Source organism: Cyprinus carpio, chromosome B17 (genome assembly GCF_018340385.1).
Source record: "Cyprinus carpio isolate SPL01 chromosome B17, ASM1834038v1, whole genome shotgun sequence".
Taxonomy (NCBI): domain Eukaryota; kingdom Metazoa; phylum Chordata; class Actinopteri; order Cypriniformes; family Cyprinidae; genus Cyprinus; species Cyprinus carpio.
Window position 1 is genome coordinate 1,346,141 of NC_056613.1, and position 70,772 is coordinate 1,416,912.

At 35.1% G+C, this 70,772-nt stretch overlaps 1 long non-coding RNA gene and 2 pseudogenes across 1 annotated transcript; 2 read left to right on the forward strand and 1 right to left on the reverse strand.

The window, feature by feature from the left end:
* Positions 1-1,219: 1,219 nt before the first annotated feature.
* On the forward strand, positions 1,220-9,553 carry LOC109107971 (annotated as a pseudogene).
* Positions 9,554-17,655: 8,102 nt separating this feature from the next.
* LOC122140269 lies at positions 17,656-26,398 on the forward strand (annotated as a pseudogene).
* LOC122140270 lies at positions 24,235-57,277 on the reverse strand. The gene is made up of 5 exons (XR_006156945.1): positions 57,236-57,277; positions 47,541-47,646; positions 32,539-32,676; positions 26,591-26,692; positions 24,235-24,362 (listed from the first exon to the last, which is right to left on the reverse strand). It is a non-coding gene; the product is annotated as an uncharacterized LOC122140270 (long non-coding RNA).
* Positions 57,278-70,772: the final 13,495 nt, after the last annotated feature.

Genomic DNA, 70,772 nt, shown 5'->3' on the forward strand with positions numbered 1-70,772 from the left:
ATATATTGATCTATAAGCATCAGTGTGATCAGGTGTGATTTAACAGCACTGCAGCAAAAATATAAAACTGATCTTTGATTAGGAAAAAACCTCATCTGAGCATTTCTGTGTTATATTATTTATGAAGCAGGCAGGTTTTTACGAGTTATACTGTGATGTGTTATGTAAGGCTGCCCCTGAACAGAGCTCGCATATACGGGAAATAACATAACTTCATAAAATCCACCTTTAATTCACAGTGTGTGGGACAGATTAGATAACACACCCAAAATAGGAGAAATTCTTGAGGAGGTTTTTGAAAATACTTATATAGACAATAAAATAAAAACATGCAATAGTAATAATTGATAATATATATATATATATATATATATATATATATATATATATATATATATATATATATATATATATATATATATATATATATAGGGTTTTTTTGGAAAAATGTGCTTTAAAATATTTTATAAGTGTGTGTGTGTGTATGGTATATATATATATATATATATATATATATATATATATATACACACACACACACACACACACACACACACACACACACACACACACACACACACACACACACACACACACAATCACACACACACGCGCGCACACACTTAAATATACAGTAGATTTAAAAAAACATTAAAAGCTATATTAGTTATATAAACTATGTAGTATATATATATATATATATATATATATATATATATATAACTATATGTAAATCGCATCCAAAATAACAGTTTTTGTTCACATAATATATGCATGTATTTATTATGTGTATATACTGTAGAGACAAACACACACAGCATATACTTTGAAAATATTTACACGTATTTACATGTATATATTTATATTCATATAAATGATATCGTTTATAAATTTAACATATAAACGTAATATTTTTCTTAAATATATACATGCATATATGTGTATTTATATATACATACATACATATAGACAGTACACACACACATTATGTAAACAACTTATTTTGGATGCGATAAATAGTTTGACAGCACTAATATATTATATATAGACATATATTACAAAAATACATACACAATAATGTTCCGTATAATTTTTTAATATATTGACAAAAATGTTGTACATGATATTTAATATATAGTATGATTTAAATACATGAAACATATTGAAGATTAGTGTCCTTGCACACAGCGTGTATACAGGCTGCAGAGGTGCTTCCTGCACATCTGTCGAGTTGAGCTCAAAGCGCCGCCGCCGCTGCTGCTGCTTCCTGCTTGTGTTGAATCATGTGCTCCTGCAGCAGCAGCAATATGGCGGGACTGAGAGTCAGTCTGAGACGCGCTGACATGCAGAAATATGGCAGAAGCTCCTGCTGGATCTGTGCTGTGTTCCTGACGCTCGCGGCTCGACTGATCGCGCAGACGGACGCTAGTGATGTGCTGACGGTGACCGACGCCAACTGGACGCTCATCCTGCAGGGCGAGTGGATGATCAAATTGTGAGTACAGGATGTGTGTGTGATCAGATCTCAGCAGGATTCATGTGTCAGTGATCAGATTAATAGCGCTGCGATTCGATGACGCTTTGATCTGCCGCGCGCTGCAACAGTGTTACGATTTATACTGAAACAATGTATCGAAATAAAAACAATAACAATGTCTGCTTTGCGGTGACGTGTGTGTGTTGTTATAACCGGAAGTGTTTATAAATCAATAATAATACATATAAATGCACGCAAATCGTTTCAAATCGTCAAGTTATGCATTAAACATCTATTTGCACAAATATTGTCGATGTTATTGTGTAAATAATGGCCTATAGTGGACATGTTCACATCATCAGGGTTACACCCACCTTTAGGTTCACTATGCAGCGAGTTAAATATGTTTTATGCTTGCATGTAGTTGAATCGATCTGTCTCATGTGTTTTATCAGTTATGCTCCGTGGTGTCCGGCGTGCCAGCATTTACAAACAGACTGGGAGAGTCTTGGAAGACAAAGTGAAAGTCTGGGTATATCAGTGGGCAGAGTCGACGTTACACAACAACCAGGTCTGACTATTGCTTCTTACTGTATATGATACAGTTTTGATATTAAAATGCAAATCATTTCAAGTCCTTAAGTATCTATCTATCTCGTGCGTGTTTATACACACACACATTATATATATATATAATATAATATAATACAGGAAATTCAATTAGTAATAACAATAATACATTTTAATAATATAACATTTTTATATTTTAATGATTTTTTTTATTAAAACAAAATTGGTAAATTATTATTTGTGGGGTGTATATATATATATATATATATATATATATATATATATATATATATATATATATATATATATATATATATATATATATATATATATATATATATATATATTAGTATTATTATTTATTGTTTTTTATATATACAACAAAATACATCATAATAGTTACTGGTTTATATATTGTATTTTAAATAACGATATGCTAATACATATATTTTTTTTGTTAAAGCAAGTGAATGCAATGCAGTGGAACGACATCTTCACATTATACAATAGCTGAGTTAAAACAAAAGTCTTCAGCAGTGATGCTAATATTATAAAACAGGATGTGGCACATTCAAAGCCACTGCAAATAATTACGTGCGTATGATACTCTCATCAGCATGAGCGCCTAGTTTGCATCCGGTCTGATCAACAGCAGTGTGTCTGACATTTATATCAGACACTGCTGGATTGTTTGCACACAGAGCTCTTTACGTTTAGTCATGTGGTTCAAATGAACTACTGTGGGGCTTTAGAAGGAATTAGACTTTTAACACGTCACTCATTTCAATTCCTCCTGCAGTTATTATCAGCTATATTTGATGTGTGCCATTGAGTGACATCACAAGCAGATGAAAGCCTTTATTATTAATACCTTTACATCCAGACCCAACTATAAATGAATCCAAATGCATTAAAGCAGCTAATGATGCAGAGTGTGTTGTCCTGTGCTTCCACCTGCAGCGGGGCTTGAATGGCGTCTCTCTTGTGTGTTTCTGTTGTCTCTTTGTGATATATACAACAAATTACATCATATAGTTACGGGTTTATATATGGTAATTTTTAAATAAACATATGCTATACATATATTCTTTTTTTTTGTTAAGCAGTGAATGCACTGCGTGGACAGTGTGGCAACAACTCTACACACTTATCCATAAGCTGAGTTAAAACAAAAAGTCCGACCTTCAAGAGCAGTGGATGCTTAATATTATTAAAACAGGATGTGTGGCAAACATTCAAAGACCACTGCAGAATAATGACAGTTGTGCGTATGAATACTATCATCAAGGCATGAGCATGAGATCGCTCGTAGTTGCGACATCCGGTTGTCTGATCAACAGCCAGTGTGTTCTGAAGCATTTTATATTCAGACACTGCTGGAATGTTTGCAACACAAGAGCTCTTTACGTTTAGTCATTGTGGTTCAAATGAACTAACTGTGGGGCTTTAGAAGGAATTAGACTTTTAACACTCGCTCATTTCAATTCCTCCTGCAGTTGATTATCAGCTATATTTGATGTGTGCCATTGAGTGACATCACAAGCAGATGAAAGCCTTTATTATTAATACCTTTACATCCAGACCCGTTTAGACGATTCCCTTTGAACGCTAATTGCATTTTAAATGCATTAAAGCAGCTAATGATGCAGAGTGTGTTGTCCTGTGCTTCCACCTGCAGCGGGGCTTGAATGGCGTCTCCTTGTGTGTTTCTGTGGAAATCTCAGCTGCCGGGGAGAAAACGCCTTTTACTGTCAGAAAGCTGTCATGCACAAGATTACCTCTTAGATTACATGTCGCTGCTATAGACCGTCACCGCCTCATCCCATGCCGAAGGGATTTTCTTTGGCCGGTATAGGATGTGCTCGCTCTTCTATCTGTGTTTCTGCATCAATATATCCATCTTCTCTTCTTTTGTTCTGCAGGTCTGAGTGGGAGGGTTTCTTGTTGGTTACAACACTGCCGACTATATTTCAGTAAGTCCTCAGATGGATGAATTTATATTCCAAACAACTCTCTTATAGACAAAACTTTCTTTAAAAAAAATACCATTAATCAACATAAATTGATTAAAAATAGCATGTATTAATTTAAAGTATAATATTGAACAACCCATCTTATCCACAGCGCTAAAGATGGAAATTTCCGCAAATATGTTTCATCACGGACTATTGAGGATATCCAGGCATATGTTGAGCAGAAAAAGTGGGCGATGGTTGAGCCGGTGCCAGGATGGAAGTCTCCATCCTCTCTTCTGTAAATACAACCTTTTCTGTCTGGGAAAAAAAGGGCTGATGTGTTTGCTTACTGTATAAAATTAAGTTGTTCGAATTGAATACATTTTTAATTTAACTCCTTGCTTAAAACCATTTTATTCTTTTACAGAATGTCAGGAATGGCTAATCTGTTTCGTCTTTCCGTGTATATCAGAGTAAGAAATATTTTGCAGTTTGATCTGTGGTATTGTCTTTTAAAAAGCCAAAAATGAAAATTTGCTCAAAATTAGATGTATAAAAGTAACAGGTTTGGAGAAATGTAGCATTGCATCAGTGTCTCAGCAATGGATGCTCTGCAGTGAATGGGTGCCGTCAGAATGAGAGTCCAAACAGCTGATAAACAAATCACAATAATCCACAATAATCCACAGCACTCCAGAACACCACATAAATCCATTCAGAACAATAAAAATCTTAAAAAGAAATAAAGCTGAAACCAATCCATCAATAAGACATTTTTAACTAAAATCCAAGTCCATAATCTATAGTAATGCTTCTTCCAGTGAAACAATGTTCTGGTGTGAATCAGGAGAGATATCTGCACAGATCAAACAGCATTTACAACTCTTATTTTAGCAACGGTTTGAAGATCAAAACATCTTAATGCTGGATTTGTTTCAGCTTTTCTCTTCATAAGACATTAACTGATGGACTGGAGCTGTTTGGACTCTCATTCTGACGGCACCCATTCACTGCAGAGTATCCATTAGTGAGCAAGTGATTCAGTGCTACATTTTTCCAAATCTGATGAAGAAACAAACTCATCTACATCTTGGATGGCCTGAGAGTGATACATTTTCAGCAAATTTTCATTTTTGGGTGAACTTTTCCTTTAATTTCCATGTCTGAAGCTATTTGTTTGACTTGGAGCAATTTTGTAACACTTAATAATAGGATTCTATTTGTTAGCATCAGCTAACAATGAAAAATACTTCAAAAGTGTTTATTAATCTTATTTTCTAATGTAAAGTGTTATTGATGCTCTTATGTCGTTTCTGGTCACTTTATGCTTTCATCTACCAAATGGAGTTCTATTTCATGAAGAATCCTGTCAAGTCTGAATCTGATCTTGTCGTTTTGTATTAAATATATTCCTATTTTGTTCATTCAACACAGCAAATCCACACGTACCTGACGAATACACTCGGTATCCCTTCCTGGGGCTCTTATGTGACACTTATTTTTGACATCATGAGTTTTATGCCACGCATCATTACGCTCTTTTATGGGACTGATGCTCGGCCTGGTGAGTTTAAAAACATAATTTTTCACAGTGTTAGATGGGTTTAATGTATTATTCATGCTCCAAGCCTAAAGTGAAATGCTTTACTCTTTGCAGTGAAAGTATCTCATGCTACAAATATTCCTGCGGAGCGGCGCATCCGTGCTGCTACAGATCTAAAAAGACCATTTACCAAAGGGAACCAACAAAGTGCACTTGACTTCATCTGATGCAAGAGCTCTATGAAGCAGATCGCACATACTGTACTGATACATGATGACTTGCAGCAGAAGGAATTATATAATACATTTGAAAAAGAAGTTCCTTCATTATACAACGGCGAGTTGTGTAACACTAGTCGATTCTGCGGCTCTTTTGAGGATCCGGTGGGTGGTTCTCGCATGTAGTGGATCAAACTTTCAAAAGTGAACTTCAGCTGCTGGGTTTGGGATAATTACTCTGTCTAATGGTAAATTTATCTCAATTAGATGCTGGTTTTGATCGCTGACTGCATTTGGCCATCCAGACCAAAGCACAGAGAAGACAAAACAGGTGAGATTAGAAACACACTTATTATTTACTCTGCACTAATTATCTAAATTATGTTTCATTTTACTTCAAATATTTCATTGTATCAATGTTATTTGAAACTTTTATCACTGCTTATTGCACCTTATTTTTGGTATCACAATTATTTAATATTAGTTAATACATTTACTAAATTGCATTAACTAACAATTAGGCTATATGCATTTGGTACAGTATTTATTAATGATAATGTTCATTAATAAAATACAAATGTACATTGTTAGTTTATATTAGTTCAGTTGCATTTAATGTTAACAGTTTAATAAAGTATTATCAACACTTTAAATAGGAACTCATTCACAGAAATTAATTGAAATTCTGTTGCTTCTATTTTAAAATGCTAGTGAAATCATTGGAAATATATTGTGAATATTTTATGCCCAGTTTCAGTGTTATTTTAGTATAATAGTTTTTATTAAAAAATTGCATTAGTTTTTAATGTTGTATTTTACATTTTCATTTTAATTATTGTTAGTTTTAGTCTTTTTTGTGTCATTTTTATGTCTTTACTTGAGTAGTTTAATTAATAACTCAGCCCAGTTCAGCTTTACGTGGTGTTTTTGAACCTTCTGTAATATAATGAATGCTAAATCATTTCAATCTTTGTATCTGTGCAGTTGTGATAGTAAAAGAGGAAGTGTCAGAGGAAGAGGTGGAGGACATCCTCATGGAGGAGAAACACACATCTGACCTGGACAACGAGAGTGAGCGTGTGTCTGGAGACGAGTCGACTGAAGAGGAAGGAGCGATAAGCGATGGAGCCGCCGCTGGCAGTGATCAGCCTCCGTCAGAGGGGGCAGCAGAGAGTTCAGTGAGGAAACGCAAACCACAGGCGCAGAACACTACTGAGGGAACATAATATCGCTGCACAATGCCACTGCAGTCGCCACCAAAAACAAGAGGAAACTGCCATATCTGTAGGATGTGCCAAGCAGCGCCAGCTATCGGCTGATTTCTGCATCATGCATGCAGACCGTGGTTTGTCCATTTAGCGCTTTCCTCGCATTTTACCTGCTTCTCGCTGCAGTTCCGTTCAGTTTAGATTTTAAGAGTAGTTGCTTAAATATATTGTGGAAATTTGATGCCAAACATTGACAGACCTTCTTTAAAGGTGGGGTCAATGATTTCTGATAGCCAATGTTGATATTTCAAATCACCAAAACAAACACGCCCCTACCCCAAAAGGGTCTCGCCCCTATTTTGATAGCTCCGCCCCACACATACATATGCAACCCAGACAACGATTGGCGTAATCTGCTGTGCCAGGGAATGATGTCATCAATAAGTGAAAGTAACGTGTGTTACAATGGTAATATAAGTTAAATGTGTTTTTAACAGCATATATTAGTTCTGTGAAACAAAGCAAAACCAATGTTACTCCCCTATCGAGAAGAAACAAAGCAACCTCAGCATCTGATCGCAGGCCTTCTTGCTTCTTGAGTTCTATCCAGCGCAGGAAAACTGATCCGATATTTACACAGGTCCTACTTCTTGCCTTATCGTAAGCCTTCTTTTGTTCCGCAGACGTTTACCTCTTTTGTTTTTTATCCGCCATCTCAATCTTTCTGTCGTCGCATGGGTCGGCTAATGTCCGTCCTGTGCACTAAACGCTCTCTTTCTCGACCCCATCAGTAGTAGACACGCCCCTTACTGCTGATTGGCTACAAGTTTGTTTTGGTACTCGGCCCGAGTCAGTTTTCTAAAACGTTTTTGAAAAAATACATACCCCACCTTTAACATTACATTTTCCATAAGTGCCAAAAATATAAATGCGCATAATTTTAGAATAATTTTAATGCTGAAATTATGAAAAAAAATAAAATAATAATGTTTACGATGTATTAGGATGAATCTCTCAAAAAAATGGGGAAAGAAACTGGCATATGCCACCAAAAAAAAGAAAGAAAGAAAAAATACAGCTTGTTAATAAATAATTCATGTTACATAGTTCATGCTGATTAAACACATACAGTATCACATGATCCCTCAGAAATCATTGTGACGTAGGATCATGTGACACTGAAGACTGGAGTAATGATGCTGAAAATTCAGCTTTGCATCAAAGGAATAAATTACATTTAAAAAGATATTAAAATATAAATCAGTTGTTTTAAATGATAATATTTCACAATATTGCTATTTTTACTGTATTTTTTATTGGAATATACAAAATACAATGAAAGAGCAGTATTAATAAATCAATACATTCCTTTTTTTTCTAATAACCACTACTAAGGGTGGACACAAACATAAAAAGTCACAACCTTCAGCAAACCCACCCACCCCAAAGGAGGAGAATAAAACTTAAGTACATTTTCTATTTTTACTGTATTTTTAATCAAATAAATGCAGCCTTGGTGACTTCTTTCGAAAACATTAAAACTTTACACAGTGATGTAAATGTATTTAAATATTAAAATATTTATGTATCATGGTAGTATTTGTTGTACTTCCTCAATGATAATTTTTTTAATTAAATTGTATAACTGTTTTCTTTGTGACTTGTCTATATCTTTGCTGCAGTATCCTGTTTTATGCTGCAGTGTAGTACAAAAATAGTGTTATAGGTATGAAAACAAATGAAAATTACAGAACTTTAAAAAAACATACTGATGCATTACAGTAATGAGAATTTGGGAGAAATGTGCTTTATTGTCATGAAAATGTCACGATGCAAAACCTATGATTTTTATTTTTATTTTGGAGTGAAATATGAATGACGTGTTCTTAACAGGCTGAATGAGATTCATGCATTACACAGTTGTTTTACCATGATTCCTTAATTGTTCTATATTTGCTGTAATGATAAACGCTTCCATGTTTGTATATGTTTCACATTCCTGTGCCACAACTAAATCCTGACTGTTTTCAGAAGAAAATGTTCTTAAAAGTATGATAAATATGAGTATTTTTGCACTATTGCATTCATCCACACATGATGCATAGTGTTGAATAGCACAAACCGTCCATACTTATAGTTCCATAAACACGGTGTATTATCAGAGGACTCTTTGCGTACCAGGTCTCAGGATAAGTATTTCTCAGTGGTATGAAGATGTTGTTTTGTACAGTGTAGATTTGTTATGTATTCCCTGTAATTGCAAATTAAATTTATAATTTGCACACTAAAACTTTGACAATGTCTTTGGTATTAAAATCGGTGCAGTCTTTGACTGACAGCTCGACGGTCAATTGCCTTTAATTTTTATACTATGGACAGACTGTTTGAATCTGTGTAGCAAATACATCTTGGTAAATCTTTTGTAAGCTGTAACCAGCACAGAAACACACCAGCACATCTGTTCAATGTTTCTGTGTCATTTATCATATGCTGAACATCGATTTCATTGTATTGTGTGACAGATGTTGTTAATATTAAGCTGTTCATAACTGCTGAGTTTGTTCATTAAATAGTTTGACTTATGAAGTGTTTTGGATTTTAGTTTGTCATGTCAGCATTAAAAATGTTTTGCGTTAAAATAAAAGCATCTAAACATGCGTCAATTACTACAGACAATTTTAGTTTATAAAGCCAAACAAACATTGCATTTACCTATGGAAGTCCATTTCTGCTACAAAAAAAAAAGGTTATTGCAACTTTTTATCTCACAATTCTGACTTTTTTTCACAGAATTGTGGGATATAAAATCACAATTGCGAGATATAAAGTCAGAATTGTGAGATATAAAGTCACAATAGCGAGATAAAAACTCCTAATTCTGACTTTTTTTCTCACAAATCTGACTTTTTCTCAGAATTGCTAGTTATAAAGTGAGAATTGTGAGATAAATTCTGAGAAAAAAAGTCAGAATTGTGAGTTTATCGCTAACATTTCTGACTTTATCTCACAGTTCTGAATTTATTTCTCAGAATTGCGAGTTTATATTTCACAATTATGATTTTTTAACTCACAATTTTGAGTTTGTATCACACAATTATGAGAAAAAAAAGTCGCAATTAGCTTTTTTTATTCAGTGGCGGAAACGGTCTTCCATATTTACCCCAAGAAACTAATCGCAAAAATTCTTTTTTTCAAGTACTGGTCAGTTTTGAGATTTTGGACTGTTTGGCTTTCCATAATGTGTTGTTTCAGATTAGTGGAATGAAAACATCCAAAAATCAATCTTAATCTTCAATTATAATACAAATTTATAAATCTTCATCTCCAAAAAGAGTACATAAGTGTCAAATTTATTGTGAAGAGGAAAACCCCTTGAGATGTAACATCTCGTTTTCGAGGGGAAAAAAACCCAAAACAAAAACAAAACATACTTCACATACATACCTACATACTAACAAAACAAAGACAAAAGCTCTCCATCACATCAAAACCACCCATTTAGTCTCCAATTCAACCATTAGAAATTAAACAAACAATTAGAGTCATTCATATAGACAAATATATTCATGTCAAACATTAGAAAAAACAGTTGCAACTGGTATGCAAATGATTAAGAAGAGACATATTAAACTGGTAGAAGGAGGAAATTGATCTAAAAGACCTAGGTAAAGCATTCCAATCAGAAGGGGCTTTAAATTTAAATGCTCTCCTCCCACTTTCCTTGGATATCTTTGGTACAGAAAAGAAAAGATAGTCAGTGTCTCTTAGGCTATAAGATGTTTGGTATGGAATCAAATATTGGTTTCAGATAAGATGGATAGTTTGAAAAAATGCATTTGTAAACAAACTGCAACCAGTGAAACTGCCGTCTAGAATTTAGTGAAAGAAGATTCAATGACTGATACATTTGGCAGTGATGTGTTCTAAATGGACACCTCAAAAGAAACCTGCATATACTATTATAAATCACATTCAAAGGTTTAAGATTGATAGCAGCTGTGTTCTGATAAACAACATCCGCATAATCAATTATGGGCAATAATAGTTGAGTAATAATTTTTAATCTAATCTGTTTTGTAAAACAATTAATTGAGCGGTATAATATTCTTAAACTACAATTTATGTTTTTTACAATAGAATCTATGTGAGTTCTAAAGGTAAGCTGGGAGTCGAGCCAAAGGCCTAGATATTTAAACTCCTCAACATTCTTTAGAGGTGTACCATCCACAAATTAAACATGAAGAGAATTATTTTGCTTATGGAGTGCAGATCTAGTTGCAAAAAGCATGCTATAAGACTTGTTTTTATTACATATTTTTAAAGGGTGTGTTCTCAAAATGAGTTTTTCTCCCCTTCTTACAAACACTCCACTTATAAACAGTTTTATTCCTATATATTTTCTGAAGGTTTATATAGAGCTGTATATTTAAAAATAATTTTTTTTTTTTTTTTTTGATCACACTTTATCTTTTTGCATCTGTAGATTTCAGTTATAATACATATTTTTAAAGGATGTTTTCATCCTCATTCAGCAGCACTTACACTAAAATTTACAGTGTTATTCATATCTATATTCTAAAGGTTTTTATTGAGGGGTTTGTTTCCCTGATGTTGTACTTTTTTTTTTTTTTCTAATAATTTTTTCTGTTGACGGTATTTTCTGATTCACGGATTGATGAAAGAGATCCTCCAAAATCCCTTCTGTATAACTTTTAACTCTAGTATATCAACGAAATGAAACAAGAATTTGGAACCTGTCTTTATCTAATGTATAGATTTATTTTCTGGAGAATGTATGCAAATTAGTGCATATTTTAACATTTCACTTCTAATACCTGTAACTTGTAATATAAAAAAAAATGTTTGCGTTTCTTAATGCAATTAATCAACTAAGTATGTTGATTTCAATTAGTTAAGGTTTTTACTTTATTAAAGCAGACATCTATAGAGCAAGAAACTGGAATAACCATTAAAATACACATAAACAAAACAAACACAAAAAAATAAAAAAAATAAATTTCAAAAGATGCAAGAAATATGCCTTAAGTTACATAACATGGGTCAGTCCAATTCTGTTGAACCTCGTAACTACAGCAATTATCATTCTGCTGTCAAAAACCATATTATTTTGTTGATGAGCATTCAAAAGTAGCCATGTACAGCTTTTAGTAATTAACTATAGTTTTCAAGCAACAAAATAAATCTGAAGTATTTAATTATTGTAGGACTATTAAAAATGTCAAATGGGCTTACATTGTTTCCCATCTGCTGTTGTTGACGTCATACTACTGAAGGTTTGAGATGGTGTTCATGTTCAATAGTTCATAACAAGATGACAAATTTCATTTCACATACAGTATGCCTCACTGAGCCGCTGAGCTGAATAGGAATGCAAACATAAAACTGAAACTAACTTGCAAGAAAGGTTGATATGCAGTTCTCAAGCCTGAAGCTCCCAGCATGCACTCTCTAATCAAACACACCTGATTCCACTTATCAGGATTATTAGAGACAAGAGCTGGGCTGCGTTCAGCCCCAACAAAAACGGTGCAAAACGTTTTTTAAACGGAAACGGTGGTGCGTTTAACACCCTGTTCTGATGATGCAAGAATTGCAACTATGGCAGCTGAGAAGGCCATTCTTTGTGTTCTTTTTGAAGAAACATGATGAAAATGGTTTAAATACGTGTTTAATACTGCAAAATACGCTCTACGTTACAGTCCCTGCCGTTGCCCTCCAGAATAAAAGAGAACATCTCAATCGAGTGAAGGGATTTGTGGAAACTGTAATTACTAATACCCAACATCCAACACTCAAACATCAAAAATTTTAGGTGAAGAATAATCCACTTCTTACCTCAGAGACTGTGTTATGATCTATATGACCTTATTATTTTAATTGTGAGTAGGCTTATCATTATTGCTGATCACTGTTCTTGTGCTATGATACTGTAATATTTACCATTATATAATCAGAGGGGTATAGAAAAGTTTATGAAAGTGTGACTCCATAATACAATAGCAAAACATATAAATATGTCAGTATTTAGCACACCTTCCTAGGGAAAGGATATGGACCAGAAGACATTGCAATTACTAAATGATATTTAGACCGACTTAAAGAAGTTCAAGATCTATAATTGTGCTCTTATTATTTCAGTTATTTTGCCTTTAATGTAAATAAACATGTGCAAACAATATACTTGCTCTTGTGAATTTATTTTGATGTTAATTACATTGTGCAAGGTGTCTCTTTAATACCGCATGGTTTATACACATGCTGCTGCTGACTGGCCTGACATGTTTGATACACCCACCAAACAAGTGAAAACGTATCTCAGACCGTGTTGCACACTGTTGCACAATGTTTCCAGGAAACATGTCGTTCAAACCCTTGAGCTTGAACTTGCCCCTGAAATAGGTCAGAAAATGGAAAGAACAAACTTCATGTATAAACTAATTAAAACTAAAGCTAGATGCATTAAAAAAATCTGTTACTTGAACTTAAATAAAAGAAAACTTATTTTATTTCAGCAAGTTGCCAAGGCAACATTTCTCATTTTGTTTAGTTTAACTTGATGTCCTAAAATAACTAAAACTAAAACTGAAATATAAAAACCTAAATAGACATTAAAAATGACAAAACAATAACATTTTAAAAATATAAAAATAAATTGTAAAAAATTATAAGAAATAAACAAATACGTAAATAAAATATATAGCCATCATTGCATTTTTAATGAATGCTGTAATACTGAAGAAGAAGAAGAAGAAAGAAAAAAAACATCAAAAAAATTTCCCTCCTTAAAAATTTTTAAAAAAACGAAAAGAGATGAAACTATATGATCAAATTCATTTGTGTCACATCTTATCATTACTACTTTTTACAGTTTTTATGAGTTGATTTTCATTACAACTTTTTAAACTTTTAAAAATAACATTAAACAAGTTAATCAAATAACTGGGACAATTAACATTAAATAAATGTTTCAAAGGAATGAGCATTTGATAGTTTGATGTGTGTGGTGTGTGAGCAGCAGTTGTGAAGCTCTGCAAAGCTTACGTAAATAAACATACAAAGCAGACTGAGAAAACACACACACAAACAAACACCACACACACTGAATTAAGTGCTGGAGGAGAAAATACTGCCGCGATCTACACTCACGATCAAGAGAGAATCTCACCAAAACATGTATTCAACATAAAACAAACAAAAAATTGACAACAATATATATAAAAAATATAATAAAAAAAAATCACTAGAAAAAAAGAGACAAAAAAGCCCAAATTATTTCTTAGAAATCACCATTATTACACACTAAGTATTCATTTTGAGATAAAAGAGATAGGAATAAGATCATGGTTAAAATTATGACATAAAAAGTTAAAATGATTATAAAGTCAGAAAATATTAGATAAATAGTCAAAATTATGACATACTAAGTCATTAATATGAGATAATAGAGATAAGAATGAAATCAAGGTTGAAACTGACATAAGTTATAATAATGAGATTAGTGATAAAACTGACATAAATCCAACATAGTCATAATTATGAGATAAAAAGTCAAAATTATGGCATGCTAAGTCATTACTGAAATTAAGAGGTAAAAATTTGACAAAAGTTTAAATTACAACATAAAGAAAAAAATATGGCAAAAAGTTGAAATATACATACTAAGCCATAATTATGAGATAAAAAGTTGATAAGTCATAATTATGATTATTGAAACTACTACAAAAGATGAAACTACTGTATCAAGTCAAGTCTGCTTTATTGTCAATTCTTCCACATGTACAGTACATACAGAGAATTGAAATTGCGTTACTCTCAGACCCTTGGTGCATACAGATAACACTAACAGTAGAACATTAAATACAGATACTGTAGTAAAATATAAAGTACAACTATACAAATATACAAATAGGTAATGTAAAAAGAAAGATAAGTAAAGCAGCACAAGGCACATGGTAGATAGACTGCAAACCAGTGAAGTAAACAGTGCAGATATAATGATTGTAGTGCAAAAAGAGCTTAGTTTGATTAAAGTGTCAAAAATCTCAGAGAGCAGTTCTTTATTTAAACTGACAGAAGAGGTAGTTGAATGAGGTCAGTCTGCTGGTCCTGGCCTGGAGACTCCGCAGTCTCCTCCCTGATGGCAGCAGACTGAAGAAGCTGTGTGACGGGTGAGTGGATCACCTGCAATGGCAGAGGGCTTTACGAGTGAGACGGGTTCCATAAATGTCCTGGAGGGAGGGGAGAGAGGACACCAATGATCTTCTCAGCTGCTCTCACTATGCGTTGCAGAGTCTTCCCGCAGGACGCGTTTGCAGGTGCATACCACACAGTGATGCAGCTGGTCAGAATGCTCTCGATGGTGCCTCTATAGAAGGTGCACATGATGGGGGCCGGGGCTCTGGCTCTTCCCAGTTTGAGGAGGAAGTAGAGATGCTGCTGTGCTTTCTTGGCCAACCTCGCTCCTGTAGTTTGTCTCATCTCTGTTGCTAATGAGACTCACCACAGTCGTGTCATCCGCAAACTTAATAAAGAGGTTGGAGTTATGTGACAGTGTGCCGTCGTGGGTCAGCAGAGTGAAGAGGAGGGGGCTCAGCACACATCCTTGGGGGGCCCCAGTGTTCAGTGTGAGGTGCAGTGGTGCTGTTTTGTTCCTCAAAACGAGCGAAGAAGGCGTTCAGCTCGTTCAGCAGGGAGATGTTGCTGTCACAGGTCTGCAGTGGGGTCTTGTATTCCATAATGGTCTGTATCCCCTGCCACAGGCCCCAAGTGTCTCTGCTGTCGCTGAAACGATGGGCTATCCTCCTGGAGTACTGTCTCTTAGCCTCGCTGAAGCCGTGGGACAGGTTGGCCCTAGCTATCCTCAGGCCCACCTCATCTCCAGCTCTGAAGGCAGCGTTCTGCGTCTTCAGGAGTCTGTAGACCTCCCCTGTCATCCAAGGGTTCTGATTGGCCCAGACAGTGATGGTCTTTGTGACTGTTACATCATCAATACACTTGGTGATGTAGGCAGTGACAGTCTCTGAGTACTCTTTGAGGTCTGTGGTGTTATTGTAGCCTGCTTAAAACATATTCCAGTCAGTGATGTCAAAACAGTCTTGAAGAGCCTCTGACGACCCTTCCGGCCACACTTGTATCTGTTTGTATGACATAAAAAGTCAAAATTATGACATAGTACGTCATACTGTAATTATGAGATAAAGTTGAAATTATGAAATACTAAGTCATGAGATAAAAGTCGAAGTTACTGTATAACATAAAAAGTCAATTATAACAGTCAAAATTATAACACTTAAAACTTTTTGTGTCAGAAATTCAACTTTTTAATCACATAATTTGTATTTTTTAAATACATAATTAGGATTTTTTTTGCATTAAAAAAAAACTTTTACTGTTATTACACGCATGTGCACACAAACACACACACTGTTAATTGAACACATACAATGGGGCATGTAGTCACATAATATGAGGGAATGTACTCTCAATGAAAATCTGCTGTTTAATCCAATTCATTTAGAGATTTTTGAAGAACGCCTTTTCTTGAAATATGAATATCTTGATATATGAACTATAATTGTCTTTAAACCCTATTCAGAATCATCAAGCTACTGTATATAAAAAAATTCAGTAAGAAAAATGAAACAAATGTAAAAAAAAAAAAAAAAAAAAAAAAAAACAAATGGTTAATAACTCTGGCAAATTGCTTTTAAGTCATGAAGTAAACAGCACGAGTCAGTCTGTAATAGTTTGAGTCAGTCTATTACAACGTTGACAAGAATTACACTTCTTCTGAATGTTTTGGCCTAATTTTAGACAGTCTCTCTGGGTTGTGTGGGGTCAGTTATAATTATGTGCGTTTATCTTGGCCTGGAGCGTTCGTGTGGGTGGGCAGTCGAACCCTAGAGACCTAAACATGGCCTTACAGCAGTGTCAGCAGAGGCTCTGTCCAGATGAATAATGCCACTCTATAACTCATACATATATATTAGTCATATATCCATATTTATAAAATGTGCAAACAAGACGTCCTCCCAGGTTACAGACACGCGTTGTGAAAGTTAATTGAGATGCGGTCAGACGACTCAATGAGTCATGAAATCAACGCAAATATTAACACTAAATCGAGTGACCGTCAGTGGTGAAGTCATATGCTACAGGAAAAAACAAACATTTCATCCATTAATAAATATGGTTTCCACAATCAGAAGCTAGCTGCAATTGCATTTCTTAATTGTTTTATTGAATATATTTAGCTTAAAATGTCTTTACAAATGCAAATGTTGATTTATTTTATTATTATTATTTTTGTATAGAATCCAAATGTTGCAAATTTATGAGTCAAGACTATCAAATTTATTTATTTATTTATTATTATTATTATTTTTTAAAGAAGTATAACAATTAACTTTAGACTTTATTTCATGTATCAATCAGGTTTTCATACCCTCTACAATGGGACAACATGCCCCACTGTAGATGAGGTCTCTTTTAGTCAAGACTTTAAGGTTTGTGTCTAAACAAATTGACTATAATAAATAAACCCTCCCATTCTCTATAATAATAATAATAATAATAATAATAATAATAATAATAATAATAATAATAATAATAATAATAAAGAAAAAAAGAAGAAGAAAGAAAAATGTGACATCTAGCCCCGGCTGCATCTATATTCAATTATTATATAAAGTTTTATTCCTGAAATATGAGTTGTGACTCTGCTGTGTCCTGTAGGTGGTGCATTTACCCTTGTGTGCTCAGGGACGTGTCCTCAGTGGACATGCCCACCACAGTTCTGGGCCATAGAGTCAGTATACCCATCTGTGTGGAAGCTACTGCTATGCAGAGAATGGAACACCCTGACGACAAGACGGCCACTGTGAGAGGGCAGACAGACTTATTCTGGAGCTACAAGCTTCACAGTGACTGCAATTACTATAACTGACCACATGGTGGCACCATTAGTCTTGCTTACATACTACAGTAGCTCCTGCTCCCAATCACACTCAAATTACCCTTACAAAAATGGATAATGGCTACCATAGCATGAGCTAATACTATAGTTTCAATGTGGCTATAGTATGGAAGTCCATTTCTGCCACAAAAGAAAAAAATATATATATATTACATAAAAAACAAGTATAAGATTAAAAGTTAAAATTACAACATAGTCATAATTATAAAATAAAAAGTCAAAATTATTACATAAGTCATAATTAAAAGCTGAAATGATGCCATAGTCAATTATGAGATAAAAATTTAAAATTATTACACTTATGACACATAATTGTCATAATTGACATACTAAGCCATAATCATGAAATAAAAAATGAGATAGAAGCCAAAAATATAAAAGTTATAAATATGACAAGAAGACAGTCAAGATTATGAGATAAAAGTTTGACACGTAAAATTATGACATATAAAGTAGAAAAATAGAAAAGGAAAAACTAGATAAAGTTTGAAATGATTACATAAAAATGCAAAGTTATGACACAAAGTCATGAGATAAGAGGTCGGAATTATAACACTCTAAATCATAATTATGGAATAAAAGATACAAATAAGATAAAAGTTGCACATACAAAGTCAGAATTATGAGATAAAAAGTTGAAATAATAACATACCGAGTCAACTGAGATAAAAAGTTGAGATTATATCAGTCATAATTATGAGATAAAAAGTCAAAATGAAGACAAAAATTTATAATTATGAGATAAAGTTTAAATTAAGTCAATTATGAGATAAAAAGTTGAAATGATGACAAAAATTCATAGTGAGATAAAATGTCTAAATTATGAGATAAAAAAAAATAAATTAAGAGATACTAAATCATTATATAATTTTGACTTTGACTTTTTAATCTCATATTTTCAATTGATGTCATATTTCGCATGATTTTTTCCTTTGTGGCTGAAATGGACTTCCATAATGTTGTACTACTGTCAGAAATAGTGAATATCAAATTACCACAGTTTTATTCTGGAACCTATATTTAGTGTTTAGGCAGAAACACACAGAAAAGCATGGCACTTTGTGAGGGATCTGTTACCTCAGAGCAGATCCCACACACTTTAGATGGCATAGTTAATGGATCAGCCCTGTTTGAAGGTTCGAACCCAAGACCATTCAGTGTCTTGTAAGCCACAGCACCCTTATGACAATCACCCTGCTGTTATGACGTCTCCTCCGCTCTTTTCCCTTCCACAGCCTGGCTGTCCTGTGACACGGGGATGAAGCTGAGCTCATGGGCCACCTCCACCATTGAGGAAGCAGCGGAGGCCGCACCTGGAAGCAGCTGTACATTTATAAAGACCGAGCACTGACTTAGTCTCTGGTCAGGAGGGCCGAGGAGGCCGGGTATAAGGGTATCTTTGTCACAGTGGACACACCTTATCTTGGCAGGCGATGTGATGACGTGCGCAACCGATTTAAGCTGCCCTCTCATTTGAGGTAAACGCTGAGACAACCACACGTGATGTGTGTGTGTGCCAGCAGCAAGCTTTAAAGACATCGCTGGCTGTGTTTGTAAACTCACAACCACACTGAGAATTGTTCATCTGATCTGAAATCAGAATATACACAGAGTGATCTGATTATATGCTGATTTCAGTGTAAACTTCAGCAGCAGCATATGACGGGCAGGACGTGTTATTATGTTGTCACACTGTCGCTGTTCCTGCCGCTCTGGAAGTTTTCTATGACTTTTGCACCAAAGATTCATAATCATATGGTCAGATCTATAATTATATATTCCAATTTTACACCTTAGCAATTGCATATCACTGAAAACCACCCTGAATCCTTTAGCAACTGCTTAGCAACACCTTATCATCCATTCAGAACACCTTAGCAACTGCATATAAACATTCTAACAACTACTTAGAACTCCCTAGCAACTGCACAGCAACATGCTCACAACATCTTTATGTGGGAAAATGTACATATATATCACATATATATTTAACTACCAAAATGAGATGATTTCATTGCAATTTTTACAACTCATCCCATAATCACCACCTTAGTAACCACATAGTGCACTTACAAACCACATAGCAACACCCTGGCAGCTGCACAGTAACACCTTAGCAACCACAGCAATTCATAACATTTACAAACCACATAGCAACACCCTGGCAACCATTCAGAACATGTTCAGAATATTCTACAAGCGACTCAGAATGCTTAGAAACCACATAGCAACACCCTGGCAACCATTCAGAACATGCTCAGAACATTCTAACAGCGACTCAGAATGCTTAGAAACCACACAGCAACACCCTAGCAACCATGCAAACTTCCCTAGCAACTGCCCTGTCATGCATTTATAAATTATATTGTTAGAGCTACAACTTTACTCACCTTAGCAACTGCATATCAAATTCCTGGCAACCACTAAGAGCACCCTGGTAACTGCATAGCAACACTTTAGCAACCCCATAACATTCTAACAACAACTCAGAAAGCTTATAAACCACATAGCAACACCCTGGCAACTGCATAGCAACACCTTAGCAACCACATAATGCACATAATACTCTAGATGCTTTAATACTTAATTTTAATACTATAAAGACATAAAAATTGCAATATCTACAATAAAGCAGCAACTTCATTTACATCTTTCTAGTCAAACAGATGCTGCATTGTAAACATTACAGTTTAGATTCAATGCATGATACAGAAACCTCACAAGAACTATAAAGGAAAACTGATCATACTAACTCCTTTTACAATTCTCGTGAGGTTTCTTAATAAACAAGGCCTCAGTTTTCTCACCCTCGTGGACAGATTATTTTACAGATTTGTCATCCCTTGAAAACCGAAGCGCTCACTGAAGAGCTTTATGTATTTATGGAAACAAATCTCTCTTGTACAGTAGATCACGCCGCTCGTGGGGATTCATACTCGCCGCTTCAGCTCCGTCAACACTTGCTACATTATGCTTTTTATGTGGGGAAACATTCAGATATCAGCAGTTCTACAGATACGCCAACAGTGGCCCGCTATTAAAATGCCCTCATGAAAGTAAAGCCTTCCTGCTCCGGATCCCACGAGGTGAATTATGGCAATTAGAAATCCAAAAAAGCATCACGGCCCCACCGTATATTTCAGCACAACTGCCTCCGTTTCCATCAGCAGTGACACAACATGAACTTCATCTCAACCCTCCCGGAGATTTTTGCTCGGCCCCACAAATCAAAGCACAGCAGTGGCAACAAGGTGCCATTGAGTGTGAGCTCTGCTGTTTGGATAAAACCCCAGCTCAGTTTTCATACGCTGACCAAAAACAACACTCACAGGACTAATTCCATTTTGCACTCTCGATTTGTTTCCCCAGGGTGGCCAATTTCGAGACCCCTGATTTAGCCTTCTCCTCAAAAGAGGGTTACGGGAAGGACAGCGGCCTGGCGGTGTATGTAACTCAGGCCATAGATGCCACAGTGAAGTGGGATGACATCGCCTGGCTAAAGAGAATGACCTCGCTGCCTGTGGTGGTCAAAGGGGTTTTGACAGGTGAGCCATCCTGCCGTGTTTGGGGACTGGAGGAGCTGTCATGTCATGTGTGCTTGTGTCTGAAACTGTGACTTTACAGGATTCAGACAGGCTTCAAATGCACCATAACATCAGAGATAACCAAACAAAGATTTAGTGGCAATGCAATGCAGTGAAATATATTTTTAATTTTATTAATGTTTTAAATACAAAAATACAATTTTGCACTCACATCATCTGTGCACCATAAAAAAATCTCTAAAGACCTAAAACACATAAAATCATCACTAAAAAACAAAAAAAACAAATTAAAGTCAGCTCAAGAGACAATCAAACAAGATTTAGTGGCTATGTTTAATAAAATAAAATAAAATAAATAAAATAAAATAAAATAAAATAAAATAAAATAAAATAAAATAAAATAAAATAAAATAAAATAAAATAAAATAAAATAAAATAAAATGTATTTGTTTTGTTTGTTTGCATTTCCAAAACCCAAGGTCACTTTATAAAGTTAGACAAAGGTGGAAAAATAGACAAATCCATAAAGATGATAAACTATAATATGAATAAAATAAAATAGAAAATAAAATGAAAATAAAATAAAATAAAACAAATATAAAATAAAAAACAAAATGAAATAAAAACAATTAAAAACAATATAAATAAAATAACAATATAAAATAAGTAAAAAATAAGTTGAATTTAGAGATGTGTATGAATAAATTTACACCTTTAAACAATTCCATTAGACATAATTTCGATTCTTTCCATAAAATGCCAAAAAAAAAAAAAAAAACCTGTTCTGCTGGGAAAAAGTGGCCAAATAAATGCATGTTATGTAAACATTGCATATATAAAAAGAGAAAACTTACACTAGTACACTAGCTGACCTCAACGCCAACAGACATGAAATAAAGCCATGAAAGTCTGCTTTGGATTTCATTAAGTTTGTACGGAATGTCTTCTCTCTCTCAAACCGCCTCTCTTGCCTGCACCCTTAAAAATAATGGTCTTATCGAGATTAATAACATTCTTGATGTTGCATTATAGGTTTTTAAGATCAGATTATTCATTAATGGAACAGTACAGTTGTTTTCCTAAAGAACTACGGAATTAAAGTTCTGACTCTCTGGTTCTAAATGGAACCTTTATGCTTAAGAGTGTGGAATGCTCACCCTCACTGATACAGAACGACCCATTTGCATAATCTAATCAAAACAAAGCGGCCGGTCGACCCCGTCTGTCAGCGAGGGGCCGCTAATTAAAGATAATGTGTCATTTTTCTCCAGGGAGGAAAAAGCAGTCAGTCTGTGAGCACTGAGGTTATCTCAGAAACGTCTAGAAGCTTTACTGCTGTTATTGTGTCTTCAGATAAACTTTTATCTTCTCTTTGGCTCTGGTAATGGCACATTCTGTAAATAAAAGAGTCAAAACACACACACACACACACACACACACACACACACAATCTTTTCATTTCAGCGCAGACCAAAGGATTTAAACGTGTTCTCTGACAAACTCAGAAATGTATGTTGAGGGGGAGTAATCGGGGAACACCATTAGTTATTTTAGCTCATGTGTGGAACATAATTCTCCTTGAAAAGTGCATCCTTTCCTGTTGGCCTCGGCTGAAAGGAAAACGCCATTTAATCATTTTCGGGATTTTTCCGAACAGAACAGACCTGGAGAAATTAAATTACACTATGTCAAGCTAATTTTTCACCTTTTCTGAAGTTGCTTTCCTGTGCAAAAATCAACATCATGATACTATTTTTGAGCAATAGTTTCCTAAATGAGTAAATGCAATAGCAACAGAAATGCTTGGAAGAAAAGTTTTAAAGGAATAGTTCACCCAAAAATGAAAATCAGCTTACAGTTTACTCACCCTCAGGTCATTCAAGATCAGGATGAGTTTGTTTCTTCATCAGATTTGGAGAAATGTAGCATTGCATCACTTGCTCACCAATGGATCCTCTGCAGTGAATGGGTGCCGTCAGAATGAGAGTACAAACAGCTGATAAAAACATCACAATACTCCACACCACTCCAGTTAAGTTAGCATCTTGAGAAGCCAAAAGCTGTGTGTTTGTAAGAAAGGTGTTTATAACTTTTTATAAGGTGCCATAATCCATAAAAGCGCTTCCTGAAGTGGAAAAAGTTGTCTCATCTGAATCACGAGAGAAATCTGTAGATCAAGCACTGTTTACAAGACAAAACAGCTCTAAACAAATATGTGGCTGTATTTTGATGTGAGAGACAACAGCAGATGGACGTTATTTTGGATTATGGACTGGTATTTTAGTTGAAAGCAATGGTTTGAAGTTAAAAACGTCTTAATGAAGGACTTGTTTCTTAAAAAAATGCAGCTTTTGTCTTCTCCAGATGCAAACTGATGGATTACTTGTGGATTATTGTGATGTTTTTATCAGCTGTTTGGACTCTCATTCTGACGGCACCCATTCACTGCAGAGGATCCATTGCTGAGCAAGTGATGCAGTGCTACATTTCTCCAAATCTGATGAAGCCACAAACTCAATTATATCTTGGATGGCCTGAGGGTGAGCACATTTTCAGCAAATTGTAATTTTTGCATGAACTCTTCATTTAAATCCAGATAAAGACAGCTTTGCATACCATAATTGCAATGTAACATAGTTTCCTCTGTGCAAAAGATTTTGGCTCCAAATTGTAGAATGAGAAAAGGCAAAACTGCTTCAGAAGAACCGCAGTAATTAATGTTCTGCTCATGGTGAATCTTGCCATTTTAGCTGAAGATGCCAAAGAAGCGCTGAAGTATGGGGTGGATGGAATACTTGTGTCAAACCACGGAGCAAGACAGCTTGATGGAGTTCCAGCCACCGTAAGTGTCTGTTGAAGAAATGAGGCATTATTGTTCTCCAGAGACCTCCAACCCACAAGTCCTCTTTGCAAACTCTCCTCTGCGGCCTGTAAATTGCATCTTTGATAGTGTGAAATACGGTCCCTGGTTTACCGAAGTGGACGCCAAAACAAAGGTTTGGATACAACCTCAAGTTTAATGAGTGCATAGTGGTCTCCAAAACTGAAGAACGTCAACTGAGCGTGAAGAGCGTTCTGAATATAGATACAGAGATGTCTTCCAACACTTGCGTTTTATGTTATGATCTATAATTAGTCTGATGATGATTTATTGAAACTCTATCCTTCCAGAACTTTCTGTGATAACCAGTTTTGGTGATACAATATACTGTAAGACAAGAAACATAAGAATACATAGGTTTGAAATAATTCATATTTTTAATGTTTTTGAAAGAAGACTTTTCTGCTCACCAAGGCTGCATTCATTTGATCAAAAATACAGTAAAAACAGTAATATTGTGAAATATTTTAACCTTTTAAAATAGATGTTTTCTATGTGAATATCTGTTAAACTGTAATTTATTTCTGTGATCCGCAGCTGTATTTTCAGCATCATTACTCCAGTCTTCAGTGTCACATGATCTTCAGAAATCATTCTAATATACTGTTTTGCTGCTCAAGAAACATTTCTGATTATTATCAGAAATAATGTAAAATCTGTGAGACTTTCTTTTCATGATTCTTTAATGAATAATAAGTTCAAAAGAACAGCATTAATTTTTTTAAAAAACAGACATCTTTTGTAACATAATATTAATGTATTTATTGTCACTTTCGAGCATGTTTACCCCATATTTTTAAATGGTAGTTTAACATAGTTTTCACACAACTCTTTTCATTGTGTTTGTTACATTGATAATAATCTGAAATGTTTCTTGAGCAGCAAATCAGCATATTTATGAAGGATCATGTGACAATGAAGACTAATGTAATTATTCACATCTGAAGAGGAATGATGCTGTAAAATTAAAATAGCAATTAATTACATTTTACTATATATTCACATAGAAAACAGTTATTTTAAATTGTAATATTTGACAGTTTTTGCTGTATTTTTGATCAAATAAATGCAGAAGAGACTTCTTTCAAAAACATTCACAAACTAGTGTATAACTGAGAATGCAATCTTTGAGCAATAACATACAGTAATGTGATGGAGTGTGTCAGTGCAGATTGACGCCCCGCCTGAGGTTGTGGAGGATGTAGAAGGAAAGGTGGATGTCTTCATGGATGGAGGTGTTCAAGGGCACAGATGTGCTGAAGGCTCTGGCTCTGGGAGCAAAGGCAGTGTTTGTAGGTAGACCTGTTCTGTAGGTGCTCGCCTGCTTAATATTGAATTACTGGACATGCATGTTAGTTCTTTATGTCTAAATGGACATGAAACTTTCTGTCTTCAGGGTGACAAAGGAGTTTCCAAATGCTGCGTGAGGAGCTTCACCTTGCATTGGTGCTGACAGGTAGTTAAAAAATAAAATGTAAAAAAAATTGTTAATATTTGAATTAAAGCAAAGGTATTTATTTACAATAAAATTAGAAACTACATAAAATACAGGTAGTTTGGTTTGAGCATTAGTATGTGCATGGGTGGTGAGTAAAATAAAATAAAATAAAATAAAATTAAATAAAATAAAATAAAATAAAATAAAATAAAATAAAATAAAATAAAATAAAATAAAATTAAAAAAAATTAAATAAAATTAAATAATGTTAGTTATTTAGTTAGTTATTAGTTATTTGACTTGATTTAAAGTAAAACAAAAGTATTTATTTATAACAAAAAATAATTACAATAAGGAGAAACTATATTGAACTATACTATAACTAAACTATATATAATTAAAACATTTTCTTAAAATATAAAAAAGTTACGTAAATGCAGATTAACTAGTGGGATTGTTCTGTATTTATTTATTAATTCTGTTTGTTGTCCTCTGGCAGGCTGTCGCTCACTAAAGCAAGTCAACAGATCCCTTCTGAGAAGATCTGAGCTCATTTCAAGGATCTAATGAGCAGAACTGTTGCATGCTGGGAGATTTCATGTGTGCCAGTGACTGGACCGACTTGTGTAATTCAAATGAACCCAGAGGATTTGCACAACACATATATAACAACAAAAAAAACATTTGAACAATTCATTAATTCAAACGTGTAAAAGTTTGAATAAATGCATCAAAAGCGTGTGGTTTGTACAGACGTACCGTGCCTGACAGCAGTAATCCTCCCTGTTTACTGGAAGCAGGCAATGTTTAGCAACCCAAACCAGATTTGTGATTCTTCCAGTTTTCTTCACTGTCCGGACACTGGGAACAAAACGAAGAGGATATTTAAAGGCATATTACACCTAAACATGAAATAGGGTTATTATACTAAAAACTAAAACTTTAACTAAAAACATAATAAATAAATAAATAAATAAATAAATAAATAAATAAATAAATAAATAAATAAATAAATAAATAAATAAACATTTTTGTTGCTTGATATAAAATAACAAAATAACAAAAAATAACAAAAACACACAACAAAATTACTAGAACATTAACTAAAATTAAAATGGATAATATAAAATATTAAATATGGAAGCCCATTTCCACAACAGGACTAAATATATACATACATTTTTAGATGTGTGAGATTTAAATTAAGAATTTCAAAATATAAACTTGCAATTCTGAGAAAAAAAGTCTGAATTGTGAAACAGAAAATCTCAATTGCGAGAAAAAGATCAGAATTGCGAGATAAAAAGTCACAGTTACCTTAAAAAAAAAACTCAAACTTTTACCTCATAATAACCTTTTTTTTATTTTTTTTTATCCTGTGCCAGAAAAATGCTTCCATAAAATAAAACCTAATTATTATTAAAACTATTATTAAAGACTTAATTTTGCCATTGTTTAATCATTGTCATGTTGCAGCTGTTTTCCACACAAAGATGCAAACGGTAATAAAAATGAGATTTTTGAGTGAGCTAACCATTAAATTAATGCCAGAGCATTTGACACGCAGTAATATATTTCCACTAAAAGAAACAACTGTACAGAATTACTTCATGATTTATGTTAATGCTCTTTTTCTTGCATGCACATGAAAACCAAAAAAAAAAAAAAAAGATTTCCCCATATTGTACTTGTCGTTTGCATTTCTCTCTTTGCTTACAGTACTGTGAATGGTTTCACTGCAGCGAGTTTCTCATGAATATTCATTCTCCCTCCACGGGGCCCGAAAGGCAAACAGGTTTGTGAGAGGTTCAGAAAGGTCACACACAAGGCATGGGATTTCTTTACTAGCTCTTTCCATGGCTGAACCACAGGACCTGAATGAAGCCATTATATGCATTGACTCTCCACAGGAAAACAAACTTTGTCAGGGTCTGTTCATTAGCACCAAACACTTTGTTTGAACCGCCTACTTGTGTGCAGGGGCCAGAAAGGGAAAGCGAGCTCCTGCTGAAATCAAACAAAACCTACACTTTATGAGAGGTCTTGCATTGTTTGCGTGCAACCTAGATACTTAGATGATAAACATACAGTGGCTCCAAATGTTTTTGCATTAGATAAATAATTTATAATCAATTGCATATGCATGCAAATGATGCAATCTCTTGCTTTGCGGCTTTGTTATCCAATGCAATGTTATTTATACATTTTAAAGTGTGACGTGTGCATCCAAAAGCAAGCAAATTATGCCATTTTTGCATCTTGCTTTGATACTTTGTTATTAAATGCAATGATATTTAAATATTTTTAAATGTGGCTTAAGCATACAAATAGATTTTCATTAATGCATGTTGAAATCTGTAATAAATGAATTTCATCCTCAGTATTTTTGGCTTGTTTTTCAAAGCAAACATTCTTCAATCATGACACATTTTCTTGACAAGTAAAACTGCTTAAGATATTAAATCTTGTTTTATGGAAAATATATCAAAATTGAGTTTTTGCTTCAAACAAAAACAAAAAATATCTTCCTATGGAGTAAGAAAAAAAAACTTTGAATTAAGCTTTGAATTAAGTTTCTCTTTCTGACCACATTGGCAGATATTTTTCTTGCTTTAGGCATAAACTCACTTCATTTTGATAGTTTTTGTTAACAAGACTTAATATCTTAAGTCATTTTGCATCTCACATACTTGTATCTTGATATCCGAATATTTTGAACATTTATACAGCAAAAGTAGTCAAAAATACTAAGGGAAAAAATATATTTTTTGCAGTGTTCACTTTTGATTCACTGAAAAATGCACATGCCTGTTGATCTTCAGCCGTCATATCAGTAGTGCTGACGCAGCAGGTCACCAGTTATCTCAATATAACCTCGCCTGCAGGCCGCAGAAAAAGAACTGCACTGAAGGATATCATTTTGAAACACTGTGTGGCCATGAAGAATCTGAGTGAAAAGCACCCGCATCACACAGCTGTTATTCTAATTTGTTTGAGCGTTTGCAAATAGCACCAAGACCGCATCACCCATAAAAGTTAGCAGAGGTTTTGCTTAACAAGGCACTTTTGTCTGACCAGAGGAGGGCACTTGTTCAAACACACAAACCAAAGTGAAGAAAACAAAAGTGGCTCATCGAGAGAGAGAAGGACCGTTCTCGTCTCATGTCACCAGCTCTGCATGCAGATACTCAGAATGGCATACTACAGTACTACTATTTTTGCAACAGTACTGTGGGAATAGAACATCTAGATGAATTATTACATACGTAAAAATGTGCATTATACATCCAAAGCACGTTGTTTGTGATCTTACATCTCCAGTGCAGTGTTGCTATTGTTAACTTAAACTATTAAAAGGTTTTGTTTTAAATTGAAATGATTCTGAAATAAAATATAAATATTAGATGAAATATAAAATATTATACAATATTATAATATAAAATGTTAAAATAATATACAAACCTGAAATATTTTAACTAAAATTAAAACTATTAATTTTATTAACTATTATTAACTATTCGTGTTAATTTGTTTTAAAATTGAAATTAAGCTGAAATAAAATCATTTATATTAAAATTATTAAAATATAAATATTAGATGAAATGTAAAATATTATAAAATAGCAAAATAATACAAAATATTAAAATAATAAAATAATAAATAATGTAATGTAATTATAAAATATTAAAATAAGTTAAACTACAATAGTAATGTAAAAAATATAAACACTGTAAATATAAAAGTTTAACATTGAAATTTAACTGAAAATAGGTTCTAGTACTAAAATCACTAAATGTAAAACTGAAAAAAAAACATAAAAGCATGATGTTTTAAAATAAAAAAATGTACATAACAAAATTGCTAAAACTATAATTAAAATAAAAACTGAAAAATACAAAAATAAAAGCCAACTCAAAATATTAATGAATACATAAATAATAATGGTACATAAGTAATAATAACATTAGTATTGTGTGATTAATAAAACTTAAGTGATATCAGCTCAAATATATTTTATTTAAAATATTTAACTACAGAAACAAAATTAATATAAGTAGATAAATGTGACCCTGGACCACAAAACCAGTCACAAGTGTCTATTTTTCCATATTGAGATTTCTCTGAAAGCTAAATAAATAATCTTTCCATTGATGTATGGTTTGTTAGGATAGAACAATATTTAACCGAGAAACAAAAAAAAAAAAAACAAAAAAAAAATAAAACAAAAAAACAAAAATATTGAAAAAATTGCCTTTAAAGTTGTCCAAATTAAGTTCTTATGCATATTACTAATCAAAAATTAAGTTTTAATATATTTAGAGTAGAAAATTTACAAAACATCTTCATGGAACATTATCTTTAGTTAATATCTTAATGATTTTTGGCATAAAAGAAAAATCAAATAATTTTTGACCCAAACAATGTTTTTTTGGCTATTGCTACAAATATACCCCAGCGACTTAAGACTGCTTTTGTGCTCCAGGGTCACAAATAATAATGTGACATGTTTTACCCAGATTATTCTATGACATATAAATATTTTAATTTCATATTTAGTGGTAAATCATCACATTTACTGGTTACAGATTTGAACAAACTCCTAATTGTAAGTATTAAACTTCACAATCATTTGCGCTTGTGAAATAAGGCCTCAGTACTGTGTCTATCTCAGCTGTAGTGTGTTTGGATTTATGGAGCCGTGATCTGGCAGGCAAACGCGTGTCTGTTTCTGAAATACAGTGTCTGGCCACAGCTTCAGCTTGGGTTTGTGCGTGCTGAAGTCAGTGTGGGACAGGGTGTGTCCCGCTGAAGCTCCACTCGCTGTGACACAGCAGAGATCTGCACCTGTGTGTCTAGACAGAGACTCGCGCTCCTGGACCGCAGCCCAGCACTTCTCGGAGGACAGAATAAGAGATTGCTCATTTCTCATGAGTTTTCACATACGATTTCATTCAAGAGAACATAAATCATGGATAAAGTGACTATAGGAAATGTAGAGTGGTGGTTGCCTGTGTAAAACTCGCTGAGTGCTGCGAATGGTTGCCAAAGTGTTGCTATGCAGTTGCTAGGGTGTTCCAGTAAGTTCTTGCCTTTGCAAAACTCGCCAACATGATTCTATGGGGTTCTATTTGTTCTTAGGGCATTGCTATGGTGTTGTTAAGCTGTTGCTAGGGTGTTCTGTGTGTTACTATGTGGTTGCTATGGTGTTCCATGTATTCTTAGGGTATTGCTATGTGGATGATAGTTTTCTGTGCATTCAGGGTGCTTCTATACAGTTGCTAGGGTGTTTTGGGTAGTGACCATGGCATGTTAGTCCATTCAAAACTCATCACCATGATGCTTGGGTGTTGCTATGTGGTTGCTATGGTGTTTTATTTGTTCTTATGGTGTTGCTATGTGGTTTCTATAGTTTACTATGCATTCTTAGGGTGTTGCTATGTAGTTGCTTGGGTGTTCTGGGTTGTTACCAGGGTTTGTTTTTCCATGCAAAACTCATCACAATGTTAGGGTGTTACTATGTGGTTGCTATAGTGTTCTATGTGTTCATACTGCATTGCTATGTAGTTGCCAGGGATTTCTGGGTAGTTACCAGGGCGTGTTTGTCCATACAATACTCACCACTATGATGCTAGGGTGTTGCTCTATGTTTGCTATGGTGTTCTATGTGTTCTTAGGGCATTGCTGTGTGGTTGCTATGTTTTTAGTATGCATTCTTAGGGTGTTGCTATGCAGTTGCTAGAGTGTTCTGGTTATTTACCAGGATGTGCTTGCCCATGCAAAACTAGCCACCATGATACTAGTGAGTTGCTATATGGTTGCTGTATGGTGTTCTAAGGATTCTTAGGGTGCCGCTATGCAGTTGCCAGGGTGTTTCGGCTAGTTACTAGGATGTAGTAGCCCATGCAAGACTCGCCACCATGATGCTATGGCATTCCATGCATTCTTAGGGTGTTGCTATATGGTTGCTTAGGTGTTGCTATGCATTCTTAGGGTGTTGCAATGCAGTTGCCAGGATGTTCTGGGTGGTTAAGAGGGCATGCCTGCCCATGCAGAACTCGCCTCAATGATGCTAGGGTGTTCTGTGCATTCGCAGGGCATTGCTAGGTGGTTGCTAGGATGTTCTATTCAAAAAGCAAATTAAATATTGTTTGAACAGTAAAGGTGTAGGCAATACACCTCTCAAAAGTATTTCTTTTAGTCTGAGATGCCAACCAAAACAGTCTAATATGCATAAAAATATACAGCACATACAAATACTAAACAATTAAAATTCACAAATAATTCCAGATTGAGATTGTTTCAATGCATTGTGTGATTTGCTTCTCCATTAGAAATGCTGTGGCCAGTGCTGGGTAGATAACTTTCAGTTTTACAAGATTACATGATGAAAACTGTATTTAGTAAAGTAATCTAGGTTACTCATTTTAGGCAATGCATCCTGACCACTTTTAGATTACTTTTAGATGACTTTTTACTAAATTTGTTTTAACATACCATATTAAAAATATATTCCTTGAAATATTCTTTCTTTCTTTCTGACTGTCTTTGAATATAGTCAAAGCTGAATCGTGTGACATGCAGGGAAAATTTAAAAGAGGATTGGGTGAATCAATATTATGAATAATTTACTACCATTACATAGATAATTTGTAACCATGTAGTCCACAAAAACTGGCCAAATGAAGATATCCTGGTATGAAGCCTACCTTTTGGAACACGTTTCACTCAAATGATGCCTTAAACGCCACCTATGTAGAGCCTAAAAATCTGCTCCCCACTGACTGGCTCATCAAGCACGAGATTCCAGTCATATATCCAGGAGAGGGCAATGTTTAGCTTCTCATCTGTGAAAAAAAGGTCTGTCTAATTATTGGGTTTCCCTTGTAAAGACAAGCACATTATTATTTAAAACAACTGTTCTGCATCAAGACAAACATCTTTTCCTCATTGTTCAAAAAACATCTTTGCAGGATGCGATTAATGTGGTGTGGGATTAAACAAATCTGCATTAAACACAAGAGAAACAAACCTGACGTGCAGATCGTGGAGTTATACCCTCATTAAATGTCAACAAATGCATCTGATTAACTCTTTTATTGCTCTTTCAAGCCCAACTGTTGATGGAAAATCAGCCGAGTTAAAAGATCTGGCATGGGCGATACGGCAAACAGAACAAGGCAGTTCCTTCCTGTGGCACAGAATGATGTAATGGCCTGGAAAACCATATCAATGTGCAAAGTAATTACTCCATCATACTTCCCACAGTAGTCATCTGCCCGGGGATCAGGCATGATTGTTAACCCACCAGAACTGATCTCAAACTAACACTCAGGGTCACTAAAACAACTTTGGACTGACACTAACGCACGGCCGTCAAGATGGTCTCGACACGTAGGGCATCTATGAGGAGAAACGAGAAGGGGAATAAGAAAAACAAACAGTGCACGCTGTGATTTCATACGTTTAGGGGCGGCTCTGCTTCTGAAGCCTTCCCACGTATTTCAGCGCTCTGGCTGCATTCAGAAGGGAATACTAGCTCACTGTTTACTGCATACTTATTTTTAAAAAAATACTATATGCAACTGTATATTATGCAATTCTGTAGCAAGAAAAAAAAAAAGACAAGGTCATGGGTTCGATTCCCAGGGAGTGATCTGATCTACCTTGAATGCAATGCAAGTCGCTTTGGAGAAAAGCATCTACAAAATGCATAAATGCAAATGTAATGCAAACAGTATCCCAGCTAACAAGGAACATTCTGGCAAGGTTATCTCAAAGTTATGAATAAATGTTATTCCAGTAATATTAATAGAGCATTTGTTCAGAGTTATCTGGTCATTACTAATATTCTCTAAACATTAGCACAACAATGTTATTTATACATCATTCATGGAATGAAACATTTAGTAGTAGATTGCTTTAATGTTTTTTTTTTTTTTTTTTTCATTTAGAAAGCATTCAGAAATAATGTTTTCATAATTTAAAGAAACATTAGGAAAACGTTCTTAGAATATATATTTTTTTGAGTTGGGGAGTTGTCTGGTCTTTAATAATATTATTAAAAACATAGTTGTAAAAATGTTATTTATACATTATTCATGAAACGTTTTATGTCTGAAACTTTTAGTTGGATGTTCATCTAACATTTTTTTTTTTTTTTTTAAATGTTACTACTTGTTTCAAAACATTCAGAGAACATTCAAAAATAGCATTCACATAATGTTTGCATGTTTAACATTCATTCGTATAACCAAGATAAAAAGTTTTTAAAACATTTAAAAGTGAGAACATTCAGAAATAACATTTTCATAACTTAATAAAATGTCATAACTTAATTCTTATAACATTAACATTCTTATAACATATTTGTGTTAGCTGGGGAGTTACCCGGTGTTTAATAATATTCTCAAAACATTATTTGTACATAATTAATGGAAATGTTTGCAAAATTCTAAATTAATTTTAAATTAATGTCTTAATTCTTAATCTCTTTCAAAAATAAAATAAACAAACAGAACATCCATAAGTTATGTTTTCATAACTCATTTCATAACTCATTGAAAACATTAGCCAATTATTCTTAGAACAAATATTCTTTTTGTCAGCTGCCCTTACGAAAAAGAAGTTTATTCAAGTGTGCTATTAGTATACTTATTTTAAACTAAAAATCGGAAAGTATACTTTTAGTTTACTTTTTATGTACTTCTCAGAAATGGGGCTTTATGTACTTCTAAGATATATACTTATAATGACAATTAAGTATACTTGACTTATACTTACAAAAGTCAGTCAAAATATACTTGGGTAACTTTACTTAAGTATACTTAATAAAATAAAAATTAAATATAAAACAAATAGGTTAAATTTTGTCAGCTGCTATCATACCACATTGTTGCGACACGATCTCATTATGTTGCATGTTACAAATTACAGTTGATAAAAATTAAAGGTCAAGTCAAGAGGATTCAGTATTGCATTGATTGTATACTGGACAGTTCACATACTACTGCTGAAATAGTACTAGTAGTACAATATTTTGAACACAGCCCACGTTTTTGGTTCATCAGACAGAAACTCTTAAATTCTTTGTTTTTGTTCTGTACGTGTAAGAATGTGCGAGTTTTTCAAATGACTATTTAAGTCGTACCAGGTGAAGAAATATGATTGTGGGGAAAGCAGTTTTGAAAACACTCCATGTCTCTTTAACACTCAGTGACAATTGCCCCAAATTATCCATTTATTTTTGCACAGGCCTGGTGACAGTACGTGTTTTCAGATATGGAACTCACAGCTGCGTCCAATTAATAACAACTTCATGTGCAACGCTGCAGCAGGCCACTGCCGAGGGAGGGGGTTCGGTTCGAGTAAATTTAGTTTCAGAACAAGAGGAACGTTCAAACCAGAGAAAGAGAGAGAGAGGGAGGAGGGAAGGAGAAAAAGCGCACATCTGTTGAAATCCAAATTGTGGAACCTTGAATTCTTCTTTTTTTCAGTCATTGTGGTGTTTTACTACCACGAGTCCGAGTCCAACATCTGGGCCTGTTGTTTTTTTACGAAACATTTCCCACAGATCTTTCTGTTTTGTTTGTCAATTCACGGACGTTTAGCGCATGAATCCATAAGACATGAAAGCAAGAGCGTTGTATGTGGTCTCGCGCTCTCCGCCTGACGCAGCTGCGTCTGTTCGATATCCATCTAAAATCAATATCTGTTGATGATTACGGCCAGCACTATTTATTCTTCTTGGGCTGGGATGTGGCCTTTGGTCAGCAGATGTTCGGCTGTGATTTGCATTCCTGTTTTCTTCCCATTTACCAGCAGATGTGCAGATGTTCAGAAGTATAAAAGTTGCGTTTGTGGGTCTGGATGCGTTCGGAATAGCACGCTTCCATACTAGCCTTACTATTTGCATACTTAAGCCACACTTAACCGTGGGATGTCGTGCCAAACATTTGATGAGAAGTTGTTTATGCATTCTGAAATGCTAAAACAATGGCTCTAGTTTTAAAAAAAGAAGACAAGTATTGTTGATGAACAACACCTGGTTACTCTGCTAGGACACCTGTGTGAACTTGAGGAGAACTGACTTTATGGATCCACTAAAAATCACCAAAACACCAGCTGAATCCGAGCAGAAATGATAAAGAAAAACTTCTATTTGCCAAGATGTGCAGTATAAACCCACAGACTGCATACCACAATGCAATGCACTTGACTGGCTTGGTTTTAAAACAGAAGCAATATCAACCAATCTCATTCTTGCCTCATTATTTAAAACATTAAAATACAAAATTGGTCAATAAAAATAAATTAATTTCTGAGATGATATCAGAACACTGTCATGGTATGGTGTGTGAGATCAGGCAGGACAACGAAGAAGAAAACCAACAGTCCACAGGGGTGTTGCCCCCCTCCTGAAAGGAACATCATCACGCTGTGGAGACAGAGGGAGGGACGGAAAGGGACTTAGGAGGAGGACAAAGGAGTGGAAGTGGGATGATGACAAGGGATAAGAGATTGTTCAGGAGGTGGCCGAATGATCAGAAGGAGGACGACAGGAGGGAACCAGAGCAGATGGAGGAGCCAGACGAGACCCAGGCCACAGCCATGATAGCAGCCCACGATGGAGCCGACGGAGGGAAGAGGTCCAATATCGGTCAAAAGTGCAGTATGGAGTACCTCAAGGCTCAGTAGTAGGGCCGTTACTCTTCATGCTTTACACGTTACCCTTGGGAGATATCATTAGGAAACACTGTGTTAGCTTTCACTGTTATGCTGATGATACTCAGCTCTATATTTCTTCGCGGCCCGGCGAAACATACCAATTTGAAAAACTAAATATTTTTGTTTAAAGTGCTATATAAATAAAGGTGACTTGACTTGACTTGAAAGGAAGGCACTAGGGTGGAGGAAGGGCTGGCAACTCCAGGGGGCCGACAGACAGACAGAGAAGCGATGAGCCAGGGCGACGGGGAGGATCCGGAGGGCCAAGGCGGAGCAGACGGCGCTGGCGAACCGTGGCAGAGTGGAAGGCCACGGTGGACCCGGAGCGACAGTGGACTGAGGTGGAGCAGGAGGGAAGGAGGAGCCTGACAGAGCCTGAGGGACGGTGGGATGAGGCGGAGCCGGAGCCGGAGCCGGAGCCGGAGCCGGAGCCGGAGGAGTGGAGTCCCGAAGTGGCGGATGGTCAACGACTGACCAAGGCAGAGCCGGAGGGACGATGGAGCCCGGTGGAGCTGGTGGGCTGACGGGCCATGGTAGAGATGAGGGAGCTAGGAGCCATGGTGGAGCCGCTGGGTCGAAGGGCTGAGGCGGTGTCAGGGTGGGTTCTGGCTCTCCATCTCCGGTGGGCTCTGGCTTAGGCTCCGTGCAGCAGGGTGATGGTTTGCTGGGATCTGGGTCTGGAGTGGGGCTGGTGAGATGCTCTTCGGCGGGTCCGATGGTCAAAGGTGAGTTGTTGCTCATCAGCACCCACTCCACAAAGGTGGCGAGGTCCACCTCTGGACAGCTGCGCTCTGCACTCCTCATTGAGGCTTGCCAGGAAGAATCTGCAGAGGCTGCTGTCCAGGTTGCTGGAATGATTTGCGATCTCTACAAAGATCGCCATATATATATATATATATATATATAATATATATATATATATAGATATATATATTATTTTTTTTTTTTTTTTTTTTTGAAAATATATTTTATGTTGACATTTTCTCATGGGTTTAAATACAGTGTAGGAAGGGCAAAATATATTTTTAAATGCTTTAAAAATATTCATTTTTAAAATATATTTTGAGACATCTAAAAAAATCTATACAAAAAATCTATATAAAAATGATCAATTTGTTTTTTGCTGTATGGGTTATACTGTGCAGTAAGTAATCTCATTTTCATTCTGGATGAAACCAATCTGTCTGTGAGTTTGGCAGATCTGCTCTGTCTGTCTTTTGCTGAGAATCTGCCCGTAATGCCCAAAGTTCAGAAAAGATTGAATTTATTAAACAATTATGTTGATGCACTGCTTTAATTAGCTGAAATATTTTATAGGGATTACTCACAATGGCAGTCATACTCAAAAAAAAAGAGTTTTAAAGAAAGGCATTAAAGTGTCTCATAAAGAAATGCTTCACAAAGACCCCGACTGAAACACAACAACCAGAACACAAAAAACACAAACAAAACATATGAACTCAACATCATTAATAAAAAAAACATTCTTGACAAAAAAAACAATCTCGACAAAATTTGAAGGTAGAGAACTTGAAGTCATGAATATTGTTTTTATGGTCCCGACCAATTAAACATGGCATAAAAACCATAACAAAAACAGAGCTACAGACATTCAACAAAAATATAACATAATAAAAAAATGTGAGTGTGTTCTAGGTGATCCTGATCCTTGTGTGCTGTGGGTGGTTACCAAGGAATTGCTAAGGTATTCAGCCTGTTACTATGCAGTTGCTAGGGAGTTCTGAGAGGCTAACACTGCATGCTTGTTCATGCAAAACATGACAAGGTGTTATATGTGGTTGGCATGGAGCTGCTAGGGTTCTATGGGTGATTGCCAGGGTGTTACTATGGTATTCAGAATGTTGCTACCCAGTTGCTAGGGAGTTCTAAGAGGCTAACAACACATGCCTGTTCATGCAAAATATGACAAGGTGTCATGGTGGTTGCCAATGCATTTCTATGCGGTTGCTAGGGTACTATGTTGCTCACCAGCACCCACTCCACAAAGGTGGCGAGGTCCACCTCTGGACAGCTGCGCTCTGCACTCCTCCTTGAGGCTTGCCAGGAAGACTCTGCAGAGGCTGCTGTCCGGGTTGCTGGAATGATTTGCGATCTCTACAAAGATCGCCATATATATATTAATCTATATATATATAATATTATATATAATATATATATATATATATATTTTTTTTTTTTTTTTTTGAAAATATATTTTATGTTGACATTTTCTCTCATGGGTTTAAATACAGTGTAGGAAGGGCAAAATATATTTTTAAAATGCTTTAAAATATTCATTTTAAAAATATATTTTTGAGACATCTTCTCATTTTCAATACAAAAAATCTATATAAAAATGATCAATTTGTTTTTTGCTGTATGGGTTATACTGTGCAGTAAGTAATCTCATTTTCATTCTGGATGAAGCCAATCTGTCTGTGAGTTTGGCAGATCTGCTCTGTCTGTCTTTTGCTGAGAATCTGCCCGTAATGCCCAAAGTTCAGAAAAGATTGAATTTATTAAACAATTATGTTGATGCACTGCTTTAATTAGCTGAAATATTTTATAGGGCTTACTCACAATGGCAGTCATACTCAAAAAAAGAGTTTTAAAGAAAGGCATTAAAGTGTCTCATAAAGAAATGCTTTACTGTGATCCCTCTGAAAGTCTGGGACTGGAACACAACAAGCACATTTAAATCATATGAACTTCACAGCTGGACTCAGCATGATTGATATAAGAAACATTCTTGGCGACAAAAAGAAATAGAATTTGAAGTCATGAATATTGTTTTGATTTATGGTCCCGACCAATTAAACATGGCATAAAAACCATAACAAAAACAGAGCTACAGTCCTGCAACATATGATATCATATGAAAATGTGAGTGTGTTCTAGGTGATCCTGATCCTTGTGTGCTGTGGGTGGTTACCAAGGAATTGCTAAGGTATTCAGCCTGTTACTATGCAGTTGCTAGGGAGTTCTGAGAGGCTAACACTGCATGCTTGGTCATGCAAAACATGACAAGGTGCTATATGTGGTTGGCATGGAGCTGCTAGGGTTCTATGGGTGATTGCCAGGGTGTTGCTATGGTATTCACAAAGTTGCTACCCAGTTGCTAGGGAGTTCTAAGAGGCTAACAACACATGCCTGTTCATGCAAAATATGACAAGGTGTCATGGTGGTTGCCAATGCATTTCTATGCGGTTGCTAGGGTACTATGTGTGGTTGCCAAGGTGTTGCTATGGTATTCAGTAGGTTGCTATGCAGTTGCGAGGGAATTCTTAGAGGCTAACAAAACATGCTTGTTCATTAATAATATGACAAGGTGTTATGGGTGGTTGCCATGGTGTTGCTATGCAGTTGCTAGGGTACCATGGGTGGTTGCTAAGGTGCTGCTAAGGAATTCAGCATGATGCTCTGCAGTTGCTAGGGAGTTCTGAGAGGCTAAGAAAGCATTATTGTTCATACAAAACATGACAAGGTGTTATGGGTGGTTGCCATGGCATGTTGCTATGTGGTTGCTAGGGTACTATGGGTGGTTGCCAAGGTGTTGCTATGGTATTCAGCATGTTGCTATTCGGTTGCTAAGGAGTTCTGAGAGGCTGACAACACATGATTGTTCATCCAAAAATGACAAGGTGTTTTGCCATGGGATTGCTTTGCGGTTGCAAAGGTGTTGCTATGGTATTCAACATGTTGCTATGCAGTTGCTACAGTAGATAGTAATGTATTCTTGTTCCTACAAAACATGACAAAGTGGTATAGGTGGTTGCCATAGGGTTGCTTTGTGCTTGCTAGGCCACTGTGGGCGGTTGCCAGGTTGTTTCTATACAGTTGCTTAGGTATCAAAAGTGTTTTTAATATGTTGCTATGAGGTTGCAAGGGAGTTCTGAGAGGCTACCAATGCATGCTATGCTATGTGGTTGTTAGGGTACTGTGAACGGATTCCAAGGTGTTGCTAAGGTTTTTCAGAATTATTTTTTTTTACCATGTTGTTATGTGGTTGTGATCTGCTACAATAACAACAAGTTATGGGTGGTTGCCATGGTGTTGCTGTTAGAGTACTGTGGGTGTTTGCCAAAATGTTTCTATGTGCTTTGACAGGTGTTTGGAGTGATTTGTAGCATGTTGCGTGTTGTCAAGTAAACAGAGTTGTGCACCCTTAAGTCTCTTTAATATCCTCTAGTCTCTTGATACAGCTCTTGTCCCTCCTTCAATAAAAGTCTATGGGATTTATAAAAACAAACCATTAAAGTCAATTGCTTAGAAAATTAATGGCACAATTCTTTGCACTAATCCTAAATATGAGTAATAGCAATTGTGATGCTTGACTTAGCAAACATTATAAATCAAAATGCATAGACAAACACACACACACAGCTCATTTATCTCGCTGGTTGTTTAAAAGGCTTCTCCCACACTTAATTGATATGACACACTAATCTGGCATTTGTTTTGTGGTTTTGCCCTATGAGGAAGTATATTCACTTAACAAGCTATTATATGTGATGTGATGTGACAGTGGTTTGGATGAGTGTCAACAGGACATGATGCGGGGCAGATAAAGCTGATGCATACGGTGTGATGGTTTGTTATGACCTACAGTATAGACTACTATACACTACACAACTTTCATATGGAGTTCATATGGAAGGCAGACGGGGCTAAAATCTTTAAACAGAATGCATGAAATTTGTCTGCGATAACATGACAACATGAGCAGTGACCAATGAAATTGCTATATTTTAGACTTTATTTGCATATGGGATGCGATGGTACATATACTTATATAAACATTGGACATCTTGTTTATTCATGATGGATGTCATGACACGTTCCAGTTTTGGCCTCGTTGGCTTTCCATAGTCCATTACCTGAGTTGGACTTTGGCAGACGTGCTGTTGCCCTGAAGGAAAACACACACGCAACATGTATCTGCAACAACAAACAAATTTGGGTGGGACCATTTGCTAGGAAAAACTGAGACGTGTGTGGACATTGGCTCTCAGGCAATATTGCACATAAACAAACCCAGAGGAAGAGAGAATCAGCCATAGTACACAAATAAACGTAAACTGCACAGCTGGGCGTCTTTGGCTTCGCACTAGAATGAGAGGTACAAAAATATTTAGACAGGCAGGGTTTGATTTCAAGAATGAAATGAAAAGTAGCCATGACTATAAAATGTTAAACATTTGAGTTTTTTGTTTCTTGGCACTCTGAAATTGAGATTTATTTCACAGAGCCATCTCCATCATGCTATGTTCATAAATTGGAAATTATTCGAGAAATAAAACCCTAGAGAAAAATGTGATGGCTCAGAGGTGAAATAAGATATTCAATGGGGAAAAAAGTAGGGTGGGATGTGATTTTAGCCATCAGGAATTGATTGGGAGGTGAAAATGTTGATGAGATCAGCTAAAAAAAGATTACAAAAAGAAACAATATTTTTCTCTGGAATAATGTGCACTTATGAATAATTGAACGGAAACATGTACTGTATTAAGAAATTAAACAGTGTCTATTCTACTTTTATACATGGTCTGCAATGGAAGAAATAATATTCAAAAAGAAATAATACTAATACTAGTACTAATAATAACAATAATATCTGAAAAATCATTTTATTCTATTTATATGGCTGTATTTATGACTTTTTTATATTTCTTTACACACACACACACTTGCATGCATGCACACACACACACACACACACACACACACACACACACACACACACACCTTATGAGTATTATTAAGAATGTAAATACAGTCTAAATTCATGTTGATATATATAATCAAACTTTGTCTGCACTGAAAGAAAAACTATTAAAAATAAATAATGAACAAAATAGTAATAAAACAAAATTATACAAATACTATATATATATATGTGTGTGTGTGTGTGTGTGTGTGTGTGTGTGTGTGTGTGTGTGTGTGTGTGTCAAAAGAGTCCAAGATATAATTAATCATCAGAGATAAGGGGCAGAAGACTTCAGCAAAATCTCCATTTAGTATACATATATATTTATACATTATTTTGCATCTGTCAGGCTAAATGTTCAAATTCAGTCTTATTATCACAAAGCACAATACTCAAAATAAGGTCATTCACTCCGAATAGAGTCGTATGCTGGGTTCACAAGACTCTGTCCTTCACCCTGTGCAGTGTGAGTGAGTCAAAACAGGTGAAGGTGAGTGTGTGTGTGTGTGTGTGTGTGTGTGTGTGTGTGTGTGTGTGTGTGTGTGTGTGTGTGTGTGTGTGTGTGGATGGAAGAAGACCTCTTTATGCACCGGCCATTAAACCGTGTGAGAAATGACAGCAGACGTGCACCTGCAGCCCTTCAAAGTGCCACATCCTTACATCAACAGCATGACTGCTCTGTGTTACATAAAGCTCTACATTTACAATGCAGGTGTCGAGCTCTGTCCGATTACACAGACCTGGATCTGCTGCCAAACAAACAAAATCCTCTGCCAGCCCTTCTGAGGAACCACTCAGCCCATTTTACACAATATTCCCCAACACAGCGTCGCTCCAACACTGCCTCTGAAGTCTATAATGTGACTGTGGATGAAAAACTTAAACTAAATTTAAATATAACCCAGTTATTTTCAGCCATCATCCTTCTGATGATGTTATGTTCTTCAGTGTTGTTATTATTGATAAAAACTAAATCTATTAAAAACACTTTCATTGATTGACCCTTTACACATTTCCAGGGTTCTCAGAAGAAGTTATCATAGTTGGGTAAACTTAAATAGCGGTGTACAGAAACTACAACAAATAATTTTTGCATTCCCATTAAATACTTAGTAATTTATAAGTACTATAGCAAAATGTAGTGTCATATATGTACATTCTGTTCATTAATGCATATATATATAAACTACGAATACAAAAAAAAAAAAAAAAAACGTTGCTAGTTTTATGACGATAATTGCGGAAACAATCGGTGTGTGAAAATCCATTAAAATAAAACTATGGGGAAAAATTTCTGAAAACCTAATTAAAAATGAAAAAAAAAAAAAAAAAAAAACCTTAGGAACTGAAACAGAAACTGTATATGCACAGACACCTCTAACATATTAATATATATACATATTGAAATACTTTAAAGGAATAGTACACTCAAAAATGTATTTTAAATAAATAAATAATTTACAATTTCCACAGCGCACAAAAGGAGATTTTATTTCTCCTTTTTAATTAATTTATTTTTACTTTATTTTAAAACAAATATGATTACAAAAGCAGGCAACAAAATTACTAAAACCTAAACAATGCCAAAATATGAATAAATACAACAATACATAGCCATCAAATTGAAGGAAAAATATATAATTTAATTTGTACTGTGTTGAAATTCTATAAAAAGATTTTAAAGGGATAGTTCACAACAAAATTACAAATTTCATCAATAACTCATTTTTCACAGTCCACAAAAGGGGATTCATTTTCCATGAAAAGAAAGTGAATATGGAGCGCAGTTGAACTGCAAAATAAACATCATAAGATGCATCACAAGTTGTAGGAACTCTTTTCTGGTGTTTTTAAGAGTTTAATTGCATGCATCCTCACTCATCTGCATGGAAAAGAGCAGCGCGATCGTTCTCCATTTGTGCTCCACAGAAGAAAGAATAACAAACAGGTTCACAACAACACGAGGCTAAGTGAACGCAGAAGAGAAAGCCACATCACACGCATTCAGCCTGGAGTATCGCGACGCGTTACGCCAACAAAGGTCAGGAGAACACACATGGGAGCCAAAACACACAGAGCGGGTGATGTAAACTAGAGGAACAGCGGTGTACCCCAAAGGATTCGCCTCTTCAACTGCTACCGGTTTCCATTTCCATTTAACAAATTCCTTAATAATGAATCCCACATGCGCTAATAAATGACTTTGAGAATTGCTCACTGGCTCGAGCAGCTGGATCCGCTGGAATGCTCGTGTGGTTTACTAACAGTTCACCATCTTTGGCGTAACGCACATGTGACATCTATTACTGTGCAGCTCAGACTCTTTTATTGTGTCTTTGGAGTGTATATTGGCGAAAGCCAGGCAAACGACTGGAGGAGCCAAACCTCACCGGACTGGATTGTGTGCATGCAAAATTCAGTGCACAGTGCAGAGCGGTGGTTTAGTGCATCTCCATGCAATTGTTCTGGTTATTCTATTTCGTCTTTCATTTGGAAGTATTACTGCATGCATTTTGGCCAATTGCACTTGAGTGTTGATCTACTGAGTTTGGTTGTCACTTGTATGTCATTGGCTATCATTGATTGCAATGCTGTTCTCATTGGCTGCTTTATGTTTTAAAGCAAAGTATGTTTGACTTCCTGTTTGAAAACAATGCTTGATGGAGGTCAACTGACTGAAACATTCCTTTAAAATATGATTTGCAAGCTTAAAGGCTAGAAAAGACAAAATATAGTGTTATAAATGTACAAACCGGATTCCAAAAAAGTTGGGACACTGTACAAATTGTGAATAAAAACAGAATGCAATGATGTGGAAGTTTCAATTTTCAATATTTTATTCAGAATACAACATAGATGACATATCAAATGTTTAAACTGATAAAATGTATAATTTTTAAGGGAAAAAATAAGTTGATTTTAAATTTCATAGCATCAAACACATCTCAAAAAAAGTTGGGGACAAGGACAGTGTTTACCACCGTGTGGCATCCCCTCTTCTTTTTATAACAGTCTGCAAACGTCTGGGGACTGAGGAGACAAGTTGCTCAAGTTTAGGAATAGGAATGTTGTCCCATTCTTGTCTAATACAGGCTTCTAGTTGCCCAACTGTCTTATGTTCTTCTTTGTCGCATCTTCCTCTTTATGATGCGCCAAATGTTTTCTGTGGGTGAAAGATCTGGACTGCAGACTGGCCATTTCAGTACCCGGATCCTCCTCCTAAGCAGCCATGATGTTGTAATTGATGCAGTATGTGGTCTGCCACTGTCATGTTGAAAAATGCAAGGTCTTCCCTGAAAGAGACGACATCTGGATGGGAGCATATGTTGTTCCTAGAACTTGGATATACCCTTCAGCATTGATGGTGCCTTTCCAGATGTGTAAGCTGCCCATGCCACCACACACTCATGCAACCCCATACCATCAGAGATGCAGGCTTCTGAACTGAGCGCTGATAACAACTGAGTTGTCCTTGTTCTCTTTAGTCCGGATGACCTGGCGTCCCAGTTTTCCATAAAGAACTTCACACATTTTGATTCATCTGACCACAGAACAGTTTTCCACTTTGCCACAGTCCATTTTAAATGAGCCCTTGGTCCAGAGAAAAACACCTGCGCTTCTGGATCATGTTTAGATATGGCTTATTTTATTGACCTATAGAGTTTTTAGCCAGCAACGGCGAATGGCACGGCATGGATTGTGTTCACCGACAATGTTTTCTGGAAGTATTTCTGAGCCCATGTTGTGATTTTCCATCACAGTAGCATTCCTGTATGTGATGCAGTGCCGTCTAAGGGCCACAGAAGATCACGGGCCATCCCAGTACTGGTGGTTTTCCGACCCTTGACCCTTACGCCACAGAGATTGTTCCAGATCTCTGAATCTTTGGATGATATTTGCACTGCGTATGATGATTGATAATTTCATTTTTTCTCTGAGAAACCCCTTCTGATATTGCTCCACTATTTTTTTCGCCGCAGCATTGGGGGAATTGGTGATCCTCTGCCCATCTGACTTCTGAGAGACACTGCCACTCTGAGAGGCTCTTTTTATACCCAATCATTGTTGCCAATTGACCTAATAAGTTGAAAATTGTTCCTCCAAGCGTTCCTTATAGTACATTTAACTTTTCCGGCCTCTTATTGCTACCTGTCCCAACTTTTTGGAATGTGTAGCTCTCATGAAAGCCAAAATGAGCCAATATTGTTCATGACATTTCAAAATGTCTCACTTTCCAACATTTGATATGTTATCTATATTCTATTGTGAATACAAATATAAGTTTATGAGATTGGAGGTAAATTATTCCATTCCTTTTTACTCACAATTTGTACGGTGTCGCAACATTTTTGAAAGAAAATATAATCATTGTAGTCTGTGCAAAATTTAAAAAAAAAAAAGAAACATTACAAGAAATAATTTATTATTTTTGTTTAATTTAGTTACTTCAAATAGAAATTATTTTATTTTATTTCAGTTAGCTGCCAAGGCAACATTTCTTATTTTTGTTTAGTTTAGTTGCTCCATCTAATATTTTTAAGTTGATGTAGTAAAATTCCTAAAATAATACAAAAGCAAATTAAAAATAAATTGAAACATTAAAATCTAATAAAATATTTGAAAACATGCCCGATGAAGGTCTCATGACAAAAAAATTTGCATTAAAATTTAATTTGCAAGCGTAAAGGTAAGAATGTGTTATAAATGTACATTGATTGTTTTAAAAATGAAAATATAAAAACAGTGCTAGATTTGCCATGTTAATAACTATAGAAATGCATCATTGCAATCATGTGCAATGATTAAAACTTGTCAAAAATACAGTAAAAACAGTAATATTGCAAAATATTATTACCGTTTTAATAAGTGTTTTCTATGTGAATATATTGTAAAGTGTAATTTATTCCATGAATCAAAGTTGTATTTTCAGCATCATTACTCCAGTCTTCAGTGTCACATGATCTTCAGAAATCAGTATAATATGCTGCAATACTCCTCAATAAACATCAATAATTATTACATATTATTACAGAAAACAGTTGTGCATGATACATTTGAATTTTTCAGGATTCTTTGATGAATAGAAAGTTTAAAAAGAACAGCATTTATTTGGAATAAAAATCTTTTGTAACATTATAAATGTCTTTACTGTAAAAAATAACTTAAAAAATAATTAATAAAAGTAACTTATAAAAGTAATAATTTCTTTTAAAAACAAAATATTTCTTAACGGTAGTGTAGGATGTAAGTTGCATGTGTCTCTTTTCACTCACTCACAGATGAACAGGAAGTTGCGTCAAGAGACAACGCTCCAGCCCATCACGTCACAGCCGCGTTGACTTCACATCTTCCCCATCTTCAAGCAAGCTTTGTTTGCTCAAAGCTGAGGATTCAGATGAAAAGAGACATTATCGACTCCATTTTACGATTAGCGATGGCATTTTACACACAAAGACAGTCCTGTTGTCTAACAGTGGTTTTCCTGTTGGAGGAGCTTTACACGCTTCCAAAGACGCATTTCATGGAACAGTTAACAAGGTCAAAGCATCCCATCAACGAACACCATACTAAACACAACAGCTCAGCATCCCCATTCACACACATTCACAGAAATCAACACGAGAGCTCACAAACACTTCACTTTCTCGTGTTTCTCCTCTCCTGGAAGTACTTCCATGTGTCCAAATACAAAGCAAAAGTCATGGAAGCTGTAGGAGAATCACTCTTTGCTTTCATACTGAAAAACGTGGAGCCATTAGGGAGGCAAACAAGAGCTTCTCGAGTATCTTATGGTTTGTTTGTCTAAGGTTTTAATACTATTGCATGGATATGCCGGTCTGCCTTGAAAAATAAGCAACCCTGTAATTGGTTTCGAGTTCGCCTGAAGTAAAACTACTGAGAAACTAAGAAAAATACTGCATTCAAATAAGCAGATAACATTAAGAGGTAACAATTTTATAGGAATGTAACATAGACAAACAAAAAAAAAAGCATGAAAAAAATTAAAAGAAATTATACAGTAAAACATCATGATAGCATTTAAATCATTTTTTTTTAAAGTTATAACTAAAACAGATTATTATAGTATCTTTTACAAGAAAACACTATTTCAGTCTTTCTATTTGGAAATTCCATGTTTAATTCAATGTGCTACTTGCTATTTATTTGTAATTATTTGACAAATTTACTAGCCAAATTTATGAGTGAAAATTCACTCTGATATATATATATATATATAATATATATCTTATATATATATTACTATTGTCATAAAAATATATTTCATTAAATAACTATAAAATTGTAGTACAGAAAATTACATAAAAATATATTTCATTAAATAACTATAAAATTGTAGTACAGTATATATATATATATAGATATATATATATATACTATAAAATATATATATATATAGTATTATATGATATATATAATTCTATATATATATTTATAACATTAAAATATGTTTGATATAACATTACAAAAATAGTAAGGATCTGTCTATATTATGTAATATGTAAAAGTTACCATTTAAAAAAAATAAACAAAAGTAATTATGCAAATAAGTGTTGTAATTGTTCAGTTCATTATATTTGTGATTATACTAGTTTTTTAAATGCTGTTATTACCCTACTTTTCCTTTCCTTTCTTTTTCCCACCAAATTTGCATCCCGTTGGCGAAGCACAGGAACAGATGAACACAAAGCAGAGAAAGACGGGGGCCGGGGGGACAGTATCGGGGACTCTGATGTAGAGAAGTTCAAGTGTGAAAGGCCCCGCACCTGGACCGGCCACATAAAGAGCCACATTCATTCAGTGATGCCAACACAAATGTCAGCGAACACAAAAGCCTATCGTTTCAATCAGAGCGCCGTCTCATGTACATCATACAGAGCTTTCTTCACATATAGCATGACGTTACTGAGTGGAGACAGATCCCAAAGAGCTGCAATCGATTCACTCAAAACTGAAGCAGATCCGACAAAAAAAAAAAAAAAAAGAAGAAAAAAAAGTTTAATTGAGTGGACGCAGATGCTGCCAGATCACGAAAACTGTCTAACACACAAAAGACATTCCAGAAAAAAAACAGCTATAACAAGATTGTGGTTCATTAAAACAAAAAAAAGAAGAAGAAGAAGAAGAAAAAGAGAAAAGCATGACTTTGGAATCAACACTATGAAGCTTTAAGGTAGTCTAGGCTGGCCATTAAGTCTGATTTGGTGGTTTTAGAGGGATTTTGGGCATTCGTGTGCTTAATTGTGATGAAAATAATTGATATAATGTCACATTAATGAAACAGGTGTTGGCATATTGTATGTTAACATTGCATTTGATTTTATTTAATCATATTGTCAAAATTAATTTATTCAAATGGTTTAGAATACATCTGTTCATTGCGTAAACAATTACATTTATTTAGTTTAAAAGTATGAACATGGTTACAAAATGGCTAACTGTGGAACAAACAATATTCAATTTAAAATGTAAGCGATTGAAACAAACTGGATTTACTGATGATAAATATGAAAACATGGTTATTGTGTATTTAAAGGGCACTTAGATTAAGTTTATTAGTTTATGTTGAAATGTTGTCCTAAAGATTTCTGGAAAGCATATCAGACGATAATTTATCAAAGTAATATAAAAACAGTCAGCGTTTAATGTAAATCTTGCTCGTGTGTTTGTTGATACTACGTTAGCAAAACTTCAAATCCATGTCATGGCTCACAAGCAGCTCCATCGGTTTAGTTAATGGTTGACATCTGCGAGTGCCGTGTTGTTGTCTTAAAGCATTAGAACATCATATGTCACACACGTTAGCTGGCCTCCTTCCGCTTCACGGCTGAGCGCCGGCGTTAGGTGTCTGTAACATGTCTTGATGTGGGTTTCTTGTCCAGTCAAAGCGACGTGTCTGTCTTTGATGCGAGAGCGCAGTAATTAGTGCGCGTCGCGGGATAAGCCACTTCCGGAGGCCTTTGAGATTTATTAGTCACTGGGCCGCTCTCAGCTTTGAGTTGACTTGTTAAATCAATTTCCTCTTAGTCTTCTATTGTGGTCCTGCTCATCAAATCACATTAGACTGTGTTACAGTTGACAGATCTGTGAATGAAGACTTTAGGAGGGAGGTGTGAATTATCCACACGAGGGGAAGTTTAGGCACTGAATGTGGTTTATCACGGTGTTTCCTATAGAAGTGTATGAGCTTCCGTCCCCCGTAAGAATACTAATAAACCTGGAGAGAGAAATCCACTAGCATTCACACTCTTCTCAATTAAAACTGCTTGACTGACACGTTTTTGGGTGCCAATTACTAAAGCCAACATTGTCATGTGAATAATCACTCTAGAGATGTAAGAAAATGAAGTCAATATTACATTATATTATATTATATTATATTATATTATATTATATTATATTCTATTATATGACACTTTTTAATTTACAAAAATTGTATATATATATATATATATATACATTCGTTTTATATATATCTATATATATATATATTATATAGATATTATATATATATATCTATTATAATATATTACTATATAAAAGTTACAATTTTACAAAAAAACAAATGAAATAAAAAAAATATATATTATAAGAGTTAATAATTAAACATAGGAATCTCATATGGTTCTGTGAAAATTTTTAACATATATGTTAACTTTATATATCAATAGTATGTACATACTGTACATACAACACACACACACACACACACACATACACACACACACACACACACACACACATACTGTATATAAATATTTTTTTCATAAAGCCAAATTAACAAATGTTATTAAAAAATATTCTATTACAATATTTTATTTAGAAAATAAAAAATATATAAGTGTCTCTTTTACAAACTTGTACTTACTATGCATTTAAATCAAATAAATAAAATAAAATAAAAATAAAATAATATAATATTATTAAAAAAATTATTATTAAACATTAATACAAAACATAATACTATTTAATCATATAAAAAATACATAATAGTATTCAATCATATTAAACAACTTGTTTTTAATGGTCAATCAAGATTGTGTTTTTTTTTTCTTTTTTTTTTGCTGGGGGTCAGCAAAATGTTGTAGTTACAAAATCTTACAAAATCTTGCCAAATCTTTCTAGACAAATCCTGACCACCTGGCCCTATTGTAAATACATACTAAGCATTATAATACTAAGTGTTAATTAACATTTTCCCTATCATTAAAGTGAAAATAATAATAATCTGCCAGATTCAGATTGTTTTTATGTCTTTTCCAGAAAGCTTATTGTGTTTGTTAAAAAAAAAAATTATAATAATTAATTGATAATTATTAAATAAAATAATTTACTGTGAAATATATATATATATTTTTATTTTCCAGTACAGCTATTCGCTAGAGGTGAATATCTGTGCATAAAATGCTGATTTATCCATATACAATATGTTCTCAAGTCAACGTAAACTTCTTCAACAGACTCTGAAACAATAGAAAGCAGGAGAAACAGAAGCACAAAGCAGGTATCAGGCAAACACTGAGCGTTCATTCAGACTCTCCAGACAAACAGGCCTTGTCGGTCTAAATCTCCGCAGTCAGTGTGCAGCTCGCACTGCCAAAGCATAAATGAGTCCAAACGTGCACCTGCAGATCCAAACATCCAGCAATTACAGCAACATTTCGTCTAAAAGCCCGGAGAAAAACCCACTCAGAGTGGCCTTTCAAAGCCTTTAACCTTTAGCAGTGAACATAAACTAATTACATTCCTCATGCGGCGGAAGCCTCGGCACGGCCGCGAATGGGAATCGCCATTGACGACTTAATTAGCGTTTGCCGATGTGGAGCGTGTAATTCTGCCGGACTTGTTCTCGTCAATGGCCTCTCATTATCTCAGTTCTCAGCTAAAGCGCCCCGCTGAAAACGCCACTTGCTCGGATGGAGGGACATTCATATTCCTGAAAATGTCAGCTGGGAGCCCCTTCCTCCGGCCGTCACAATGAGGCCCATTGTCGAGCGGCACTTAGCCATCATTTCATCCCGTCAAAACAGCTTCTGTTTTAGCAGCGACGTGTTAATGGGCCCGCAGCTGGGTGTGAGAGTGTCCCGAGCCACACACATCAGATGGAGGTCAGAGGTTAACGCTGACTCTCGGATTCGGGTGGCTGGGATTTGCGCAAACTTTCCACTGAAACGGAAACTGGGGAGGGAAAAGCAACGGGGCTGATAATGTGATATAATTAGTCAGACAGTTTCTGGGTCAGAATCGTCGCCGGCCAACACCGAGTCGGAGAATGGGCGCCGATGAGCCACCTGGACCTCGACGGGGGTCACCGGGGCCCTGCAGGTGGACCGTGTGAGTTGATGCCCTGCCAAGGCCTTCATTAAGGATTGCTGGGAAAATATGTGAGATTTTGGGCTATTTTGCTTCCTCTTCAAACTAGTGGAGAGAAAATATCCTTATTAAGTGCTTATTTTCTTACACTTTATCTATTTAAGTCTGTAGATTTCAGTTAGAATAAATATTTTTTAAAGGTAGTTTTCTCATAAAACCTTTAAAATTTAATTTAATTTAATTTAATTTAATTTAATTTAATTTAATTTAATTTAATTTAATTTAATTTAATTTAATTTAATAATTAATTAAAACAGAAAAAAACAGTAGCACTTACAAATATATTAAAATATTATATTATATATTATAATATTTTTAAATAATAATTATTTTATAATTATTTTTTGTCTGTAGATTTACAACACTTTAAAAAAAACACTTACATACACCAAACTTAAATCTTTTATATTAAAATGTTTATTATATTATATTATATTATATTATATTATATTATATTATATTATATTATATTATATTATATTATATTATATTATATTATATTATATTATATTGATTTATTTTCTGGCTGTCTGAGTGGGAAAAAAAAATGAGTGCAAAATCCCCTTTGTAAAAACCTTTGTCTCTAGTACATCAACAAAATGAAATAAGAAATTTGAACCAGTCTTTATACAATCTTCAGATTTACATTCTGGAAACTTAAGCCAATGAATGCATGTTTAATTAAAAAGAAATATGCTTATTTGCATTTGTAAAACAAAACAATTACCTTAGTGTACTGTGATTAATCAACTGACATTTATCAGTTAAAATTTCTATCCGGTTCACCTGTGGTGTCTTGTCTTGAATGCACAATATAACCTCGGGATATCTTTTGAGGTCTTGTATCCATTTGTAGGGATACAAACCCTCTGAGAGAAGATTTTGTCAATAACAACACAAAACTCTCCTGTGCAGCATTAAGCAGGTATGAACGCATGCCAGTTATGTGTTAACCCCTATAATTTCAGAGCGATTAAACTGGGTTTGTGTTTAGACTTGTCCTGCTCTTTGAACTCTACTCATCTACGCTCTAAACCCGCCGGCTTTGATCTGAGAAATACGGTTTTGGGGAGTGGAGAAATTAATGATATAAATGTCAGCATGTGTTTGGATCTGTAACGTGCGAGAATGAAAAATAGATGGCAATTCGTCAGGCTAAAACATAATGGCATCGAAGGAAATTCCCACTTCCAAATGATTAAAATCCCTTGAATTTGTGAACGCGTGTGATCGTCTAATCATTTTCAGAAAGGCAATGAACTTGAGGCCTAAAGCGGTTTACAATCAGTCAAAACAATTTGGACTCCCTGTTAACAAAAGGTTGTTACTCAAGTCAGCAATCTTGGAAAAGCATTGTAAATAAATAAGAACAAATATTGTTAATCACATTAACTGATTGCGAGATCAGAAAACAAACATAAAAACATGCATACATGAAGTAACCTGAGGAATATTTGGAGATTTGAGGATGCAAGACTCTTTTGACCAAGCATGAAGGTGATGCATTTAGCAGAGGCAAATAAGACTCGCATTTCCTTCACATCTGGTAAAAATAGGGTTTACATGGCTCTTTATGGACATTGGGTCTACAGGTTGGAAATGAATTCACTTAACATAGAATTCAACTCCAAAAACTTTGTGTAGTAACTAAATGAATTAAGCAAACATTAAGACATTTAGTCACAATAAAACTGTTAGCAATAAAAGATTTGTTGCTGGAATTTTCACATTATTTGTTTTTACAATCAAAACTCACAACTGTACCTTCATGCAAAACTGACCAATCCTCCACCTAAACACAGATACCACTCTTGACCACAACAGTAACCTTAAACACTACCACAACATAAACTCTTCTAAATACCAACATAATAAAATATTAATCTCATACAGGTCTCCTTCTTTTTATCCTATGCAACAAACAATTAAAGGGTCAGTGCACCCAAAAATTAAAATTAGGCTGTGTTTTACTCACCCCAGAGGCATTCTAGATGTATTTGATTTTCTTGTTTTAGACAGTCAGAGTTATATTTAAAATTGTCTTTGATCTTTCAAGCTGTTTCATGGCACTCAGCGGGCGTTGCAGTGCATCAGTCCAGAAGAAGTTACATAAAAAGCGCCCATCCATAAAAAATGTCTCACATGGCTCCAGGGGTGAACAAAGTCCTTGTGTGGCGAATCAATGTGTTTTTGTAAGAAAAATATCCATATTCAAAATTTAATAATCACTTTAATGTAGCTTGCACCAACAGTTGTACACAGAAACAGTTCCGGGAGCATGACGTATGGAGGTCAGCATTGCGCATGAGTCTCGTGAAAAGCAACATTTGTTAACAGGAGCAAAGGAAAAAAAGTTTCCTTCCTTTAGCAAAGGAAAACCAGTCTCCTCTCGGATTATACTGAAATCCTCTGACATTCTTCTTTACAAATCCTCATTTTGTACTTCTAATTAGTGACCGTTGTTTTGTTTTGATCTCTTCATTGCGCTTCCGCGTGCATCACTTCTGAGCGGCGCATGTGCAAAGCTGACCTCATACATCATCTGGCCGGAGCTGCTTCCTTGTACAACAGTGAGTGCAAGATAGATTAAAGTGATTATTACATTTTGAATATTTTTATTTTTTTTTTTTTACAAAAATTGCATCGATTCGCCACATGAGGCCTTTGTTCATCCCCCGGAGCTATGTGAGACACTTATTTTATGGATGGGCGCTTTTTAATTTAACTTCTTTTGGACTGATGCATGCAACACCTGCCGAGTGCCATGAAACAGCTTGAAAGATCAAAGACAATTTTTAATATTACTCCAACTAGATTTGTCTAAAAGAAGAAAATCATATACACCGAATGCCACGGGGGTGAGTAAAACACAGCCTAATTTTAATTTTTGGGTGAACTAACCCTTTAACTTCAGCATTCAATTGCAACATTTACTCTCTGGATCCGGTCCCATGCAAAGCATGCTGGGAAATCAAATCAGCAACGCAGTTTTGCCAGCCATGATTATTCATGTAGTTCCAACACAAATGCATTAAGTAACTCTTAAATAAATTGCACACAATGCAATTAATTTGTGAGAAAACGTTGCATCAGCTCATTTTAATTCATTTAATTGAGTAAAATCTTTTTGTGGTAGACCTGTATCTAACCTGAAACAGGACCTGGTGTTTATGTTCAAACCTGTTGCACAGACCGCAGGTCACGACCCTGGATCAATTTGTTTATTCACTTCTCATTATTGTTCGAGTTCAATGGACTGCTGTGGAGTGACATTAGAGTTCACTGTAACGAACATTGCATGAATATTTAAATGGCATTTATTAGCTCGACAGCACCAGGCACAATGATCGACTGGAAAAAAAGAAAGAAAATACAATCATGGTGTACAAAACACAAAAAATCCATAATCCTTTCTAATCCCCACAGTCATTGTCTTTTACAATGGTAAATGAGTGAATATGGCGAGAACAATGGTGTCATATCTTCAGACAGTGATGGCAGAGGTCAAGTGGATATGGTTACCGTCTGTCCTCTGGGACAGGAAATGAGATCTGTCATAGACCGGATGACTTTCAAAAACACAGTCCTGATACAAGGCCGTGGACAGCATTATCTTGGGGAAATTATACTGCCCTGATAAAGGACCGTTTATTACGTTCATCCAGTGAATGCGCTTTCGTTTGTATTCATGATCTGCTGAAACTTCTGAACTTATGAATATGCTTGTGTTGGAATCCAATTTGTTTTACATGCATATACAGGGTTTCTGCAGGTTTTATGAAGGTAAATTTAAGACCAAGCAAAGACAATTTATGGAATAAATGGAAGGGAAAACAATATGTCAGTATGCTCTCTAAACTGCAAAAATGTGGTTTTCTTACTCAGTGTATTTGTCATGTTTTCCAGTGCAAATGTCTGAGTCTAATATCATGATACAATGTGAAACAAAATGACAAAATTATTATTTTCTGTGAAATGTATCAAAATGAAGTAAATGAAATCAATGAATAAAACAAGAACAAATCTGCCAATTCGGAAAGTAAAATCAATTTAAATTAAAGTGCCAGTTTTCCTTCCCCACTGGCAGATATTTGTTTTTGTTTTTTAAGCATAAACTCATTTAATTGTATACATTTTCTCAGAAAACAAGACTTCAGCTATCTTCATTTTACATCTTAAGTAAAATGTATCGTGATTTAAGGATGTATAGATATCTGAATTGAAAAACAAGACAAAAACACTGAGGAAGATATTTAATTTTTTCAGTAATGCATGCCTAATGACTTTATGAATTAATGCCTTGAAAATATGATTTAAGACTTTCAGCTCCACTTTAAGACCTTTTAATGCCTTAATTTGCCATTTTAATTTGTATAAATGCAAATTAAGACCTGTAGAATCCCTGAGACTCTCAGATAGTAATGGTGAAAACACTTCAGCTTCTTGATTCTTTCGAAATGTTGATTATCATTAAACTGATTTGAGGAATTCAATCAAACAGAATGAAATGTTTTATGACACAAACCAGCTAACACCACAAAACAAGCAAATCTAACATGTAATCCATTGCTAAGACTTACTGGTGTTTGTGCTGCCTATTTCCCTCCAAAATGATGTCACTTCCTGGATGATGATGATGATGATGATGATGATGGCTTTAGTTAAAGTGATATGACAAACTTATGAAATGATCATCAATCAGAACAATATTCGCAAAATAAGTGCTATTTGAAACATTTAGTTTGGACAACAACAAAAACAGCAATATTTCTTTATATATATTATTTTTTTGTTGTAGAAGTTTATGGGACATGGGACATAAACAGTAAACATAAATCTACACACTGTAGATTTAATGCAGGATGTTCTGTATGTCCTGGCCAATGTTTGTCTACATTAAAATCAATCCATCTTTAAAATTGTTTTTGAAATGCAAACTTATGTAAATAATGGCATATTTATCCTCACTTATGATGCCATGAAGTATGCATTTACAATTTGCAGATTCAACTATGTCACTGGAAGCGGAAACTAAGGTGTGATATGCGTAAAGTTTTGCCTAATCTTTTGCAGATGCAAATAACGAACTGTTCCACTCTTCACCACAATGGAAACCCTCAAAACACCAACATAACAAAAACTCTTCTAAATCTCAACAAAACTCAATATTAAACAAACAAATGTCACAAAAACACACTTAATTTTAACATTGACTCTCTATGTCCAGGTACATGCAAAGCAAAGAAAAAAAGTTTATCTGTTGGCATTGATGGTTCCATGAAGAACTTTTATCTTTAGTGTAAAACAGGTTCTTTAGGTCATTCAAATGTTCTTCACACTAGAAAACATGGTTCTTTTTAAAACTGATCACTAAAAGGCTCCTTGGGGAAGCAAAAAAAAGTTCTTCTATTGCATCACCTTTATTTTCAAGACATGTATAAGTGTGATTTCAGTGAATTTTTTTGGTGCATTTGTATATAATTTATCCTTCATTCTTGAAATATAAATGGTACTCTTTCATAAACTAAATGCATATTAATTTAACTTCACTTATAGAGAAAACGTTTTTGCATCTGTCAGATTCCTCCCCCGCAGCATATACGTCTTAAATAAACAGTTTACATCATGGAAATGATTCTTTAGGGTCATTTTCTGCGGTGGCTCATCAAACAGGAAGGGCTTACGCCCAGCCAATAATTACCAGCTAAAAGTACTTCCTCGGAAAAGACATCAGCGGCGTTTGATATTTCCTTTTACAGGCAGCCGCGGGTGAGGCTCACAGCTCTGTTCCCGTCTCGTAGGCTGGTGGAGTGAGGCCTACACAAACAGATCTTATCACCACTGGCACGCAGGCTTTGATCAGGATGTTGCGGCCGCTATGGAACACATTTATACTAACCAGCGAGTTTCAGCCATTTTATTGGTCTGGATCTTAGAGTCGTCTCTATGACCAGGGCTGCTCTTCTGAAGGAAGTGTTGTAGAATGCTTGCGGTTACTTCAACCACAATAAAGACACTCAGGAAATATATGGAGTTATCTAAATGTGACACATGTAAAGTTTGCTCCCTAAAGCACAACACAATGAAAGATACAACTGCTTTTGTCTTCTGTATGAAGATGTCAGAATTTTGGTGCAAAGAACAAGCATAGCAAATTAATACAAATAGTCAAGGGTTTGTTCAAACTTCTGAGTATGAGCAAAAGCAAGTCAATCTCAACTTTGTCATGATACTGACCTCACAACCATGAGCCTATATTCTTTTCATGCAATATAAGGTGTTTTGGGTAAAAGCATCTGCCAAATGCATAAATGTAAATGCATTTAATATCTGCTAGCGCCCCCTGAGGCAATGCAGAGATTGCAGCATGCATTTGCATTGCATTATAAATTGCGATTATAAATGCATTCCGGAAAACAGCAACACATGAAATCATGTTTGCATAGCAGGAATGCATTTGTATAAAGAACATTGCAAGCCTCCAACTGCACTCAAAAGAGATTCAATAAAGCATAACTAAAAATATGCATATTTTTAACAGAATTTTTCTGTTGATTTTTAAAGGTTTTTAAAAAGTCGGAAACTCTATGCAAAGACTGAGATATGAGAATGGGAGAACTGACCGAAAACATTTTAATTTCTAAAACATGACTGGTCTTGATGCAAGAAACCTTAACAAACATTATAAGCTGAATTCAAGGGGAAAAAATTATTGTGAAAAAAAAGTCTAGAATAAGCCTATGGCTGCATATTCGCTGGTCATGTAGGCCCAGGGCGAGACGTCTCTCAGCGGGAGAGTTCTCCCTCTATGAAACATGGCATCTCATAATCCCGTTTCGCTCATGGAGAGCAGTAAATTAAACTGTGGGAGCAAGATGGGCGTTCATTCATTCAGCTTGTGTGGTAGAAGTTCTCTCTATAACTTTCTTTTTATCGCCCATCATGAACGGCCGAGTGTGACTGGCAGGTGTGATAAGTCAGCGTACCAGGGGCATGTGAAACAGAGAATATAGTGGACTAACAGGAAAGCAGCCAGCTGACAGCTTGACAATAGCGTCCAGCCCTGGAGGACACCAAACCTGCGCTGAGCCCAAACAATGGGAGCCAAAACCTCTCCCTTCAACCGGTGACAAGATACCGTAATGGGAAGGTAATCATCGAAGAAAAGCGCCATCAAATATTCAAAAGCTGCCGCGGCATGGGGTTGATTAAATATCGACTCCTCTGTTCCGCTGTCATGCTCGGCTTTGACTTCTCGCGCAGGTCCTGCCGTCTCAGCCTGTTGTCAAGCTCGAAGGCATGCAAGACTTTCCCACCTCCCGCTTTGGCCCCTAGAAGCTGTACTCGTCGAGAACCCATTTTTAATGGACTTATCTAGCGGCGGTCTTTCACGGTGGCTAGCTGCCTCTGAGAATCAATGTAGGGTTTCTGTTCTTCACGTCTGAACGGCATCATAAATACAACACATTCTATATGCAAGTAAATAGCTTTTTATAAGTAATTAGCTTATTAGGGAAATATACAGCTTAAAAGTTTTGTTGTTGATGTTGTTTACAAGTTATTTCTGTCTGAACAGTGTTCTAAATACAATAAGTTACATATGACAGGTTTTTTTTTTTTTTTTTTTCTCAAAAACGGACCATAGAAAAGACTAATGCTAATATCTGTTATAGCACCCCTTGTGACAACTCTGGAAATGCAATGCAATGTACAAAATAAATAAATAAATACAAATATTTTGCACTTAAAAATAACAATATCTTGCCAATTACATATTTTAGAGATGAGCATAACGAATAATAATAATAATAATAATAATAATAATAATAATAATAATAATAATAATAATAATTCAAAAAGATTTTTTTTATATATATAAGTTTGCTACTATTCAAATATAAGTTTCTCAGAAACAGCTACATATGTACTGTAAATAGTAAGTAAACACCTAACCTAGCAACCCACAAAATACAAAAGTATAGTTCAGCTATTTTTCTGCATAGTTACACACCTTTCAACACACAATCTTGGTTACTAACTACACAATCCCATAGTAATATGCTAAACTAAATATTTTCTGAGTGTGCAGAGCTCCGTCAGAGTCGAGAGCATTTCATACGGTGAGCAGTAACACACAGACGGCCCACAGTACCTTACATCCTTGATTAAACCCAACGTTTTTGGCTGCAAAGAAAAACCACAATGCAGGTGCCCACCACGCTTTATTAAGCTCAAATAGTTTCCAGACCTGCGGGCAATTTGTTATCTGAAAATAGTCCGTTCTGTAGTAATATCACAAATGTGTTACAGGTTGAAAAAACATCAAAAAGGTTCAAACTCCAGTTCATTTAGAATGACGCATTTATGATCAGTTAGGATAAGTTTTTACATGTGTTGCATGGTATTTTTCTTACCTGCAAACTTCACTGCCACGGAGCCAAAATGAGCTGCAAATTATGAAACTCTGAAGATATCTTTATTCAGGGGTTCCCACACTTCTTGACCTTTCAGGCCTTATTATTTTATATATAGTCTTTCTGTTTTTTTTTTTTAAGATTCGGCTTTAAGATTCTAGCCAAAGACATCTAGCCAATTAAATAAAGCATAACTAAAAATATGCTTATTCTTTATAGAATTTGTTTTAATTATTTTTATAGGAAAAATATGCATATTCTTTATAGAATTTGTATAAGATTTCATTGGAGTTAGAAGACTAATACTAGTATCTAACACATTAATAATAATAATAATAATAATTAGTTAATAATAATATTAACTAATGCTTAAATCAATTATCCTAATGCAATTTTTTTTAAAATATTTTATTTTAAAAAAGTGCAATATTTAGCTGAATAAATAAAGTATAACTAAAAATCTGCATTTTCCTTCTAGAATATATATATATTAATTAATGGTAATAGATTGATAGATGATAAAGATTAATGGTAATATCTAATGCTGCTAATATCTAATAATAAAAATAAAAATAATAATAATAACTAATACTAATATTCACTATAACAAAGCAATGGAAATTAAATTTTTGCTTTTTTTTTTACATAAAGCATATCTAAAAATGTATATTCTTTTTAGTACATTTTATTTTACAGATTTTAAGTTAGTAGGAGATTAATGTTAATATATAATCCTGCTATAATAATAATATATTATTATTATTATCATATCCAATAAAGTAATTTTATATATATATATATATATATATTATTTTGCACTTAAAAAAACAATATATAGCTGATTAAATATTTTACAGATAAGCACTGTAACTAAAAAAAAAATGGTGAAAATATAAAACCAGTCTATTTGTAAACACTTTGAGCATTGCATTACATTGCATATTTTACAAGAGTCACATTTCTCAGGAGTGACATTTGAACAAGCAAAGCAGCAAGATATGTGCATGTTCACTGTCCAGGCTGTGCTATCAGCGCAATCGGTTTGTTAACAGGATGTTTATATATCTTTCATTTGCGAGCAGAAATCCAACCCAGCTCGGAGGTTGACCTAAAAACTAATTGAGCGGTGAACATGGTTGTTCTCACAGCACAAGACATGTTGGGAAGTCGAGGTCACTGGGTCACACAGACACATTGTCCACCCCCAGTGTGAACATAAACATTTTAAAAAGCCTTTTGACCAAATTAACGGCTCTTATGAAAGCAGCGAGCGCAGACAAAGATGTGTGTGTTTGGACGGGAGGTCTCAGGAGGAATTCGCTGGACTTTAGCTTGTGAGATGTTTGCCTCTGACACAGGATGCTTGTGAAATCGTTTTTGGATTGACTCTCAACAGAAGCTGTTGCAACTGTTCGCCGTGGTCGGCCAAAGCCTTCTGTCATTGTTTTACAGACTGACTAACAGTTCACTTATCTCGTGAAAAAGAGTCGGATTCAGCAATAGCTCAGGCGTTTAAGTGCTTCATGAAATCTAAACTGACCTCATTTACTTTCTTAATGCACATTCCTGGTCTTGTTTTGAATGATACTTCAGTGCAAAGACAAAAACAAAGTCTTATATAATAATTTTGGTTCATGCTTTATTATATTTTTCAAATATTTTATCCATCTGATCACGATCAATTCCCAGCTGAACAAACAAGATTCATTTCTTAATCAGAATAACAACAAAATATAGGAGTAAAATAGGTTGTGAATGCTAATTTTAGATTGACTTTCTGAGTAAAGGAAAATTCTGACATTATTTACTGTACTTGTGTTGTTTCAAACCTGCATGAATTATTCTGGGTAATTGCATAAATAAATAAATGATCTTTATTCAGGGTTCACACTCTTTGTGTGTGTGTGTGTGTGTGTGTGTGTGTGTGTGTGTGTGTGTGTGTGTGTGAGAGAGAGAGAGAGAGAGATTAAATAAAGCATCAAGAAAAAGGCATAGTCTTTATAGAATTGTCAAAAGAAATTTTCAGATTTGATTAAAATCAGAAATTCTGTACAAAGAAGAGAAATAAGAATGGAAATGCATTGTCACTAAAAATTTGTATAATATTTTATTTTGCACTTAAAACTAACAATATATAGCTGACTGAATATTTATAAGATTTTATTCACTTACACAAGTTTTTCAGGCCTGACCAATTTTAAGTGCATTTCTATCATTTTTTCTATAAATACATTTAATTTTGTATAAATCACTTTATTATCAATTTAGTTAAAATGTCTACATTTTGTGTAATATTAATGGATAAATAGTGCATGTTATGCTCAATTTTTTTACAGCTGGCCACCTTATTTTATCTTATTTTCCATTGCTTAAAATATTCTTTAAGTAAATCACTTTAGTTTGGATCCACCCACATTTATGTGTCTGACAGGCGTGACTCACAGAAAACATGTGAGTGGCTGTTACTATAGTAAACACACGCTCACCTGTCTGATTCACTGTAATTAACAGTTTCGCCTTATTTCACCGTTTGATTTGTGAACGTGTCGCATCTCATGCTGCAGAGCTCCAGCTGGTTTGGCTAGATGCTATTTGTGAAAAACTGAGTTTTGGAAAAACAAGGTGAATAGGAAATGACGCACGTTTCAAACTACAGTAAGACTCACGAAGTGACATCATAAGTCACTTAAAATAAAGTTGTTTGAGAAAACAAATTTAACAGACTAGCTCTTGACGGGAAAGAAGGGGAAATAATGGCATGTTTTGTCTTTAAGAGCTGAAAAAACGTGATGATTTAGCAAAAGAGACATTGCATTTAATACACAAATTCAAAAAATAATACCTGTTTCATAATTATATTTAAATTAATTTATTAATAGATACAAGTTTAAAAATCTGATGTACTTTATCATGTCTGATATATTTCCTTTTTTTCTCTTTTTTGCAGTGTAGAGGCTCTTTTGACTGAAACCACCTAACAACCACCCAAAATACCCTAGCAACCACATAGCACCATGCCACACACCCCCAGAGCACCTTAGCAACCAACTATAACACCCCAGAAATGCCCTAGCAACCACCCAACATACCCTAACAACCACATAGCAACATGCCATACACCCCCAGAAGACCTTAGCAACCAACCATAACACCCTAGAAATAATATAGTAACCACCCAACATACCCTAGCAACCACATAGCAACATGCCATACACACCTAAGAACACCTTAGCAACCAACAATAACACCCAAGTATTTCCCTAGCAACCAGATTATGTCACATTTAAAAATACTTGTAATCAGACTATAGTCACTTTTTATTGACTATATGATTACATATTATTCACACAATAGCAATAAATTATGCATCATTTTCATATAATTCCTCATAATTTCAATAACAGGATCCCTGTAGCAACATCTGTCACAAACTCCAGTTTGGGGAATCTTGACGTAATGTAACGTTTAATAAACTTCATGTTGTTAATAATGAATGGAATACATTTTCTCCCTTTGTATTTTTATATCAATATGGTACAAGGTTATCCTAGTTTATCAATGTGATAAATCAGTTAGGTCAAAAGTAATCAAAAAGTAGTCAGATTATATTACTTAAATTGTGTAATGGATTACATTATTAACTAAAATTAACAGACAAAATTACAACAAAATTATCTGTTACAGATTACAACTGTTAAAGTGTTAAGGTGGGGAAGCTGTGGCCTAGTGGTTAGAAAGTTTGACTCCTAACCCTAAGGTTGTGGGTTCGAGTCTCGGGCCGGCAATACCACGACTGAGGTGCCCTTGAGCAAGGCACCAAACCCCCAACTGCTCCCCGGGTTGCCCCAGCATAAATGATGCCCACTGCTCCGGGTGTGTGTTCACGGTGTGTGTGTGCACTTTGGATGGGAGCACGAATTCTGAGTATGGGTCACCATACTTGGCTGTATGTCACATCACTTCACTTTAAAAGGATAGTTCAACCAAAAATGAAAATGCTGTCATTAATTACTCACCCTCGTTGCAAACCTGTAAGACCTCCGTTCATCTTCAGAACACAAATTAAGATATTTTGATGAAATCCGAGAGCTCTCTGACCCTCCCATAGACAGCAAGGTTTCTTAGACGATCAAGGCTCAGAAACATAGCAAGGACTTCGTTAAAATAATCCATTTGACATTAGTGCAACATATGTACGCAGATACGTTGTTTATGCTTTAATCTGAACGTAAACAAAGTATATGCGTACACACGTATGTGATACTCTCTAAAATGGGGCTATAGGGTGACGCGGAGGAGACGAATTGTTGAATAAAGTCGTTATTTTTGGGGGGATTTTGTGCACAAAAAAAGTAATCTCTTAGCTTCGTAAAATTACTTCGTAAAACCACAGATGTCACATGGAATATTTTAACAAAGTCCTTGCTACGTTTCTGAGCCTTGATCGTGTAAGGATCCTTGCTGTCTATGGGAGGGTCAGAGAGCTCTCGGATTTCATCAGAATATCTTAATTTGTGTTCTGAAGATGAATGAAGGTCTTACGGGTTTGGAACGACATCAGGGTGAGTAATTAATGACAGAATTTTCATTTTTGGGTGAACTATCCCTTTCAAGTAATCTATCCAGCAAGTCCAGGGACATGTGGGGACAGACTCGACTTCCTCGCACACGCTGACTTTATTAAAGGCGTTTCACCGCGGCACGCTGCACTTCCCTTATTGTGATGCAGCAGCCTACATTAGCCGGGCTTTCATGTGGCCGCGCGTGTTTAGCATATGACCGTACGGACCCAAACGCTGCACCCACTCGGCACGGCGGCTGATCAGTCACTGCCCTATTTCTGAAACTCAGATTAAAGGTTTCTGTTTGTCTTTGGTTACTTCCAAGTTATTATAGGCCGACTGTGACCTTGGTATATTCTAAATTAAAAAGGTTATGTCATGCGCTGACTGTAAAGACATATAATCTTCTCCCTCTTTGCTCTTGCTTTTTGTTTTTCTCTTTCCAGTTAATCACATCCATATAATTGACGAGGCTGCAGTCAGAGGAAAAAGTGAATCAAACGCTGAGCTCCATCGACTCAATTACACGTATCTCACGATCTCTAGCGTCTTTAGTAGTAGTTGTGACAGTAGTAAGTGCTGTTGGGTGTGGACTTCAATACAACGATCAATTTAAAGGCCTGTTCAAAAGAACTCCATGCAGATACTTGTTCAGGTTCTAAAAATGTTAAAGATATTTTAGGTGCTTTACTGGAAAATAAGGCAAGAATGCCATGGAAGAAAATCTTTTTTTTTTTTTTTTTTTTTTTTTTGCTGTGCAAAGGCCCTTTTGACTGAAAAACCATTTAGCAATCACCCAAAATGTCCTATGGAAACCACATAGCAATGCATAGCATGGCAACCACACACAACAATTTAACAAGATTTAAATTGAAACTACACTTTTTGCATTTTTGTCCAACACTCTGGATCGCAATGCTAGTGTTTTTCTGTGTAGTTGAAGTTTAATCACTGTTTTCATGTTGTTAATGTTGGTGTAAATGAAGCTTTCACCTTAAAACAGTGGAAAAAATCCTCAGTGTGACCAAAGTCAGTGTGAACAGGCCTGTAACTTTGGAAAAAGCAAAGTAAATTACAAAATATATATATATAAATACTATTCACGAAAAGTCACATGAGTCGTCCAAGTGTTGTTTACGTCGCAGTATCTGGAGAGACTTTAGTTGCAAAACAACAACAAATGCCTCAAATCAGAAATAAATACTTCAGTCCTCACTCTCAGTGTTGGTATTGTTAACTAAAACTATTATTATTATTATTATTATTATTATTATTATTATTATTATTATTATTATTATTATTATTATTTATATTTATTGAAACTGAATGAAAATTTTCCTAAGATTACTGAAACTAAAAATTAAATAAACAAAAATTAAAAAAAAAAAAAAAAAAAAAATAAAAAAATAAAACAAAACAAAAATAACAAAAAAACATTAAAGATATTAAAACTAAAAAAAAAAATTGTAAGTCAAAAAAATATAAAATGATAGTTAATTTAAAATATTAATAAATACGATAATAGACCATTTAAAAAATATTAAAATAGCTCCAATGTGTATTTTTGTGTGTACATAGAACACTACTAAATTCACAGTTAACATACTGCTGTCACATCTGTCAGTTTATTAAATGCCACTTCAATTAATTATGCAAACAGCAAAGTAAAAAAAAAAAAATCAAAATAATATGAAAGACTATTAATTCATTACTTCTATTTATTGAGATACAATTATTGTTCCCCCAAATATTTTTAACTGGTTTTTAATTTCATATTTCCATATTTTATTCATTTAACTTGAAGTTTCAGTCATTTTTTGTCTTATATTAGTTTTTTCTTATATATATATAGTTTTGGTTTTATTTAAAAGTTTTAATTGATTTTATTTCATTTCAGTTAACATTTATTTTAAGTAACTAAATGTTTTTGTTTGTTTTTAGTTTTACTTAACTATAACCCTGATTGTCATCTAAAGCATTGACATTCAGACATTCCATACAATTAAGCTCAAGAGTTGTCCAACTTTTCAAAGCATCTCAAGCAGGTTTGTAACTCAATGAGTGTGAGTAAATGATGACAGAATATACATATTTTGGCAAACTGTCCATTTACTGTCCAAATACTTGAGGCCCACTGTATAATGAAATATTAGCCGTCATCCCGTAAACCGTCTGTATGGCCATATTCTTCCACTTCTTTAGTACGATCAATGACTTTCTGTTCCCTAAATGCCACTTCAATTAATTATGCAAACAGCAAAGTATAAAAAAAAAAAAATCAAAATAATATGAAAGACTATTAATTCATTACTTCTATTTATTGAGATACAATTATTGTTTCCCCAAATATTTTTAACTGGTTTTTAATTTCATATTTCCATATTTTATTCATTTAACTTGAAGTTTCAGTCATTTTTTTTCTGTCTTATATTAGTTTTTTCTTATGGTTTTATTTAAAAGTTTTAATAGTTTTAAATAGATTTAATTTCATTTCAGTTAACATTTATTTTAAGTAACTAAATGTTTTTGTTTGTTTTTAGTTTTACTTAACTATAACCCTGATTGTCATCTAAAGCATTGACATTCAGACATTTCCATACAATTAAGCTCAAGAGTGTCCAACTTTCAAAGCATCTCAAGCAGGTTTGTAACTCAATGAGTGTGAGTAAATGATGACAGAATATACATATTTTGGCAAACTGTCCATTAACTGTCCAAATACTTGAGGCCATCTGTATGGCCATATTCTTCCACTTCTTTAGTAAGATCAATGACTTTCTGTTCCCCCGAGACCGTAGAGCTAATTTAGATCTACACTAATGACCAGCCGCTCCGCACAATCAGTTTAGACATTTGGACAAGCAGAATAAATCCATTGTGTGTGTTTAAAGAAACACTTCTCAATCCAGCACAACGTTCTCAGCGTCTGGAATGAAATGCCCCTCATGCCTGTTGATTGGATTTGTTCAGCTGTGATAGAAATCCTTTCAGTTGAATAAATCTGCTTATTTTAAAACCCCTAAACTATTCACTTCCTTTCAGGCCTCTTCTGAAAAATGACCAAACAATAGTTCACTTTTACCATTGCGCTGTAAGAATGATGAAATACTGTTTTGCTTTGCAGCAAGGAAAATAAGTGGGCCGCAAAACCGAATAATGCACGACCCAAGCAGCATGCATATCATTTCTTTCAGATGCATTCTCGTGCAAGCAAAGCAAATTTAAAATAACAGGATTACTGTCTTTTTTTTTTGCCCGCCGCAAGCACAAAGATCCGTTTCTGAATTCCTGCCGGTCCTTGTGTTCATGCTCAGGCTTGAGGTAAACATTTGTAAACACAGCTAATCAATTTCATGGAGAGGATATGACAATGATCTCCAGCTGTGTCTGCAGGGTGTCCAACTGTGCAGTTACGAGGCCTCGCCCTCAAAGTTCCCGATGTCGCATTAAATGCATAATCATTCATTTCACGGAGCAGCCCAAAGTTTTTTCCTTAAACTCGCCGTCAAACTTTTTTAAGAAGTGACAAGTATCATGGACAAGCTCAGCATTCAAGTCTGTCATCCATTATCCAATACCGTAGCGACTGTAAGAAACACTAAATACTTAACAGGCCGCTCTAATTGTGCTGTGCGCTGCCTCTTGGGGCAGATGTAATTAAGTGAGCCAAGTTAGAGCTAGTAAAACAGTAGGCACAGATGGAAGCTCCATAACTCACTCAAGTGCGCCATTAAAACGTCGCAGAAACAAGAAACTTAAAGCATTTAGAATTATTACGACTTCCTTAGGAAAGGAAATGACGATTAACAGACTCTTGAAGAGCTTGAGTCAGAGCTTAAACAACAACACCCTGACATCGGGCAAAAAACAGTAACGTGAAATATAATACGCATTCTGACACAGGATGCATGCATGCGAGTTTACACACCTAGATGATGCTTTAAAAGTCATTGCATACAGTAAGTCAAGGCCGAATAATGCAATGATTAAGACGCTCTACCGTGTGTGCGCGTGAACCCAAGCGCTTCAAACTATTTCAGGTTATTGCATTTTAGCTGCATTCACACTTTACAAATCCGATTATATGTGAATACGGTTGGAAACGTATCTAAATCATCGACTGTCCAAATTCGACTCACACTTCTACAAAGATTTTAGCATGTTTTCTACAAACAAAGAAAAAAATACTAAGAAAGAGTGTATAGTCATTACATGCTCCATTATTGGGCAGGTCATACATCCACGGGCTCATCTAGAGGAGGTTAAAAGCGAATAAGATATTGATCAAAAGCACTAATCCACAATGATTAATGACACAGAGACTAAATAGTTATTCCTTATGCAAATAACAGCACTAATTTGTCTTTTAACACTCATGTCGCTTGTAGAATAGGAAGGCTTTTGGAAAATCTGCACCACCACCACCCAGGGAAACCGATCCCACCCCTCCCAGCTGCCTCTGGACGTGCCGTAATGAGGCACAAAGACAGGGTGTAAGATACTTGCATTCTTCCCAGGGGCAACTCCAGCTGGGAGCTTGACACTAATGCAAAACCCACAGCCCAGAGACTGACATCTCCGCCAACTCTGGCTAATATTATTAAGCCCTTTGAAACCAGGCCCTGTTTTAATGGGCTGGACGACAGGGGAGTGGCCGCGAAAGGCTTTATACCTGGACGAGCGGAGGAGATAATTAGATGTTAGTCACAGCCAGGGCTGCTTTTGATAGCACTTTAATAAGCCCTGATGCTTCTGCGTTTTTGAGTGCACGATAATAATTTAAGGTGAAAGGTGACATTTAGACTGCGGGTTGAAGCAGTCAGTATTTTCAACATCATCGTGCAATAGTTCCTGATGACATAACAGCGCGTTTACGGTAGAAATGCTTCATGCATGAATATGAATGCAAGGATAGACCCGAAGATTTGCATGTCAAAAAAATGAAAACACAAGACTCAGACTGCACTTTTCAGCCTCTCAGTGAGAAAAAGTGCATTGATACAATTCCCAAATCGGCCAAAGTCAACAAAAGTCACAGCCCATTTGACACATTTGTGAGTGAAACGAGAAAAAAAGCGAGGCGGGTTTGATTTTATCCAGTGAGGATTGATTGGAGGGCTGAAAACTCAGAGGGCTGACGT